The 71,048-nt window shown below is 46.8% G+C and overlaps 4 protein-coding genes and 1 pseudogene across 4 annotated transcripts; 1 reads left to right on the top strand and 4 right to left on the bottom strand.

The window, feature by feature from the left end:
- Positions 1-8,382: 8,382 nt before the first annotated feature.
- LOC137145531 (olfactory receptor 14A16-like) lies at positions 8,383-14,720 on the bottom strand (annotated as a pseudogene).
- A 5,265-nt stretch (positions 14,721-19,985) lies between these two features.
- LOC137145528 (olfactory receptor 14A16-like) lies at positions 19,986-20,927 on the top strand. The gene has a single exon (XM_067536387.1). The coding sequence runs from the start codon at positions 19,986-19,988 to the stop codon at positions 20,925-20,927; it is 942 nt and encodes a 313-aa protein (XP_067392488.1).
- Positions 20,928-40,140: 19,213 nt separating this feature from the next.
- LOC137145532 (olfactory receptor 8U3-like) lies at positions 40,141-41,093 on the bottom strand. The gene is made up of 2 exons (XM_067536390.1): positions 40,866-41,093; positions 40,141-40,617 (listed from the first exon to the last, which is right to left on the bottom strand). Exons 1-2 carry the CDS (start codon positions 41,091-41,093, stop codon positions 40,141-40,143), a joined length of 705 nt encoding a protein of 234 aa, XP_067392491.1.
- Positions 41,094-51,399: 10,306 nt separating this feature from the next.
- On the bottom strand, positions 51,400-53,003 carry LOC137145533 (putative olfactory receptor 10D4). Its single transcript, XM_067536391.1, has 3 exons — positions 52,970-53,003; positions 51,968-52,235; positions 51,400-51,850 (listed from the first exon to the last, which is right to left on the bottom strand). The coding sequence occupies exons 1-3, from the start codon at positions 53,001-53,003 to the stop codon at positions 51,400-51,402; spliced, it is 753 nt and encodes a 250-aa protein (XP_067392492.1).
- A 15,049-nt stretch (positions 53,004-68,052) lies between these two features.
- Positions 68,053-69,021, bottom strand: LOC137145534 (olfactory receptor 6B1-like). Its single transcript, XM_067536392.1, has one exon. It carries the CDS (start codon positions 69,019-69,021, stop codon positions 68,053-68,055), a length of 969 nt encoding a protein of 322 aa, XP_067392493.1.
- Between the last annotated feature and the right edge of the window lie 2,027 nt (positions 69,022-71,048).

The following is a 71,048-nucleotide window of genomic DNA, read 5'->3' on the forward strand; positions in this document are numbered from 1 at the left end:
CAACGTGGAACCACGGGTGAGCCCTTCCACCTCCGTGGTAGATGCTACTTCCATGTACAGCAGGGTAAATGCACACAAATTCCATTGGTTTCAATCAAATTACCCCAGATTTATGCTGGTGTACATGACGGCAGAATCTAGCTCTCTGGTCTGCCATCTCCACTCTCTGAAATGAGGATAAAATTTACCTTACCTTATGCCTCTTTGGGTGAAGAAGATTTACAAACAATTGGTCCTGATTTTACTTTCCTTCAGCTTGGTGTAAATAAAAAGTAATCTTCTTTGGTCAATAGACTTGATTATCCAATCACTCAGCCCAGTGTAAATCAGGAGTAACTCCACTCGAGATAATGGAGTTGATTCACCCACCCTCATTTCCATATTACACCGAACTTCACAGGCTAAGGATATGACTGTGAATGTGCCCTTCTGGGGGCACCGTCTGGGGTTCCCCTCTGAGTCCTTCTTAGAGGGGACCAGTCCTCCTGGCTCTCCCCTGCCGGGAAACAGCCTAGTCCTTCGCCCCGGCCCTAGGCAGGGCGGGTGAGCCAACAGTCTTTCGCCCTGGCCCTTGGCAGGGCGGGGCTGGCAAACAAGCAGTCTAGTGCCCAGCCTGTAGGCAGGGCTGGTAAACAAGCAGTCTTGTGTCTGGGATGGTAAGGAGGGTAAGGTTCTCCCAGGGTGGCTCGGGAAGGGGGGAAGAGGACGCAGGCCCACTCGTCTCCACTGCATCCCAGCCCAGGGCCCTAGCAGTGGCAGAGGCACCTGCCACTGCGTTGGCAGGGCTCCTGCCGCAACACGCCAACCGGGTTTCCCCCGGACTCAGCCACTGTTTAGAGATGTCCCTGGGCTTCTTCCTCTCCGTACCCCCAGGTACCTGATTCCTCAGGGTCGCCGGGGGGTGCTAGTCCCATCAGGCCCTCCTCATCCACCGGCGGCAGCCCCGGCAACTCCATGGGTTCCTCCTCGGAGGGCAGCTCCTCCAAGTCCTCCGGCCCCCAGCCCGCAGGTAGGGCTGGTAGGTTCTCCAGGTCCCAGGCTTAGTACTGCTCGGGCCTATCCTCCTCCTGTTCCCTGGCAGTGGGTAACTTGGACGGGCCCTCCTCTGGCTCCCAGGCAGCGGGTGACTCAAGTGGGCTCCCCTCCGACTCCCAGGCCGTGGATGGGTCGGGTAGGCTCTCTGCCAGTCCCCAGTCTGGGGTTAAGACTGGTCGCTCCCCCTCAGCGTGGGCCTCAGGCCTCGTTCTAGCTTGGAAACTCTGGGAAGAGGCATCCTTCTCCCTTGGCCGTCCCCGCCTGACTGAGCTCGCAGTCTGGGGTTTTAAAGGTCTGGCCCCGCCTCCCTGCTTCCGGTCAGGTGATCTCCTTCTGGGCTCTAGCAGCCAGGGTGGGTTTGGTTCTCCCTCTGGGTCCCTCTCAGAGGGGAACCACCCCTCCCGGCTACAATGACTCAAGGATATTAAGGTGGTTAACACAAAAGGAGAGTCATTTGAGTAGCCTAATTCTGACCCTGGTTCTTGTCTTTCCCTCCACAGGCAGCACATAATGTTTTGAGAAAGACAATGTCCAATCAAACCACTGTCATCACATTCCTTCTCCTGGGATCCTCAGACGGGTGTAAAATGAATTCAGAGTGCTGTAAAACGGGTATATGTGGGAGAAGAATCCGACCTTAACATTTAGACCTAGATCCTTCACAAACCAGTGGAATTTCACTGACTTTGAGAGAACGTAACCAATTTATACCATTTGGGGATCTGGCCTATTGGCTTCAATGGAACTACATCCATTTACACCACTTAGGGACTGGCTCCATTGAGTCCAATGCTATGATTCCAGTTTACACAAGCTGTGGATCTGATATGTATACCATGAAGCTCAATCTATTTAGCTTCACAAAGAAAAGGCCAAGATTTTTTTTTAAAGATATGCTGTTGTTCAAACAGGAATTATTTGGAATTGATACAGGGATTGATTCAGAGAATCAAAGCCTAAATTTCATTTTGTCATGTCAATGCATTCCATTTCCATCCAAAAGAATAAAACGCTTATTTTAATATCCCCCTGTCTCCCTCTCTAAACCCCTAAATATCTTTACAAATCAGGCCCTAGATACCTAATTCTCACTGACATCAATGTGGGTTAGGTGCCTGGGCATATCTGAAAACCCCAGTTGATGCCTGTGACGTACTGGGGCGCAATCTAGACCAATGAGGTGGCTATGTGTCCCTTGACCTCAAAACACTCCCAGTCCTGGATTTTCCCCCCAGGAAATGTATGTCCTCTACTGCCCAGCCTCTCCCAGACAGTCCAAATATATCAAGTGCATTATTCCTTTAAGAGAATAATGTACACACAACTTGGCCACCCTGAATGGAATTACCCAGAACTTTAACTTAAACACACGGGATTAGATAAAACAAGTTTATTAACTACAAAGAGAGAAATTTTCAGTGAATGGAAGCAGTGAGGCAGAAGAGTCAGAAATGATTGCAAGAAAAGTAAATATAAAACACTCTGGAGTGCCTAACGGAACAAGCTATATTAGCTTTAAAGCAAAGTTTCTCACCACATGCTTTCAACAGCATTACTGACCAGACTCTTCCAGTTAAGATTCTTCCCCCAGAGTACGATGGCTGCTTCTTTTGTCTTCTCCGGTGCAAAGTGTGAGATGGACAGGGAGAGAGAAGAGAGGGGTATCCTGGAGTGTTTGTCCCTCCTTTGTTTCAGTTCTTCTTTGAAAAGCATTTCCATCTGAGGGCCAAGAGATTTCAGGGAGGAAAGAGAGCTCATGATGTGTCTTAGCTAAGATGAAGATCTCTTTACCTCTTTCCCTCCCTTTCTTGCCATATAATGGCCACTTGATAGGGGATGGCCCATCAGCTTTGTTGACACCCGACTAGGGCTTAGCTCTGCCCTTTGCATTTGAGAAACTGGTTTAGCAACTCCTCAAACTTATCTGGAAACACACATCAGTCATGATTTCAGCTTATGTGCATAATGTTACTGGATGCATTTTACTGTTCAGCAGGTTATGAATTTTCAAATAACACTTTATAAGGCATGACTGTATGAAGATCATTACAATAGTGTCTAGTGTGTGAATAAAATGGGATGTTCTGTCACAGGGAGGAGGTTGGTTAAGATGGAGAAACGGTGAGCCACTGACAATGGCGTGGGATGTGCCAGGAGCATCTACAATGGAGACCTCTCACAAGCGTTGAGAAGGATTCAAACTAGCAACTCCCTGATTTTCTGAACCACTGCCATAACCTCTGTGCTCAAGCACCAGGCCTTTAGGGCCCTTGGCCCAGGGAAGAAGTTGATTAAGGCGGAAAAGCACCGAGCAACAGAGGAAGGCTTGGACATTACAAACCTGCAGGTAGGTGCAGCCACTGGCTGACGTAGAGGAAGAAGGTCAGGGCCTTCTTCCCCAGACAGGGTGTGGCACACTGTGCCCCAAAGCAGTGCACTTTAAACCCCATATTCATCACTTCTCTACGGTTGTAATAATTCATATGAAGCAGGACACCTCAGATGCCTGGTGAAAGGACATAATCTGCTAAAATCCATTGTGCTGTCAAAATATGTCTGTTGCTAGAATGGATCAAGTGATAAGATTTTACTGTTAGAAACATTAAACCATAGAAGATCAGGGTTGGAAGGGACCTCAGGAGGTCATCTAGTCCAACCCCCCTGCTCAAAGCAGGACCAACCCCAACTAAATCATCCCAGCCAGGGCTTTGTCAAGCCGCAACTTAAAAACCACTAAGGATGGAAATTCCACCACCTTCATAGCTAACCCATTCCAGTGCTTCACTACCCTCCTAGAGAAAAAGGTTTTTCCAAATATCCAAGCTAGACCTCCCCCACTGCAACTTGAGACCATTGCTCCTTGTTCTGTCATTTACTACCATTGAGAACAGCCTAGCTCCATCCTCCCTGGAACCCCCTTTCAGGTAGTTAAAGGCTGCTATCAAATCCCTCCTCACTCTTCTCTTCTGCAGACTCAAAAAGCCAGTTCCCTCAGCCTCTCCTCAGAAGTCATGTGCTCCAACCCACTTAATCCTTTTTGATGCCTTCCACTGGATTCTCCCCAATTTGTCCACATCTTTCCTGTAGTGGGGGGCCCAAAACTGGACATAATACTCCAAATGTGACCTCACAGAAAGGAATAATCACATTTACAGAAGACATTGAGGCTTCTCCTCTGTTAAAGAACATTACACCGTATTAATTTAACTGGGGTATAGACACACTTCCCTGCAAACACAGCATTGGATTGGTTTGTAAAAAAAGTAAATAAGTTTATTAAAGAAACGACTTCACTAAGTGATACCAAGTAGAAGGAATAAAGGAATGCAAGGGTACAAACAATCAAAAGTAAAAATACATGTGCTAATAGCTAAGACCAAATGTAATATGTTAGAGCCTTTGTACAAGGTAGGTTCCTCTCCAATGTGCCTTTCCCAGCAATGGTTAATTAGCATTCAGCCAGGATCCCTGCAGGTTCCAAGACATTGGTTTTCCTTGTCTCCTCTCTTTATAGTTCAGGAAATGTATTCTTCTGAAACATATCCCCCGATAAAGTCTCTTTTCCCTGCCGGCTGTCTGGGATAGCCTCTGTGCTGCCTTCTGCCCTGCTGGTGATTGGTACAATGCAAATTATTTCTTCCTGCAACCTTTGATACAAATGAATAGTTAATTGAATTTGGCCACACCTTTATCCTTTATTTGGAGAAAACCTGTTTATCAACTCAACCTGACATGCCAGTTTTAAACTTCTTTGAGTCAGACTTAAAAGCATAATATAGATGAGTATCCATAATTCCACACACAGCATTATCACATGCATTTCTTAATGATATTATTGACTAGCGTGTTATCAGGCATATTTTGTACAAATATTATTGCAGTAGGGTGAGGGGTATGAATACAGGGATGCCCAGATCCACAATGGGTGCACAACTGGTTGAAAGACCATAATCAAAGAGCAGTTTTCAATTTGGGAGGATATGACTAGTGGGGTCCCACTGGGTCCCATTGGAGAAGATAGGTATTAATACAAGAATTGAAAGGTGGGAAAGAAACTGGTTAAATGTGAGGTTACAACGGGTCATGATGAAAGGCGAATTGTCAGGCGGGAGGGAGGTTACTAGTGGAGTTCTTTAAGATTAAGTCTTGAGACCAATCATATCGACATCTTTCATTAAAGAGCTTGGCAGAAAAAGTGGGAGTGTGCTAATAACATTTGTGAAGGACAAAAAATTGGGAAATATGACCATAATGGAGGACGCTCTGAATATCATACAAGTAGATTGGATTACCTTGAAAACTGGAGTAATAGAAACGGGGAAGAAAGAGCAACAAACATTTTTGTTATAAATTGTAGCCCTACCAGTGGGAACCAGCAAAATAGGAGAAAGACCTGGGTTTATTGGTCTATCACAGGAGACTATGACCCACCAATATGATGCATCCATGGAAAAGGCTAATGACATCCTGGGATGCATCAGGCAAGGAATTTCAAGAAGAGATTGGGAAATGTTAGTACCATTATAAAAGGCATCTGGTCTCCCACGTTTAATAAAATGTAATTCAAACTGGAAGAGGTGCACAGAAGGACTACTAGGCTGATCGGACAAAATGGAGAACCTACCTAATGAGAGGAGAGTTAAGGATCTTGGCTTGTTAAGCCTAAGCAAACGAAGGCTGAAGGAGATAGGACTGCTTTCTGTAAATAGATCAGAGGGATAAACATCAAGGAAGGAAAGGAGTTATTTAAGTTAAGTTAAGGGCCAATGTTTCCACCTCCCCTTTCTGGAAGCAGCCACCTCAGGTGTTTGGCCCCTTGCCCTGTCAGCCCCAGGGTGGCATCTCATGGCTCTTCCACTCGTAGACCAGGACATGGCTGCACTGCCCCATCTATACCGCTGGCCTTTTCGACCCAAGCAGCTAGTCAAAGCTTGGGGCCCTGTGGGCCAACCAGCAATGGAGACATCATCTGCCCATCCAGCTAGTGCAGGGGTTTGTAGAGACGGGGCAGATCCAGCACCTCAGATCCCAAAGCTCCTCTTTGAACTTTGAGGCATTTGGGATCCCAGCGTGTATCAGCCTCTGGGCTTGGGCCCATTTCTGCTTTTCTGTCATGTGGACATTTTCCTCCGAAGGGGAATATTTCTGCAGTCGGCCTGAGTATGCCTAGACGCTACAGCCCAGCAAAGTGCCCATTGTGTTCCCACTGGTGTCAGTACACTAGATCGCTGTGTCTGCCATGAGTTCTGGGTGAAGGTGGATGGGAATTTGCCATTGGAATGATATTCCTGTGTAAAATGCTTGTTCACAAAATCAACATTTTCCAGGAGAAAATTGTGATTTTCAGTGTTTAAGGTGATTGTCCCTGTGTCCAGTTCCAGCTGGCTGGGCATAGCCACAAGAGCTTCTCAGTGCTGCCCAGGATTTCTGTCTGGGAAGCTCAGCCCTTAAAGGCACAGTTCCAAATAACACCCCCCTCCACCACCAAATTCAATTTTGAAAAAAAAAAAAAAAAAAGGATTTTCCATTTGGAAATTTGTAGTGATGGCTGCCTGCTCTAAAAAAATTGGCCACATGATCAAATCTAAGAAAACAAAAACCAGCCAGGCTAACTGTTACAACCTGGCCTTGGACCTGACTGTACTATCACCGGTCTGTTGTGAGAGGACCCATCACTGGTTTCAAGTGCTTTAAAGTCAGCTGGGTCTGGGTAGAGTCTAGCCCTTCTTGCTAGCTCCAGGATTCTAGGTTACACTCCCGAGCTGAGCCTTCTTGTCCAATGCCCTTCCTTTGGACATAGGAGGCCGCCGTCCATCTGCTCTAGACCTCAAAACCCGGGTCTGGCTTCTAGTTTAACCCCTTTGGGCACAATGTGGCAGGAAAACAAGGAATACAGGCTGAGTAAAAGGATTCTTAACCACCGTCACTTTATTCTTAATTCCCACAAGACTTGGATACTATGTGACCCCTCCCTTGCCAATAATTCCATAGATATGACAGCACAGAGTTTAGGATTTCATGTCGTCATATCCCAGTTACACAAGCAAACAATATACCACTGGCCATCATGGCCTAAGCAGATTTTATATGCTGAAAAGGAGAAGACCCAGAGACCTCAGGAAGTCCATTACACCTTTATCTGGCTACTGATTTGATGTGGAAGAGGCTCAGATAGCCTGGGGTTGGTTGGCAGGACAAAAACCTAAGTTAGAAACACAGATAGATCAATAGATTAATATCTCATTTCCACTAGTGTAAATCTACAGTAACTCCATTGACTTGAGTTTGTCTGCATTTTTGCCAGTGTAAATACCCCTTTGCATGTGAAGAGATTGCAAAGCATGTTCTCACGGAGACATTGATTACATTGATTACATTTCTGTACAAACCTACTACAGGATAGTCTCACTAAAGACAACAACAGAACACCGCTGGCCATCACCTACAGCCCCCAGCTAAAATCTCTCCAACACATCATTAAGGATCTACAATTATCCTAGCAGATGATCCCTCACTCGCTCAAGCCGTGGGAGGCAGGCCTATCCTTTCTTACAGACAGCCCCCCAATCTGAAGCAAATACTCACCAGCAACTGTACACCATACAACAAGAACACTAACTCAGTTACATACCCCTGCAACAAACCCTGTTGCCAGCTCTGCCCACACATCAACTCTAGTGACATCATCACAAGTCCTAACCACGTCAGCCACGGCATCAGGAGCTCATTCACCTGCACATCTACTAATGTCATATATGCCATCATGTGCCAGCAATGCCCCTCTGCCATAGACATTGGCCAAACCGACTGTCACTACGCAAAAGAATAAATGGACACAAAACAGACATAAAAAATGGTAACCTCCATAAACCAGTAGGAGAGCACTTCAATCTCCCAGGACACTCTGCAGCTGACTGGAAAGTTGCCATAAGTCTACAAAAAACTTCAAAAACAGACTTCAGCGAGAAACTGTAGAGCTGCAACTCATCTGCAAACTTGACACAATCAAACTGGGTTTGAATAGAGACTTGGAATGGTTACCTCAGTACAAGAAGAAATTGTCACTGTTCACACATTCTCACCTCCTAATCAACAGTTGTGAATAGGTCTCATCTACTCTAACTGAACGGACTTTGTTAGCAGTTGCCCTCACCATTGTTGTTCCTTACCCTTGGATGTATATATATACCCCCTATCTGTGATTACCATTTCATGCATCTGACGAAGTGGGTTGCAGTCCACGACAGCTTATGCCTGCAGAAATGTGTTAGTCTTTAAGGTGCTACAGGACTCTCTTTGTTTATACAGACACAGAATGAAATCACAGTCAAAGGAAAAGATGGAACTTTAATTTTTAGTGGATAACCTCCATCCTGTCAGTTTCCGCAGGGAAGCTTTGATCTCCTTGTTTCTCATGCTATAGATGATGGGATTCATCACTGGAGGCAGCACAGAATAGAAAACAGCCACCATGAGATCCAGCCGTGACGTTGAGCTGGAGAGGGGTTTCAGGTAGGCAAAGCTGCCAGTGAATACTAGCAAGGAGAGCACAGTGAGGTGAGGCAGGCAGGTGGAGAAGGCTTTATGCAGGCCCTGCTCAGAGGGGATTCTCAGCACTGTGCTGATGATCTGAACGTACGACACAGTTATAAAAACAAAGCAGCATAACACTAAGCCAACACTAAAGAGAATGACCCCATTTCAATGAGGTAGGAGTCAGAGCAGGTGAGCTTGAGTAGCTGGGGAATGTCACAGAAGAACTGATCCACCTTGTTACCTCTGCAGAAGGATACTGCAAATGTGTTCCTGGTGTGCAGGACAGCATAGAGAACACCGCTGGCCCAGTCCCCAGCTGCCATTTGGACACAAGCTCCCCTGTTCATCACTCTCTCGTAGTGCAGCGGCTGGCAGATGGCGACGTAGCGATCGTACACCATGACGGTAAGAAGGAAAAAATCTGATCCCATCAAGAAGAGGAAGAAAAAGACTTGGGTGACACATCCAGCGTAAGAAATGGACCTGGTGTTCATGAGGGAATTGGCCATGGATTTGGGGACGGTGATAGAGATGAAGCCAATGTCTAGGATGGACAGATTGATCAGGAAGAAGTACATGGGGGTGTGAAGGTGGCAGTTGAGGGCCATGTCTGTGATGATAAGATGGTTCCCCAGCAAGGCTGCCAGGTAAAGCACTAGAAACACCACAAAGTGCAAAAACTGCAGCTCCCGCACCTCAGAGAATCCCAGGAGCAGGAACTTGGTCACGGTGGTTTGGTTGGACATTTTCTTCCTCAGCACATTGTGTCCTACCTGCGGAGGGAAGGAGAAGGGCAACGGTGAGGATCAGAATGACCGAGGGAATGACCCTGATTCCTCTCTCCATAATAACTGACGACGTGACTGTCCGAACACAGACCTGATCACATCCACTGAGCAGGGGCGGTGAGGGCTCCTCGCTGCAGAGAATGAGACCACTAGTCCGGTGCGTTATCCCACTGATGTCAATCCTCACACGTCTTGGAAGCTGGGTCAGTTCACATCATGTGAAGATCTGAGCGATGACCTGGCATCGCTCAGTTACTGCTGTGTTGTGTCATTTCCCTTTGTGACTTTGTGTCTGTGCTGTGTGGGTCAGTGACAATCAGGACACCTGGGCTCTGTTCTTGCCTCTGCCATTGACCTGCTGTATGACCTTCAGCCAGTCACTTCCCCTCCCTGGGACTCTCTTTCCCTCCCTCCCTTTCTCTGCCTGGTCTACTAGGACTGTGAGCTCTTTGGGGGACGGGCTGTGTATTATTATGTGTATATTCTGTGCACCTCGTTACAGTATTTGTGCTCAGCTGTCAGCAGTGATGGAGCCTGGATACGGTGCTAGACAAAGAGGATTCTAGTCCCAGCAACCTCCTCCCTGTCCATCTAAGCTCCATGTCAGGATAGACAGATCTGGCTGCTGGGTGCAACTCTGAAACTGGGTTTGAAACTCCTAGTCCCTATAACACATATTCTGTGGGTATGGGCTTTGCCATTACTCAGTTTTACATTCCTTTGAAACAGAAATCAAACAGCTGCAACCGAATCAATGGATTTCCAGTTATGATGTTATTAGCCAACATTAAAGTTTCCCCACCCTTGTTTGAAGTTTAAGTCTCGCTGGAAATTTTGAATTAAATTTTGGTTGGTTGGTTGGTTGGTTGCATTTTTGGAAGGAAAATTTGGGTTTACAGCAAAATAACGTTTTTCTCACCATGTGTCTGTTTTCATTGAAAATCTGTTATGCTGGAAAACTGAACACTCAACAAGCAATCCAGTTTCATTTTCTTCATAAATTTACACTTTTCAGCTGAAAGTTTTCAGTTGCCTAAAGGAGAAAAAAATGGGTTTGGGGTTTCTGATGAAAAGTTGACATTTTCAAAAGCAGGAATATTTGTTTCTTCTGACTGTCTCTAGTTGTTTGAGTAACTTAATAGTGAAATCCTTAACGAGTGCTGACAGCAATTCTGATTCGTGTTCTTTAAATGTCCCTTGTATGTTATTCCCCACACACATATTTAATTGAAATAGCACACTTACTGAACTGACCGCTGTGGATTTTTTCTCAACAGGTGATGAATCCGGTCATCCAGCTCCAGGATTCTTCGGTTATTATCTATCTCTCTGTTTAGAAGTCAAGGACACAAGTGTGTAAGAGTCATCTCACCTCTCACTCTGCGCACGACCTGACAGAACTAGACTCAGACCGGTTGCTTTCTGAAGCTGAGCAGTGTGTAGCTGGCTTTGAGCGTCACTGGCATTAAAGGAGCGATGCTGCAGGAAGGTGATTTGCCCATGTCTATTTCCTAAGGGCTTGTGGGATTCACTCCCGAGAGACCTGAACAGCTTGGAAGCAGAGGCCCAGAGGCAAAACTTCATAGATTCGTCCATTGTAAAACCAAAAGGGGCCGTTCTGTTCCTCTAGTCTGACCTCCTGCCTAGCACAGGCCCTATGATCTCCCCCAGGGTTTCCTGACTCCAGCCCAGCTTCTGTGCTTTCTGTGCACCGGGATTACCAAGGGATTAGGGCACCTAAAGGTGGGACAGGTATATACTGGGATTTCCCAAAGCTCCTAAATCTGCCAGGTAGCTAAATCCCATGGACATGCAATGGGAGTTAAACACCTAACTTGCTGAGGTGTTACTGCAAATCCCACTAGGCAACTGTCAGCTTCTTTAGATGCCTAAACAACTTTGTAATTCTGGCCCTGGGTCTATCTTGGCATCTTCCAAGGCCTGGGCTTCTCTTGACTTTCAGAACTATGAAGGCTGGGATTTGCAAAGGAGCTTAAGGGCGAGTAAGGCATGCACGTCTTGGGGGCCTAACTCCCTTGGACTGCCTTGACAATCCCAGCCTACAACGATAACAAGGGCAGCCAGGCAGCAGGGGTTATAGAGAGGAGGTCAAGTCACCTGGAGATCTTGTGATCTAAGCCCAGCTACGCAACTGAATTACCTCAGCTCTCCGTGCCTCAGTTGCCCCAACTGTAACCTGGTGGAGAAGTCACCTAGCCTCCTGTAGAACAAGAGCAAGAGCCTTGTGTCCGACAAGTGTAAGTGGGAGTGGTTCCCCCTGGGCTTTGTCTGTGGGTCTGGGAGCCCAGGAGGGGGCCACCCCTCACTCCCAGGCTGTGGTGGCTGCATGGCCGGAGTGAGACTGCTGTCAGCCCTGCCCTGGGGGGCAGAGAGTGGGGAGCACTCGGAAGCTTTTAAAGTTTTAAGTTTTAAAGTGTATTTTATATGCTTTGAAACTTTTTAGAAATATATTATTTTAATTTAAATGATGTTTCTTTTATATTCTGGCCCAGCCCCTCCCGCCAGGCCTGTGGCCACCCCGCTCCCTCCCCACAACCAGACAGTCCCTCCAGTCACACCTCTGGCCACCTACACTCTAGGCCAACCCCTCCAGCCAGCCCCATCCTCACCCTCTAGTCAGGTCAGACCAGCCGCCTACCATCGCCCCTCTCCCCACAATCTGGCCAGCTCCTCCAGCCAGACCCTTTCCCCCCACTTTCTCAGCCCCTGTAGCTAGTACCTCACCCCCCTTCTCTCACTAGCCCCTGCCCCTGACCACTTGCCTCCCACTCTGGCCAGCCCACATAGCTGGGCCCCTCACCCCTCCACACACTCCAGCCAGACCAACTGGATCCCCTGCCTTCCACTTTGGCCAGACTTCCCAGCCAGCCCCCTAGCTCTCCGACACTCTGGCCACTCTCTCTAGCGAGTCCACACACCCCCCACCCCACTGCATCCAGCACCTGCCCGCACACCCCAGCCTCGCACTATTGAACAGGTCTAGAGTCCCTTCTTTCTTTCTTTCTTTCTTTCTTTCTTTCTTTCTTTCTTTCTTTCTTTCTTCATCTTGCCAAATGACTCTTTCATCCTTTATCCACAGTGGAACAGGAAGCCTCTGTCTTTTCTGCAGGTTTTTTCTTTATATTGTATAAAAGCAAATGGAAGAAGAACAGAGCAAATGCACCTTTCACACACAGCACATAGACAAACAAGTGCTAATGATGTATCTGGAGGTCTCTATTTGTGACCGGCTGCAATATGGCCTGTAAGGAGCAGCAGCTGGTGTAGTAGAAAGTCAGAACCTGAGACATGAGGCTAGGATAACAGGCCAGATATAGGGCCTGAGGCCCAGCTTAAGTAGTTGGGCACTGCTGTTATAAATCAAAGTTAGCAGAAGTCAGGCTAGGAACCTTGCACACACATAGCCAACACCTGCTGGCTTGCAGGGGGGCCTGGGGTGGAGATGGCAATAGGCACATTTCATGTGCAACGCCCTTTCTATGCTTAAGATCACACACAAGTTGCACCCAGAGGCTGTCATTTTTGTTTTCTTGTTTTGTTTTCCCCCAAACATTTATTGTAATGAAAATTTTATTCTTCTTTGTCTTAAAAGATGAATAAAAATATTGTGGAGCATTGTCCTTTTTTTTGATTAAACAAATCAAACTGTTTAGGGTTTGGTTATTTTTTTTGTTTCCAAAAACTGATGGGAAAAATAATTTGGAGCATTTTCTTTATCCCCTCCTTTTCCAGTGAAAAGGTGTAAAAAACCCCCAGAAAAATCCCATGAAAAAATTTCTAACATAATGAAATGATTTTTGTGGGTGGGTGGAACAACTTTTTTTAATGAAAACTTTTTTTACATTTTGGGAATGAAAATTAAATCAGGATTTTTGTTGGGGGGGTGTTCTCCTTTTTCCTCCACCACTCTACTTTTCCAGCAAAATGGGAAAAATTGGGGGGGGAATCCTCAAAATGGAAAAATTGGGAGGGGGGGGGGAAATCCTCAAAATGCAAACACCAAGCAACAAAATCATTTTTGTTTCATCTAAAGAAATTGAAAATATATTATTTTTAAAGAAGATTTCATTTGATTTTTTTATTGCAAAAATAGCAATTTTCACCAGATCTAGATGCAGCTATTTGAACCTTCCTTGGTTGTCAATCCTTTTGGAGTAAAACTCCCACCCGTGGCATTCCAAGCTAGCCAAATTCATCTCGACATTAATGACTTGAACTCCAATAATGCTTTCCTTTCCAAATGCATTAGAAGCACAACATTAAACTGTAGAGGTGCACTGTTTATGAAAATGAAACCCATTATGTTCATCCTTTTAATTTAATATTAAGAATTTGATAACAGAGAAATATCAATGCGTGACATGAAGAATTCATAGAAACTGTCCTTTGGATTTAAGGATCCCTGACATCGTGCCTATATCATTATATCACATTGATTTGAAAATGCTCAGAATTTGTGTTCTCTAACATTGTGTGTCACCGTTTGAATTTCCAACCACCACCAAGAAAAAAGAATAGAAAATTAGACAGTAATTATAATTCTTAAAGCTGGAGGTGTTTGGAAAATGGTAAAGAATTGAGGATAACATTTTTTAAATGTTTCATTCGGCAACTTTCCACACGGAGCGATTTTCATGTATTTGAAACATTTTGGCATTTTTGTTTTTTTCATCATTTTTTGTTTATTTTTCCACCTCTTCTTCTCCATTACCCCTCCTTCAGCTTTTCTTTCCAGTTATGTCCTCCTTCCATTTTGCCACCAAAATCGGGGGGGAAAGTGGGAAAAGAAAAGTACCTAAACAATTAAAAAACAATAAGTGAAAAACTTTCATTTGGGGGTATCATCACATAGGATGGAAAAAACAATTTTAAAAATGCACAATTTATAAAAATTTCAAAAAATAGCTCACCTTTCCATGAACAAAAAAAATGCATTAAAAAACTTCTATCTGCTCTGCCAAAATGTGAAAGGATGTCAGTCAGACATTCTCAGTATGTCATCACTTTCTCACATGCTGTTTCAACTGGCCAGAGACATGGGGTGAAATCCAGCCTCCGTTGAAGTCAAGGGGAGATTTACCATTGATGTCAAGGGGGCCAAGATTTCACCTCATCAACCCAGTGTCTATGTCTCAGTAAATCATCTCAGATCTTCCTCATTTCTTTTCAATCTAAAACTTGTTGCTAGGGACGTCTGAATTCTTGACAAAGCCACAAACTTACTGATCCTTTGCTCATTGCATCATGGACTTCCTTGTTTCTCAAGGGGAGGCGGTTGATTGATGAGGCCAGGATAGCATAGAACGCAGAGAACACTTTGCTCAGGGGTCTCAGTGACATCAGATTTCAGTAACATGTAGAAAATCCCTATGGTCCCATAAAACATTGCCACCAGAGTCAGGTGAGAGAAGGAAGGGGGAAAGGCCTTTTGTCTACCAGTGATAGAAAGAAATATCAGGATGGTGATAATGATACAAACATTGAACAGCAGATGTCTTAGAAATGGGACAAGAGTGCAAAGAAAGACCAGGGTCAATTCTGAAAGCACGATCGGGATGGTGTCACTACAAGCCAGTTTTATTACTGGGGTGAAATCACAAAAGAAGTGGCCCATTTTGCTGAGACCACAAAACGTTAATAGTGACATCAAGGATGATATGATGATGATAGAGCCAAACAGCCACTTATCCAAGACCCGCCCGCTAGCTGGAGACAGAACCGACCGTTCTCAGAGGCTGCACAGTGCAGTGGTTTGTACACCACTAAATACTGATCATAGTCTGCAGACAAGATTCTGTAGCTTCCAGTGAAGCAAAAACATAAACTTGTGCAGCAAACGTACTGACTGAGATGGTTCTGTCCCCAGACAGGAGACTGGCCAGCGTCCTGGGCAGGATGATGGAGATGTAGCAGGTCTGCAAGCAGGACCCAGAAAGAAGTAGATAGGGGTGTGAAGGTGCTGATCAGCCACAACTAGCACAATGAAGATGTTCCTGGCCATGGTCACAACGTAGACCCCCAGGAAGAGAAAGGTCTGTAACTCTGGGAGATTTCTGAATCCCAGGAGAATGAATTCTCTGACAGATGTTTGATTGCCCCAGTCTGTGTTCATCATGGGTGTAGCCAAGGAAAAGGAAATAAATGAGGATTGTCATTTACTTTCCATTTTCTTTCTCTTATCTTCCGCTCCCACCCTTCAGTTTTTTTGTCTAGTTAGATTTTAACTTTTTCAGGTTACTTATTATGTGTTTGTGCAGTGTCTAGCCCAATGCCAATGTTGTAATAACCACAGTAAAAGTGACATAATAAATTAATACTAACAACAACAAGAACAACAAGAATACATTAAAATACATGAAAATTAGGTGGGATTTTCCCATGCTTTTTCCAATCCTCATGACTTTTGGCAATCTCAGTCTTATATTTTTTCTCATTTAATTTTATATTGTATCAGTCTTTCATAGAATTATAGAAGATGAGGGTTGAAAGGGACATCAGGAGGTAATCTAGTCCAACCACCTGCTCAAAACAGGACTAACCCCAACTAAATCATCCCAGCCAGGGCTTTGTCAAGCTGGGCCTTAAAAATCCCTAAGGATGGAGATTCCACCACCTCCTTAGGTAACCCATTCCAGTGCTTCACCACACCTCTATTGAAAAAGTTTTCCCTAATATTCAACCTACACCTCCCCCACTGCAACTTGAGACCATGGCTCCTGGTTCTGTCATCTACTACCACTGAGAAAAGCCTAGCTCCATTCTCCCTGGAACCCCCCTTCAGGTAGTTCAACGCTGCTCTCAAATCCCCCCCATTCTTCTCTTCTGCAGACTAAACAATCCCCGTTTCCTCAGCCTCTCCTCTTAAGTCTTGTGCTCCAGACCCTTTGTCATTTTCATTACCCTCCACTGGACTCTTTATTTACGTAGGGAAGAGGTGAATTCTCCACTTCTTGGATTCTTCAGATGCCTTTGCGTAGGACATGCTTTAGTCACAACCCATGTTATTCGGCTCAGAACAGTGGTAACTGTGTGATATTTAATGGCCTGTGAGATGCAGGAAAGAAGACCACATTTTCTAATGGACCCTTCTGGCATTAAACTCTATCAGTCCATGAACCTTCACATTTCATCTGACCTCAGATTCTGGCCTTAAGTGTCTTAAGAAACAGGATTGACTCTGGAATTACTGCAGTGTAAATAAGAGTGGAATAAGAGTCACATCTTGGGACCAGATCCTCAACTGATGTAAAAAAGCACAGTGCCACCTACTTCAATGGGCCCACACCAATTTACAGCAGCCAAACACCAGACCCAAATACCTAAGGATCTGACCCATTAGGTCTATCATCCATTTTTACTCCTCACATTCACACCAGCGAGATATTAACACACGGTGGGCCAGGTTTGGAAAGGCCTAAGATGCAGATAGGTGCCTAGTGCAGCTGTCAAAGTCCCTAAGCAGAGTCAGCATCTCACTCCCATTGAAATCAAATGGGAATTAGGTGCCAAGCCTGCTTAGGAATTTTTTCAAAATATCCCACTAGGGAGATATCAGTAACTTTAGGGGCCAAAATGCCTTTGAAAAGTTGAATAATGACCTTAAAATGTCACCAGAAAGGAGTTGCAGGTTTTGATCTTACATCTATGTGTTGAGATTTTCACCCAGGGGACAGGGAAGCCCTATCCCCAGTAAAACACTGGAATTTGATGGCCAAATATCCGCAGGCAACCTTGGAAATCCCATCACTGGGCATGCTAGCCCCATCACAAGCTATACACTGGGATGGACTGTGCAGGGACCGGTCTCCTCTTTGATTGTTTCAGAGCCACAGGGTAATGTGTCTCCGGGAGGTATTATGACATGTAAGAAACAATGGCCGACTTCGACCAGAGAGAGGTGTTACTTTGAGGTGTGACTTAATTCAGCTAAAATCCCCTTTCATTAATTTTACCAGAGCTGCTCCGGGTAGATAGACCTCTACGAGGGGTAGAAAGTGATGTTCCTCGGGGCAGAGACCATTCACTAGCTGATGGGTGCCATGGTGAGGAGACTCCGCCTTGGGTAGCGCATTCAAGAATTCTCCCCTATGGGGCATCTTAGATTTTCCTTTGAATCAGCTGGTGCTGGTCAGTGTCAGGGACAGGATATGGGATGGAATGGTCCAAAGGTCTGACCCAGGCAGACGGTTCCTCTGATCTGCAACAAGCAGACGTGGTCAAATAAAATTGTGCAGCTAGGAACTGATGCCCAATGTCTGGAGCACAGCCCTGCGTGCCACTGGTGTTTGCCTGACAATCTTTCCTCTAACCCCTGCTGCCTCGCTGTATCTCTGATTATTGTAGTTTCTGGAAACTCTTCAGGAAAGTAGAGAGCAGAGAGACGTTAACTCTTGCCTCTGGGCCTCTGCTTCTGGGCTGTGCGGGGCTCCAGGGAGTGAGTCCCACGAGCCCTTCGAAAACAAACATGGATAAAGCATTTTCCCGCAGCAGCAAAGTTTTACGCTCTGCTCATCTGCAGACAGCACAGATCTCAGTGCTTTTCCTGCAGCTCAGCCTCAGAGTCAGGGGGAATGGCTGCTCATAATACAGTGAGAGGGGCATTAGATAGAGAGACAGATGGATGGAGGGGTGTGTGGGGGGATAGAGAGATAGGGATAAACAGTAGCTGTCTGTAGCTGGAGAGAAGCCGTCTCAATCGGGGAGGATTCCACACAGACCAGGACTGTGAGTTTGCTCTTCCAATGAAATCTATTGGGGGGTTGCAGAGTGGCACTTTATGGACAAGATTGTAAATGATGGTATGTATTTTTTCACTATCAGCTCAGTTTGGGCATGAGAAACAGAGGGCATCTGAAGCAATTATCTTAAGAAAGAGATGGCAGTATATCCGTGCCTCAGTTTCCTCCTATGGGGAGTGGGGGCACACATACATTTTAGAATGGATTGAGGAGTCTAAAGGAAAATTGTCCAAAAACTGTGACAAACACTCTCAGCTTGTTGTTATATTCATTTGTTATTACTGGTTCTCTCTATATCTGTCTAACAGTTTGTTTGTACTTCTCTCTTTATTAGTTTTTGTTTCTTCTCTCTCTGCCTGTTAGTTTGTGTTAGTTCTGTGTTTCTCTCACGCTCTGTCTGTGTGCTTTCCTTACTTGTCTCTCCATGATAGTTTGTTGTTACATCATCTGTCATCAATCTATCAATCTATCTAATCAGTTTGTGTCTGGTTCTGGCTCTCTGTATCTCTATGTCTGCCGTTAGCTCTGTCTGTCAGATTTCTGTGAGAAGCGTGGGATCAGGTGGGTTAGAGCAGGGGGCTGGGACCAGGACTCCTGGGTTCTGTGTGCGGCTCTGGGACGACATTTAGTCCAGTGTGTAGAGGACCCAGAACTGGTGAGGTCTGTTTCTCATATGGACAAGGACCCTCCTCTTTGTTCCCTTCCCCATAACTAGGAGCTGAGGGGCTGGGGCACTCGGCTGGCATGTGACAGCCCCAGGTTCAATTCCTCCCCCTGACTGAGCATGAGAAGGGATTGGAATTCCCGCTTTACAGGAGTGTGACCGAGACGCTTGGCTCTGGGTTATTCTGATTTCAAACTGGATCAGACTCTCCTGTGGAAGCTGCTTCCTTTGTATCAGTAATTAAATAGTCATTGATGCATGGACTTGGACTGGGCTCTTCCCGACACCCGGGGAGCACCCTCAGCACCCACCGGAGAATCGCTCCCACTCGCTGGCCGAGGACGCTCCGCTGTCGCTCTCAGCCGGCAGTGCTGATAGCCATGGAGCATCACGGGGCAGAGAGGGGCTGCGAGGCAGCCTGGGGTAGTGGTTACAGGAGGCCTCTGGGGGTGAAAAACCCTCACTTGTGTTCCCAGCTCGGGGAGGGGTGTTGGGTGTAGTGGGATAGGGCAGGGGGGACTGGTAGTCAGGACTCCTGGGTTCTCTGCCAAGCTCTGGAGGAGGGTTTAGGTGAGTGGTTAGAGATGCAGGAGGGGCCGGAACGAGTCTCTCGCAGCGAGGGTGGAACCACAGACAGAGCAGGGGACGGGGCCAAGTTCACTGAGTAATCACGACTGGGCTTGGTCACCTCCGTGCTAGACGCTGCCCCCGTTTACAGCAGTATAAATGCGCAGTCATTCCCTGGCTTCCAGTGAAATTACCCCGGATTCACAGCAGGGCCCCTGGCAGCAGATGTGGGTAGCCAGGCCCCGGATTCTCCTCAGGAAAATGAGGCTAGAAAGATTTAGACACCGGTATCCAGAGCTCGCCCGCCTCTGGGTGGCAGAGGGATACAAACACCTCAAAAGCAGTCGTACCTAATTGTCCTCGCCCTCACTGTGGTGTAAACCAGGAGTAACTCCACGGGAGTTCATTGAGCTGATTCTGCTGTCTCTCACCCCAGTGTAAACAAGGAATAGCTCTGGTGGAGACAGTGGGTTTCTTGCCCCACCCCCATTCCCATTTTACACCAACCTGCAGAAGCTAAAGATCTGACTCAAGGATATGGAGGTAGTTTTAGACAAAAGGAGAGTTATTTTACTGATCTCAGCCTGGCCCTCACTCGTATATTTCCCTCCACAGCCATCACACAGCGTCCTGAGGATGAAAATGTCCAACCGAACCACCGTGACCGAGTTCCTTCTCCTGGGATTCTCTGACATTCGGGAGCTGCAGATTTTGCACTTTGTGGGGTTTCTAGTGATTTACCTAGCTGCCCTGATGGGGAATCTTCTCATCATCACAGCCATAGCCCTCGACCATCACCTCCACACCCCCATGTACTTCTTCCTGATGAATCTGTCTGTCCTGGACCTCGGATCTGCCTCGGTCACCCTCCCCAAATCCATGCTCAACTCTCTCATGAACACCAGGTCCATTTCCTATGCTGGATGTGTTGCACAAGTCTTTTTCTTCCTCTCCTTCCTCTTAGCAGATTTTTACCTTCTCACCGTCATGGCGTACGACCGATACGTCGCCATCTGCCAGTCACTGCACTACGAGAGGGTGATGAACAGAAGAGCTTGTGTCCAAATGGCAGCTGGTGCCTGGATCAGTGGGATTCTCTCCTCCGCACTGCACGCCGGGACCACATTTGCATTGCCCTTCTGTGGAGACAACGAGGTGGACCAGTTCTTCTGTGAAATCCCCCAGCTCCTCAAGCTCACCTGCTCTGACACATACCAGAGTGAAACAGGGGCTATTGCCTTTAGTGCCCTTTTAGACCTAGGCTGCTTTGTTTTCATTGTTGTGTCGTATGTTCAGATCTTCAGAGCAGTGCTGAGAATCCCCTCTGAGCAGGGCCGGCACAAAGCCTTCTCCACCTGCATCCCTCATCTCACTATGGTCTCCTTGTTAATTTCGACTGGCATCTTTGCCTACGTGAAGCCCAGCTCCAGCTCAACACCTGGTCTGAATCTTGTGGTGGCTGTTCTCTATTCCTTGGTGCCCCCCCTGATAAATCCTGTCATCTACAGCATGAGGAACAAGGAAATCAAAGGTGCCCTGAGGAAACTGACTGGGTGCAGATTATTCACCCATAATTAATTATCCACCTTTCTCCAATAGACGTTGCCTTCCTTTCCTCTTCATTAAAGTCCATGACATCCATGACAGCTCACATTCAGACAGGTCTGATTCCCATCTCAGTTGTATTAATGCAAACCCAGACGAACTCCACATTTACACAAGCAGAAGATCTGGCCCAGCTGTGGAGTGTCACTAGTGTAAATTATGTGGGAGAGGAGAATCAAACTCTGCCAGAGCAGTACCTGGCAGATGGCTTGGCCACTTTTACCTCTTTCAAGATCACCAGAGACAAGGCTGGAGATTTCTCGCCTTGTGTGTAAATCAGAAGAGACTTAGTTGGAATCAAAGGCGCCAGACTGTTGTTACACTGGTGTATGTGAGATATGACATTTGCAGTAGATCCTAAGTAAATCAATTTTGGCTCTCATGGACGTGAACCAAGAGTGGCTGGTAGGGCTTTTACTCTAGGGTCGTGGGGCTCTGGAAGCAGAGGAGTTGCCTCGATCGAGGGATGAGGATGTTCAAACAAGAATGTGAACAAGGCTTTGGCTGAAGAAATATTGCTCATTTATTTATTTATCAATAAAGAACAAAACGCATAGACATGACTAATAAAAACCCAAAACTAAGTAAGGATACAAAGGCCTAGTATTCCACCATGCATGCATTTGTTTCTAATAGTATACAATTTTATTACCTATTGCCTCATGCTTACAGACAGATGGTTGTTTGTAAACTCCTCGTTATCTTAAAGCAAGTGTACTTTCATACATTACCAAATGCGCTTCTCTCCCTGAACCCCTTGGGCCGAGTCAACTCCAAGACGTATTAGTTGTCCCTTGTACGCTGCTGGTTCATAGAAGGGCTGAGTCCAGCTACCGAGGATCCCAGCGGGCTGCAGTCCACAATATGACTGGCATTCTGGGTTTAAATACCCTCAAGTTGACCAGCTTGCCACATGTCAGATGTCATGTGACATGTCACAGTGAACATGTTGGCACTTCCTGTTTTCATCCAGCCAATTTCTTATTTCTGCCCTCTATTTGTGCTGTGCTAGTGCCCGGACAGCCCTTATTAGGTCCTTCCGGCCCTTTTCCCAGACTATATACTTTACTATTCTATCTTAAAGCACAAACCCATTAAGTATTCTTTTTATAGTCTACGATGGAGTGTATTGTCATTTGGGGATCTGGCCTATTGGCTTTAATGGAGCTAGGCCAATTCTTACCAGCTGGGCTCTGACATGTACATGGGGCCAGACACAATGCATCCGAGGGTTCTGAGGGAGTTGGCTGATGTGACTGCAGAGTCTTGGCCATTATTCTTGAAAACTCGTGGCCATCGGGGGAGGTCCCGGATGACTGGGAAAACACATCTTCCAAAAAGGGAAGGAGGAGGATCCGGGAAACTACAGACCGATCAGCCTCACCTCAGTCCCCGGAAAAATCAAAGAATCCATTTTGAGGCAGTTGGAAGAGAGGAAGGTGATCAGGAAAAGTCAGCATGCATTCACCAAGGGCAACTCATGTCTGACCAACCTGATTGCCTTCTGTGATGAGATGACCGGCTCTGTGGATGTGGGGAAAGTGGAGGACGTGATATACCTTGATTTAGCAAAGCTTTTGGTACAGTCTCCCACAGTATTCTTATCAGCAAGTTAAAGAAGTATGGGTTGGATGAATGGACTATAAGATGGTGTGATGGGGTCAGGCCCGAGGGCTACCGGAAAGTGTTCCTACTTGTGGTCCGGGAAGTGCGCAAGTAGGAGCACACCCACTGCTTCAGGCTCCTCCCCCAGCCTAAAGGGAGGAGCTACTGAGGCCGGGATTCAAATGAATGGGGGGGACAATGAATGAAAAAACAGGAACAGGCGTGAAGGTCAAAGGGCTAAACAAAGGCAACCTGAAGGGAACGCCGAGCAGAAAACCCCAGACAGCGCCCATGCAGGTGGAGAATTGACTAAAAAACACCCTGTTCCCCCATGCCAGCTGCCAGCTGGCCTCGGTGGCTGGATCAGTAGGGGTCCCCTGCAGGAATACCACAGAGTACCCGCCTTCCCGAAGGAAGGAGAGAACCTGACTCCTGCGGAGACCCATCCTACAGCCCCAGGCATTCAAGGTTGTGAAGACAATCGGGGCCATGAGGAGGGCTGGGGAGGATCCTCATGGGCAGGGGCACCGGCAGGCCCTGCAGCAATCAATGACCAAACCCAAAGGTCATCGGGGAGTCATGGAAGGTGCGGGCCCGCGTGTAGGCCGCAGCGCCCTGCCTCCCGGTCCCTTTGACCTCCTTCAGGATAGCCCTCACGGCCCGGAGGATGAGGTGGAAATCCCCCCAGCACTGCACCTTTTCCTGGCCACTCGCCGGTCAGCCAGGAAAGCGTGCAGCTCGTCCCACAGCATTTTGGAGGCCAGGGTCAAAGACCCACCGCTGTCCTCGGGCCGGGTCCTTGTAATGGCCCCGCGGCCGACAGGGATGGGCAGACAGGGGGCAGATCCCCGACATGGGGCTGATGTTGGTAGCACCACGCTGTCTGGCCTGAACTCCGGCAAGGGGGGCGGTGGCAAAGGGAAGACAGCAGCCCTGGGTGGAAGGGGGAACACGAATACCGCCTCCCAGGAGTAGGAGGAAACAAGGATGGACAACACAACCTCGGGGGCAGCAGCAATATGGGAAGTGACGGGCTGGGATCAGGGGCAGCTCTGCTTGCCCCGGCATAGTGGGTATGGGGAAAGGTCCATCACTGATGCCAGGCCCAGGTGCCATGTTGGACTCGGTGCCCACAGCTATGGTGACGGGGGGAGGGTGACTCTGGTCAGGGCCCTTGGAAGCAGGTGAGGGCAGCTGCCCCACCACAGACGTGGCCCCAGGGCCCAGCTGCTCGGCCCCAGCTGTCGCCTTGATAGGTGCAGTGGCCACAGGTGAGATGCTGTCTGCAGCCGGGCAGGTGGAAGCGTCCGGGGACGACTCAAAGGTGAAGGTGGGGACAGCGATCTGGGGAAAGGGGGAGAGAGGAAGAAGAGGGGGTGGCACGAGGTCGCCCAGATCGAGGCCCACTGGCAGGGGGGTCATCCTCCCCCTGGTGACCAGGGTCAGACACACTGAGTGGATGTTTTCAGAGAACTATGCACAGGGACTCCGACTTTAAAAATGTCACAAGAAAGGAGTTGCAGGCTTTTCTCTTAAAACCATGGATTGAGATTTTCACCCAGGGGACAGGAATCTGAGCCGAGGAGATATTCTGACATATAAGAAGCAATAGCCGACTTCGACAAGAGACAGGTGGAGATGTGTCACTTCGGGGTGTAACATAATTCAGCTGAGATCTCCTTTCACTAATTTTACTAGAGCTGCCCAAGAATAGATAAAAAATCTATGAGGGGTAGAAACTCATGTTCCTCAGGGCAGAGACCATTCACTAGCCGATGTGTGTCGTGATCAGGAGACTCCACCTTGGGCAGATTACTCAAGAATTGTCCTCTGTGGGGCACCTTAAATTTTCCTCTGCAAGTCTGCTGCTTTCTGGCAGCAGTGCGGTTTGGGTCCTGCTCCTGATCTCCTCCAAGTTCACCCATTACGCATCTCAGGAGAAAAAGATTTTGGTTGCTTGCCTCAACTCTCACTGAAAATTTAAAGGCACTAGTTTATACAAAACACATTCCATGTGTATAAGCTTTGCTTCTTACGTAGTTTACCATCTTGCAGCTGCCCCCTGAAACAGCAACTAGAAGAGATGCAACGGAATGAATGGATTTGAAATTACAGTTTTATTCGCCAGTATTAGCATTCCCCAGTATTTCTTAAAGCTCCGATTCCAGTTAAGGATGGTCACACATTTTCTGCTTAAGTTGTTTTTAAAGGAAAACTGTGTTTTCAGTTAATCAGATTTTTATAAGAAGTCTCAGCTACCCTCAAATATATTTCACTGATACTTCATATACATATAATATATACTTCACATATATGTGAAAACCCGTTGCTTTTTGGGTGGATTTAGGCTGAAAAAAATTCAGTTGTCAGCAATTTTTAGCTAAAAATGTTTGTTTCTCAGTTGCCAAAAGGTGGCCAATTGGAGATTTTTAGGACTTCTATGAAAAGCCAATTTTGTTTTCTGATTAAAAAAAACCAAACACTTCTGACAGGTTCTTGATGCATGATTGAATTGATAGCAAAAGTTTTAAAGAGTCCCAAAAGTAATTTACATTTATTTTCTTAAATTTGCCCTCTATATTAACACTCTAACATATTTAATTGACATAGCAAATTTACTGTGGTAGTCTTTGTGGAATTTTTCCCAGCTTGTGATGCATTCGAGCCTCTGGTATTAGAAATCACTGGTCATTATCTATCTATCTATCTATCTATCTATCTATCTATCCATCCACACACTATCAGGATTGCTCTCTCTCTCTCTCTCTCTCTCTCTCATAAGCTGATCACTGAATTATCCAGCAGCCATTGCTATGTCCCTTCTCTGGTTGTCCTGAGTTGCTGGGTCTCTGCCGTTCCCAGCAAACAGGGACCCACTCCACAGATGCTGCTGCCCTCCTTGTTTAGGCTCAGCTGAGAGGTGAAGAACCAAACGGGCTCAGGGAATGATGGCCCCTCCCAGCTGCAGAGATGATCCCAGCTGGTGTAGGCTTCATACACGGTCACAGCCCAGGCTGTCCCTGCTCTGGGGCTAAATAGCTGAATCCAGACTTCAGGGCTGAGACCCCAGCTCTGATCTCATGTCTGCAGCAAACCAGCCTGACAGCCTGAGCTAGAAGACCCCCTAACCTCACAGAGGGGAACAGTATCTGTCCTGGATCTCACATCATTCCAGCATCCCGGGAGACACCCTTGGCTCAGCAGAGGCAGAGCAGAGGCACAAAGGTCCCAGGGTGTTTGCAGAATAAAATATATGTTGACACCACGCCCATGGGACCTACAGTACTAAAGGCCTAGTGGCACCAGAACCTCAGCCGCCCGGAACGGTCAGTTCCTTCATTAACTGCACATCATTCTCTCGGGGGAAGCAGGGATGTTTTTCTCCTGCGTTGCATCAGCTGCTCTTGGGATGCAGCCACCAGAGGAACCCACAGCTCAGGATGCCCCAGCTGCTTGAAGTGGGTCACTCAGAGGCAGAGACTGGAAACTTAGGGCCAGGTCCTGAACCGGTGTCAACGGATACCATTCCATTGACTAGCCAGGGCTATTTACAGCAGCTGGGTCTCCGGCCTGCAACACAGGGTCAAATCCGGATTCTTGGCCTGCGAATGTGAGCTGAGAACAAGTCCAAAGTTCCTCCCCAGGCTGCAAGTCCTTTGCTGTTTTTCCTGTGGGACTAATGACCAGTGTAGCTCCTAACGGGGATGGAGCAAGTTATTCCTACGGGGGGCAGAACTTGGGAGGAATTCAGTGTTGGCAAGATTTTCTGCAGCTGCTCTTCAACCTCTACTGGGATGAATGGCCACCTTCCTTCGTTCTTTCTTTCTTCAGAAAACATTAAGATAAAAGGCTCCTTTGGCAGCAGATCCAGAGCCGCGTGATGTTTTTAAACATGTTTAATTCGCTTTGGTTGTGTGTATGTCAGAGAGATTGAACAGCTATGAAGGGCCAGCCCCCAGCTGGTATAAGCTGCTGTAACTCCACTGGAGTCAATGGGTCAGCTCTCCATCTGGTGTGTCAATCATCTGTAATTTCACTGGAATCCATGAGGCCTGGTCCTCAGCTGGCATAAATTGGCAGAGGGCTAGAGGGCTAGGCCAGTTTCCCTGGGTTGAGTATCTTCACCCAGATGCTTCGTTCGTTCCTTGTATCTGAGAGCCTCATTGTTTAACACCACCATCCCAGACACTCTGCAGACTCAGGCCCATCTACAGTACACAGGTAGGTGGCTGAAAGGCAGCTTCACTCGCCCTAACCTTGTAAATGTTTACACTAGAATGGGGCGCCCGCTGAAGTAAGTCGCCCACCACATCGACCTAATGACTCTAAAGTTCCAGATTTGGCTAAAAGCACAATAGAGAAAGTCAATGGGTCAGAGATGTGAGGGTCAGATTTCTCAGCTCTGCTAGACCAGTGTCAATGTTAGCAACAAAAATAAGGTCAGGGAAAGTGGGGGCCCCTTACAGAATAAGGGAGGGAACCTAGCAACAGAGGATGTGGGAAAAGCTGAAGTACTCAATGTTTTTTGCCTCTGTCTTCACAGACAAGGTCAGCTCCCATGCTACTGCACTGGGCAGCACAGAATGGGGAGGAGGTGAGCAGCCATCAGTGGTGAAAGAACAGCTTCAGGACTATTTAAAAAGGCTGGACATGCACAAGTCCATGAGCCGGATGTCATGCATCCGAGGATGCTGAAGGAGTTGGTTGAAGTGATTGCAGAGCCATTGGCTATTATCTTTGAAAACTCATGGAGATGGGTGGAGGTCCTGGATGACTGGAAAAAGGCAGATATAGTGCACAGTTTCAAAAAAGGGAAGAAGGAGTCTCCGGGGAATTACAGACTGGTCAGCCTCAACTCAGTCCTCGGAAAAATCATGGAGCAGGTCCTCAAGGAATACATTTTGTAGCACTTGGAAGAGAGGAAGGTGATGAGGAACAGTCAGCATGGATTCACCAAGGCCGTATCATGCCTCACCAACCTGATTGCCTTCTATGAAGAAGTGACTGGCTCTGTGGATGTGGGGGAAGCCGTGAACATGATATACCTTGACTTTAGCAAAGCTTTTGATACGGTCTCCCCTAGTATTTTTGCTGTTCGATGAAAGGACAATAAAGTGGATAAAAAGCTAGTTAGATCATTGGGGTCAGTGGGTAGTGATCAATGGCTCGATGTCTAGTTCATGGCCAGTAACAAGCGGAGTGCCCCAGGGGTCGGTCCTGGGGCCGATTTTGTTGAACATATTCATTAATGATCTGGAGGATGAGGTAGATTGCACCCTCAGCAAGTTTGCAGATCACACTAAACTGGGGGGAGTGGTAGATACGCTGGAGGGTAGGGATAGGATATAAACCTAGCCAAATTGGAGGATTGGGCCAAAAGAAATCTGATGAGGTTCAACAAGGACAAGTGCAGAGTCCTGCACTTAGAACAGAAGAATCCCATGCACTGCTACAGACTGGAAACCGACGGGCTAGGCAGCCATTCTGCAGAAAAGGATCTGTGGGTTACAGTGGACAAGACACTGGATATGAGTCAACAGTGTGCCCTGGTTGCCAAGAAGGCTAATGGCATATTGGGCTGCATTAGTAGGAGCATTGCCAGCGGATGGAGGGAAGTGATTATTCCCCTCCATTCGGCACTGGTGAGATCAAAATTGGAGTATTGTGTCCAGTTTTGAGCCCCCCACTACAGGAAGGATGTGGACAAATTGGAGCGAGCCCAGTGGAGGGCAATGAAAATGATTAGGGGGCTGGAGCACATAACTTCTGAGGAGAGGCTAAGTGAACTAGGCTTGTTTAGTCTGCAGAAGAGAAGAATGAAGGGGGATTTGTTAGTGGCATTTAACTACGTGAAAAGGGGTTCCACGGAGGAGGGAGCTAGGCTATTCTCAATGGTAATAGATGACAGAACTAGGAGCAATGGTCTCAAGTTGCAGTGAGGGATGTCTAGGTTGGATATTAGGAAAAACATTTTCTCTAGGAGGCTGGTGAAGCACTGAAATGGGTTACCTAGGGAGGTGGTGGAATCTCCATCCTTAGGGGTCTTTAAGGCCCAGCTTGACAAAATCATCCAGCTGGGATGATTTATTTGGCATTGGTCCTGCTTTGAGCACGGGGTTGGACGAGATGACCTCTTGAGTTCTCTTCCAACCCTCATCTTCTATGATTCTATGTGGAGTAGCTCCATTTGCATCACCAATTTAATGCTGATGAGGCTCTGGCCCGAGACTCTGGTCTAAACTCAGCCGTGACATGAACACTGGTGTAAATTACTTGTCTGCTATTATGCTATGTTATGGTTCGGTTTGGAAGTGTTAGATATTTATTGGCAAATGTCGATAAGCTTAGATTGCATCACACACAGACACAGCGACAAAAACTATTTCCATCAATAATAACCAAAATTTACAGCTATGCAAAGTAAGAAAAATGCTGCTTTATAATTCATTAGTGTTTGACTGAAGGCTATTTACTTTGCATGTTTTGACGTGTGATGCTGATATATTTTTTTAATGGTTATAAAGCTTCAGCTCGTTCAATCTCAACTTCTACTGTTAATAAATAACTATTTTCTGACCCCCTGCATAATTTCCTACAACTGATCAATAAAAATGGATAAAACTTGAGAAATAAATGCTTAAAACACATAATATTCTTCAACTGTGGACATTTAAATGGATAAAAACTTGGAAAACAATGCTGAAAAATAAACATTGATCTTCTCCACTGTAATTATAAAAGAATAAAAATCAGCTTCTCCCAAGCCTAGTTGTAACCGTGGTGTAAGTGGGACAGGCTCATTCCATGTGCTGAGCTGACATTCATACCCCACCCAGGGGAAGTCTAGTCACGTCCCAGCTGAGAAGGGACAAGGCCAATCCTTGACCTAACAACAATCTCCATTTGTCATGAAGACAGATTTCTAACTGATTGCGACCGTCAAGGAGGCAAAATCTGCTGAAGAAGAGGAGAAAGAATGGGCAATGCATCCAGAACAGGAAATCGACCTCAGGGAAAGGGATTTGGAGGTGGCCGTGGTGACAGAGCAGGGTCTTATGTCTTGAGTCTTCCATGGCCAAGAAAACAGGAAGGCGGAATTATTTAATGAGACCTTCAAACATAAGAACAGCAATAAAACGAGGCGTCACAGACCTTCAGCACATGCTGACTGGCATCGCTCCGTGTGCTAGGCCAGTTCACACCAGCTGGGGATCTGTCCCCATGGATTTCAATGGTGCTGTGGCTGATTGAGACCAGCGGAGAACGTGCCCCTGTTGAGTAAAATGGAGCTAAGTCAATTTATAGCAGCTGGGAATCTTAGTCAGGGACATCAGTGGAATGACGCTGAATTGAACCAGCTGGGAAACTGGCCTTTCCTTTCAATTCGATCTCTCTGTTGAACTGGCGACCGATGGATATTATCTGTTTTAGAAAGTCCCGCAGCTTTGCATCTGCAGCCACCGTTCATGGAGTCACAGAGTCAGAGAGTTCAGGGCCAGAAGGGAGCAGCAGATCATCCAGTCTGCACACAGGAACCAAAAGGAGACCAGAGCAGGTGAGACCCGTGGGACAGCAGGACGTGTATGTGCCATGAACAGAGAACAGGAGGAGCCGAGATGCCCCTGTGTCTGAGCCCCCACGATGGCAGGGAAATGATTATGTGACACACACCCAGAAAATCCTGGCAATTGACCGGCACCCCATGCTGCAGAGGAAGCTGAAAACTCTCCCAAGCTCCCTGCCAACCTGAGCTGGGGGAAATTCCTTCCCGACTCCACATGTGGTGATGGGTTAGACCTTGAGCATGTGGGCAAGAACCAGCCAGCCATGCATCTGGGAGAGAGAATCGTTCAGTGCCACCTCAGAGCATGGGGCCACCCCACCCGATGGCCCATCTCCAGCCCTGTCTACTCTGAGACTTTAGAGGAAGGAGATAAAAAACTTGCTCAGAATGCATTGAAGGGGGAATCACCTTCCTGACCCCTCGCAGTGGCCAGAATAAACCCTGAAGCTGAGCTTTAGGAACATAAGACACAAAGCAGAAGTGAGTCCCACCCCCCACCATCAGAAGTCACCCTGACCTACAATTGCACTCATACATTTGTCCCTCTCTCTCTCTCTTAAAATTAATTAAGTCGTTTGCCCCCCACACCACCTATTGGGAGACTACTCCAGAACCGCACCCTCTGGTGCTTGGAAACCTCCCTGTGATTTCTAGCCAGTCTCTGGATCTCTCAACTCCCAAATGGACACTGGACGCAGGCTCACACAGCGCAGCTTCCTGCCCATCCAGTGCTTAAACCACAAATGGCAGCTTATGAGCCGAGAAGGCTTCGTTCTTCGGTACACAGGGTCGGGCTTGAAAATCTAAAACTCTGGGTTCAAATCCCTGCAACCTACCTGTGGCAGATCATTGTAATAGAGTTACACATAGAGGCACACAAAGGAGGGTGCATCCCCCTCCCTCCTCACACGCACAACTGCCTCACGTATACACAAACAGGCAGGAGTGCAGAGTCTGGAGTGACTCCAGGGTAACTGAGATCAGAACACGGCTCTAAAGGCTCATCTGCCAAGTGATAAGTCTGCAGTAACGTGGAGAAATGTGGCCACTGAGCAATAAAGGCACATGTCGGACCTCAACGGGTATGGATTGGCCTAGCTCCATTAACGCCAATAGGCCAGATCCCCAAATGGCGATACACCCCATGAGAGTCAGCCCTGCTTTACTGAAGATCTGCTCTCACATACACCAATGTAGCAGCAGCCTGACTCCTCAGATTCCAGCTAAGTTGCTTTGGATTTATACACACAAGGCGAGAAATCTCCAGCCTTGTTTTGGGCACCATGAAAGAGGTAGAAGTGTCCAAGCCGTGCGCCAGGAACTGCTCTGGCAGAGACTGAACGTCTGAGTCTCCTCTCCTGCCCAATTTACACCAGTGACACTCCACAGCCGGGCCAGATCTTCTGCTTGTGTAAATGAGCCAAGCTACCTTCACGTCTGTGGCAGTCATCCGGGTTTGCATTAGTACAACTGAGCTGGGAATCAGACCTGTCTGAGTGTGAGCTGTCATGCATGTCATGGACTTTAACGAAGGGAAAAAGCGAGAGAACATCTATTGGAGAAAGGTGGACAATTAATTATGGATGAAAAACTTCCACCCAGTCAGTCTCCTCAGGGCACTTTTGATTTCCTTATTTCTCATGCTGTAGATGACAGGATTTATCGGGGGGGGGTACCAGGGAATAGAAAACAGCCACCACAAGATTCAGAGCAGACGGAGAGAAAAGTAAGAAAACATTTTATTTTGGTTCAAAATGTTTCAATTCAGAACATTGTCATTTTGCAAGCACTGGCTGGAATATCAATGTTTTGTCCTGAAGCAGGATGAAAACACGTGTTGAACTATTGGAATTTCCTGTAGGCTAGAAATTCCACTTTTTATCAGCTCTAGTGAAATTCACTGGCCTGTGTTGTACTCGAGGTCAGAGTAGATGATCACAATGGTCCCTTTTGACCTTAAAATCTATGAATCTATTAATTTACTCTGAATTTATTCCTGAGAAACCGAGTGCCAACTTTGACTCCACTGGTCAACTATTTTATGGCTCAGATTTCTTTTTGGTTGTTAAAAACAACAGCTCAAATTATCTTCTCAACTAATATTAGAGTGAAATCCATGGGGCTACTTAATGGGTATGATACGACTCAGCCTTAGGCCTGGTCTACGCCAGTAAATTAGGTCAGCATGACTAGGTTGCTCAGGTGTGTGAAAAATCCACACCTCTGAGTGGTGCAGTGAAGCCGACCTAAGTTCCTGTATGCACAGTGCTATGCAGACAGAAGAATTCTTCTGTTGAACGAGCTACTATCTCTCTTGGAAGTGGATTGCCTAAACTGAAAGGAGAACCCCTCTTGTTTGTGTAAATAGTGTCTACACTGAAGCACTACAGTGGCACAGCCATGGTGCTACAGCTCTGTTGCTATAGCCTTTCAAGTGTAGACCAGCCCGCAGCAAGAATAGCAACAATCGGCTCAGACTAATTCCACTGAAGTGACTCTAGATTTACACTAGTGTAAACAGAGATTTGTTCTGGGTGAGCTTTGTCAAAAATGCCGAAGCGACTTAGAAAGACAAATGCCATTGAGAGTCAATAGGACTAGTGCTTATAAATTGCTTAGGTGCATTTGATCATCCACCCTCGATGTGTGAGACAACTGCACTATTTGATTTCTTTCAGTACACCCATCTTTCAACTCTTGTACCTGTACAAACAAGTCAAAGAGGCTGATTCTCTGTCCTCTTTTCTATCCTGCTGGAAATTGGGGATAACTCAGCTGGACTCAATGGTGATTGATTCTCCTTGCACTCACTCAAGAGTAAATCAGGAGTAACTCCACTGAAGTTACTAGACCTGATTCTGCTTGCACTCACCTGATTTTAAATCAGGAGTAACTCTATTGGAATCAATGGATCACTTTCTAGTCTTATGCATCCCTGTGTAAATCATGAGTAATTACTACTGAAGTCAGTGAGACCTATTCTACTATCACTCATGGGAGTGTAAATCAGGAGTAGCTCCATTGAATAAAATGGGTACTAACTAATCTCCTCTCACTTACCCAAGCATAAATCCGGAGTATCTCCATCGTGGCACCAGGCTCAGTCATATCTCACATAACTTTCATTTTGTTTTCCCATCGAAATATTTTCATACATTCATATTTCATTCCCAGGATGTTTATTTTTCTGGCTAATGTACCAGAAAAATCATTTCAAGTACAATAGCCTTACGTCTATCTGGAATGTGCTGTGTTCTCTTTGATGGTTGCTAAATATTACCTGAAAGTGCTGAAGCTAGAAGAGTATTTATGTTTTGTTGATCCACTTGAGATATGTCCTTTTATAACCTGGTAATCCCAAAGGTGTTTGTCTCTTTCTCACACAGCAATAGGAAACGTTAACTATAGTGCATGGGCTCTGTGTAGAGATGGTCAAATTCTTTTTCATCTAAACATTTTTGTTTTGGATTGTTTACAGAAAATAGTGTTCCAGAGGGGTAGCCACGTTAGTCTGTATACAGCAAAAACAACGAGAGTCCTGTAGCACTTTAAAGACTAACAAATTTAATTTCAGCAGGTATAAGCTTTCATGGGCTTCAACCCACTTCTTCAGATGCAAGTAATAGAAATAATACAACAAATATAGGCAACATTAACTCAATGCTGACTTCCTTGACAATGCTGCATAAGTAAAATTGAGCATGAAGTGGTTTACAGAATTTTAAAATGTTGTTCTTAAACCAGAAATCTTGGTAAAAGGGTAAAACATCTAAAAATAGCTCCTGCAAAATGCAAAGCAACGTGCGCAAGTCATATCCTCTTGAAACCACCAAGCACAAGGCTCTAACTCCCAACATGGGAGTTTACTCTCAACTTCAGTGACCACCATATACACCTTAAGTCATCCTGGAACTGTGACAGCAAGCTCCCTGAAAGCCCTCGTGGATCCCTAGACTTTGCTGCACATGGGCACTTCAATCTCTTCAGCGCATGCCACCTTGGAGATCTTTTCTCTTTCCTTCCAAAACTTTTTCCAGCATTGCATCCCCAAAGGGGCAGAGGGTGCCATGCAATAGCTGAGGCAAAGGATGGGTGGCTGATTTTGGATGATCATAGCTATGGTTTGACACTCCAGGTGTCTGCATATTAGCAGAATGAGAAGGTTTTCTACAATGCTATGTTTAGAGGGCTGTGCTTCAGGAACCCCTTGCTCAAATGACTACAAGTTTTGAGCACTAACACTACAGAGCACCCAGACAAGGCACAAAGAAATTGAAGCCAATTTGAGTAGACGTGCAGATTTTTGATAACTTATTAAAGCTGACATTTAAAAATTAAGTGAGGCTCAGCCTTACACGTAACAAAGCTGGCACTTGGCTATAATGGATATATTAACAGACTCCAAATTGTCTTTGTCAAAGTATAATTACTTAGGGCATGGCTATCCTTTCTCTTAAACTGAAGTAAATCTGGAGTCATTTCTGTGAGGTCATGGGTGGTACATCCATTTAAACACAATGTCAATGAGTTCAGAATAGAGCAATTCATATGCCGGTTTCAGAATATTAACTTCCCTGGCGTTAATTTCTGTCTTCACACTCAGTGTGCGATGAGAATCAGGACTTGACATGTTAAAGCTGTATGAAAGACCAGGCTCCATATGATATCTAGGGTCTTGGTACACATAAAACGTTTGTTTTGAGCACTGACCCAGACCATTTCTGTCTCTGGGAAATTAAAATCTAAGTACTCCTGTCCCTGGCTGAATGATACCATTCTTTCCCTTTTGCAAGCACACCGTGGAATCTTGGTAAACAGGAAACCAATTTTCTTGGAGATAAAACTGAAATTGAATGGATTAACCCATTTAATCTCTGGTTCACTGTTTCCATATCTGTAAAATTAGAATAAAATCTCTGTCTCACTATCTGCGAAGTTGACATTTTAATAGGACTATAAAATCTGTCAAGAAAGAAAGAAAATGCTCTCTCACCCTCTGAAACCAGGAGTTCTACCTTGATTGGTTCCAGATCCGTAGGAGCTGGATGGGTTGAGGAGTATTTGAGGTTTCTTTAGTGACCTAGGGGGTGGGGAACAATCCCAAAGACTCTGTGAAGTTGCTCGGCATGTTTTTCTTTGATACGAAAAGCTGCTTTGTGCCCAGTCCCTATATGGCCACACATGGGAGTCGGAGCCAGTGAGAATTCCCCACCTCAAGCCTGGCGGCATATTAACTAATTGGGTCTTTGCTCCACTTGTTGGGGGAGTGCAAGGTCTCTGTGCACCAATTGCTCGTATGTCCTGGGAGCAAATGGAGGAGGAGTAGGTGAGACCCGGTGTGGAGTAGAAGGAGTGTCATTTCCTGTGTGTCAGCTAAAAAAAGGACAGTAATGTGAAGAACTGGGCACAGCTCCCCCTGGGGTGATAAAATGCGAAAACCCAGGCAATGTGGGCTGAAAATTGCTGGGAAAAATGGTTTGGGGGCATTTTTCCCATCTGCAAAATGGGGATTATGCCATTAGCATCCTTTGAAAAGTGCATTGGCCATCCGTGAGTTATCGATGGAGCTGATTAGCATTAAGCTTGTTGGAGCTGACTGTGTCTTATTGTCATGTAGAGTGATTTCTGTGTTAGCATTTGAAATAAATAGATAGATAGCCAAGAGTCCCTGAGTCTCCGATCTGTCTCTCTCTCTCTCTCTCTCTCTCTCTCTCTCTCTCTCTCACCCTCTCCTCCCCTCCCCCCCACCGTGGTGAATTATGGCTATGTAAGTATTATGACTGTGTACTACTCTGTCTGTTGGCCGGGATAGATGTCACTTGTTTGGCAAAATAAAGTAGCATGTCACAGAGGAGTCACACAGACTGTGCTCTCTCATGGAGACTTGACTTGACTTTTTTCTTGTTTCCTTTATTTTTTAACACTAGTCTAAAGGAGAAGACAATTCAAACTCAGTTTGATTTATCTTTCTGAGACTTTGAAAACCGTAGCCTGAATTTATGAAGCCGACTTGGGCCAGGGATGGAAGCTGTGTTTCAATTTTGCAAAACAAAATTGAGAGCTCGTGTGTTTTCTACCTAGGTGCTATTTAGCTCATAGCATCGAAGTTTTGGAGCAGTGCTTTCTAACAGCTAGTGTTGTGTTGGAGGCAAGGGTGTTCAGATTTATTCCTGACTCTACTAACTCATTCACTGAGGGACTTTACGCAAGTCACTTCCCTTCTTTGTGTCTTAAATTCCCCATCTGTACCATGAGGATAATGCTAGTTATCCACTTTGGAGAAGTGCCTTGAGATCCTTTAAGAGAAAATGGTAGAGTATAGAAATGTTATGTTAAAATAATGCAATGGTGTATCTGAAATCTCTCTAGGTAGTTATGTGGCCCCAGCTACTTCCAAGGCAAAATCTTACTCTACCAGCAATGGATTTAGCCTCTCAGTATCCCTATCCGGTAGGAAAATATCACTCCAAGCGTGAATAAGGAACACACCTGCAGGTACAGGTTTGCTTGGGACTGCTAGCATGAGGTAGGGATACTCACATGAGTATAAAGGTACATCTGCACTACAGCGGCATGGCTGTGGCAGTGCGGATCTATCTACAGCACCATGGTGCAGCCACTTCTTACACCGATGGGAGGGGTTTGCCATCAGTTCAGTGACTCCATCTCTTCAGGAGGCAGTAGCTAAGTTGATGAACGAATTCTTCCATCAACCTAGCTGCCTGTACCTATAGGTACAGCCCTTAGCGACATTGCTCAGTTGATCTAATGTTTTAGTGTAGACCAGGCCTGAATTTGCAAGGAATGACTCGGTTGATTTAGGAAAATAGACAAGAGTAAAATCTTACATGAGATTCATCCTGAGCAAGGACTCCCAACATGAGTAGAGTTTGGCGTGGGATTACTCACATGGATGAAGGCTTGAAGGAGACTAGAGGCAGAAGTAAAGTGAGTGAATTTGCACATGACAAATTAAGAATAGTTCATTTTTAACAGGACTGCAAGCATAACTGAGGCATACTCACACAAGTACTTATCTGCGAGGGACTGCCAGCACAAGGTAGGGATGCTCACATGAGCAAAGGTGTGCATCAGTAACGAATATAGTAATAATGGTTTGCACCAAACTATGAATATGAATTAGGATTTACACGGGTAAAGGTTTATATTAATGAGGAATATCTACCTGAGTAAATGTTTGTTTGAGTAAGGCTCCTCACATGTGTAATGGTTTGTTTGGGAATGACGGGGCTACTCTCGAGTTAGGAATTTTCACATGAATAAAGGTTTTCATGCAGCTATTCGCAGCAGTAAAGGACACTCAGATTGGTTCATTTTTTCCTGGATTTACTTGCTCAAGCAAGGAATGTTCACATGAATAACGGTGCCTGGTATTGAGCTCATGACTCATGAATATTCACGTGGGTAAAAGTTTGCATGGGCCTTCTCACGTGAATTAGGAACACACACATATAAATAATGGTCGGTGCGGGACAACTAGGTTGAGTTCAGGACACTCAGATAATTAAGAACTTCTCCATCACTATTCACAGGAGTCAAAGTTTTTGTGGCCGATCACGGCACAAGTCTGTTGTGTTGTATCACAAGCACAAAGTTGATCACACTTATCAAATTTCCTGAAACCCCTAAGGAGCAGGATCCTTCGGTCCTTTCTGAAACTAAACCCCTGTTGAACTTGAAGTGAGCTAGGGGCTTCCAGGGAGGATGGAGTTAGGCTGTTCTCAATGGTAGCAGATGACAGAACAAGGAGCAACTGTCTCAAGTTGCAGTTGGGGAGGTCTAGGTTGGACATTAGGAAAAAGTTTTTCACTAGGAGGGTGAAGAAGCACTGGAATGGGTTACCTAGGGAGGTGGTGGAATCTCCATCTTTAGAGGTTTTTAAGCTGAGGCTTGACAAAGCCCTGGCTGGGATGATTTAGCTGAGGTTAGTCCTGCTTTGAGCAGGAGGTTGGACTAGATGAACTCCTGAAATCCCTTCCAAATCTAATATTCTATGATTCTATGATTCTATAAGATGGCCTTCACCAGTGCTCCTGTCCTGACCCATCCTGAGCCAGCGTGGGCCTTTGTCAGTGAGACCAGTGCACGTAGTGTTGCAATTTGGACCAAGGATCTGGTCCCCGACAGCACCTGCTCTCTTGTGGCTATTATTCTTGGGGACACACCCCAACGAAGGAACTTCTGACAATCAAAGCTGCCTTTGGGGAATGGCCCCAGCACCTGGAAGGTGCCTGACACCCAATACATGTATACACAGATCATAAAAGCTTGGAGTATCTCTGCAGGGCAAAGGTGCTGAACCAAAGACAGCTTTGATGGCCCCGCTGTTCACACATTTTAATTTTAGCACCACTTATCAGCCAGGAGCCCAGACCAAGGCACCCAACGCCCTGTTCCAAAAAGGGGAAGGCTCCTGACCCTTACCACACTCAGCTGATGTGCATCCGCAAGCCCAATAACCTCCTGTCCTTTATCTAAGTGGTTACAAAAGAGGAGCCCCTCAGCCCCCTAACACTTTCAGAAGGTCCCTGTGTGGCCACTAGGCTGGATTTTAAAATCAAGCTTCTCTTACCAGCCAAGCACACAATTATCCTCACAGAGGCACCTGCCTGGGGAACAGCATTAAAAGGGCTAATGTAAGGCAATGGGGGACTTGAACCCAGGTCTATGGAGTAAACCAGCCACCCACATATCCCCTGAGAATTTTTTTACACCAGCTCACACACAATCTGCAGTGGTTGAACACCAGGGGCTGTTCTGCCTCAAGTGATCTGATGGACGGTGGTCTTAGCCATCCCTGATTGGCTCCCTGACCCTATATAAGTCCAGGGGGTGTAACAGGAAATGTTTGGTGGCCCAAGAGAGGCTGTCTCAGTAGTGATTTTGGGCTGAGAGTAAGGGACTGCTGGCTAGGTGGGGTGAGATGGAAGAGAGAAAGGAAAGTGAAGCTAGCACGAGGCTAGGGAAAGCACTGAGGAAGGCCAGATGCAAGCAGGAAAAAGAAAAGGGGAGATTCTCTGGAACCAGAAGAGGGAGCAGCACATAGGAGGGCAGGAAAGGGAAATGGGAGATAATGACCTACAAGTAAAATCCCTAGGTAAGGACCTAAAGCAAGGGGCTATCAACCCCCTGAGAATGGCCGAGTGGATCAAAGAAGTGCTGGAGCAAGAGCTCAGACACCATCTGCTGGAGACCCATGAGTGGGATGTCAAAGCAAAGAGCAGGTAGAGAAACTCCTTTAGACACAGGTGGCAAGTAAAATACAAATAGGCTGTCAGCTCCCCAAATTCCTCCCAGAAACAAGTTGCTCTGCTCTCCTCTGGGGAAAAGAAATCCACTAATCTTAGCTCTTATGTCACCTAGTGGCCATTATTTAGTACAAGAGCCCATTTCTCACTACTTAGCACCTACTACTCTCCACAGGTCATTGCTTAGCATAGCACAGTGGTTCTCAACCAGGGGTGTGTGTCCTCTGGATATGTGTCAACTCATCTAGATATTTGCTCAGTTCAGTGTTTCTCAACTGTCAGGAGACACATTATTTGGGGGGTCACAAGTGCAGGGTCATCATTAGGGGATGGCAAGAAGGGCAATTGTCTGGGACCCTACACCACAAGGGCCCTGCGAAGCTAAATTGCATGCTTCAAACCCAGGTGGCAGGGCTCAGGCTTTACCTTAAGGAGGGCTTGGATTTCAGGTACGCTGAAATGTAAGTACAATATTTATATTCCAATTGATTTATTCTGTAACTCTATGGTAACAAGGAGAAAGTGAGCAATGATTCAGTAGGAACGGGCTGTTAAAAATAGAGAAATGTATGTCTGAATTTGTAAGCAAGTAGTTTTAATTGAGATGAAACTTGGGAGAATGCAAGAAAAGTCAGCCTCCTGGAAGGGGCACAGTCGTCTGCAAAGGTTGAGACCTGCTGGTGTAGAGGTCCTCTTCCCTTCAGTGTCCTGTCCTCGGCACTTCAATCACCAGGAAACTTTGAAAGGCTCAGGTTAAGTTATTATCTCGGAGTCTCTGCATGGTTTTGTGAAATCCACATTTACGGATGGCTTCGCTCAAGGCTGCCTTGACCTCCCTGTTTCTCAGGCTGTAGATGAGGGGCTTTACCAGGGGAGTCAGGACTGTGTAGCAGAGAGAGAACACTTTGTTCGGGTCTCGCAGTGTTTCATGTTTCAGTCGCAGGTAGATGATCATTATGGTTCCATAGAAAACTGTCACCACGATGAGGTGAGAGAAGCAGGTGGAAAAGGCCCTTTGACTCCCGGCGCTGGAAGCAATTCTCAGGATGTTGGCGATGAGACACATGTAGGATGTCAGGGTTAGCAGGAATGGAGGCAGGGTGAATACAGAGACTAGGATGAAATCCAGTAGTATGACCTGGTGGGTGTCACTGCAGGAGAGTTTTACCGATGGGATGGGGTCACAGTAGAAATGGTCGATTTTATTCAGCCCACAGATAATTAACTGTGATAGGAATAAGTCAAAGATGGTAATAATCAGACAACCATTTAACCAGGACACAGCAGCCAGTTGGAGACAAAGCCGGGGATTCATAAGAGTTGAATAGTGCAGGGGTTTACATATCGCTAAATACCGATCGTAAGACATCGCTGCTAGGAGATAGCATTCGGTAGCTCCCAGAAAACCAAACATCTACAGTTGTGTGAAGCTGACACTGACTGAGATGATTCTGTCCCAGTCAGGAGACTGACCAGCATCCTGGGCAGGATGGTGGAGGCGTAGCAGATCTCCAAGAAAGACAGGTTTCCCAGGAGGAAGTACATGGGGGTGTGAAGGTGCCGATCAGTCGCAATGAGCACCACGATGAGGGTGTTTGTGGCCACGGTTGCGATGTAGATCACTAGGAACACCAAGAAGAGAAGAATTTGCAGGTCAGGGAGATCCCCGAATGCCAGGAGGATGAAATCTGTGGCAGCCATTTGGTTTCTCCAGTCTGTCTGCCATGGGCTGAGTCTGAGATCAATAAAACAAACTGTGCAATTGAATCGGAAGAACATAGGGTTAAGTTAACCAAACCCCATAAATTAATTCCTTAAATGTACAGGAACTCCCCTTCCTCTCCTGACCACAACCTGTAATTTTAAGGCAAAATGTAGACTTCAGAGCAAAGTGCCAGAACTCTGTCATAGAACCATAGAATATTAGGTTGGAAGGGACCTCAGGAGGTCATCTAGTCCCCACCCCTGCTCAAAGCAGCACTAACCTCATCTAAATCATCCCAGCCAGGGCTTTGTCAGGCCAGGCCTTAAAAACTTCTAAGGATGGAGATTCCACCCCCCATCCAGGTAACCCATTCCAGTGCTTGACCACCCGCCTAGGGGAAAAGCTTCTCTGAATATCCAACCTAGACCTCCCCCACTGCAACTTCACATCATGGCTCCTTATTCTGTCATCTGCCACCACTGAGAACAGCCTAGCTCCATCCTCCCTGGAACCCCCTTTCAGGTAGTTAAAGGCTGCTATCAAATCACCCCTCATTCTTCTCTTCTGCAGACTAAATAAGCCTAGTTCCCTCAATCTCTCCTTATACATTGGATGTTCGTGCCCAGTAATGATTTTCTTTGTCCTCTGCTGGACTCTCTCCAATGTGTCCACAGCCTATCTATAGTGGGGGGCCCAAAACTGGACACAGGACTCCAAATGTAGCCTTTCCAGTGTCAAATAGAGGGGAATAATCACTTCCCTCGATCTGCTGGCAATGATCCTGCTAATGCAGAGTTGGAACCCTACAGTTCTCACCGGTGCCCAGCTCCTCTGGCCATGTCCAGGCCCTGATGTGTTCCCATGATGGGGCCAGCATGGCCATGGTTGGCACCACAGAAGTCCTGTCCGTTGGTAGGTGGTAGTGGCTTCCTCTTGCCGTAGGTTACCTGACGCCCTGAGGAGAGGGTCTGGGTTTAGCAGAGATGTCTAAGGTAGCTGGGGCAGGCTGGGCAGCTGTGCCCTGAGAACTTGTCCTCTCAGGGCGTGCCCTTGTTACAGTCAGTTTTGGGGACCCTCAACGAGTAGTGATCAATGGCTCCAAGTCTAGCTGGCAGCCAGTCACAAGCGGAGTTCCCCAGGGGTCGGTCCTGGGGCCGGTTTTGTTCAACATCTTTATTAATGATCTGGAGGATGGGGTAGATTGCACCCTCAGCAAGTTTGCGGACGACACTAAGCTGGGGGGAGTGGTACCCTGGAGGGTAGGGATAGGATACAGAGTGACCTAAACAAACTGGAGGATTGGGCCAAATGAAATCTAATGAGGTTCAACAAGGACAAGTGCAGAGTCCTCCACTTAGGAAGGAAGAATCCCATGCACAGCTACAGACTGGGGACCGATGAGCTGGGCAGCAGCTCTGCAGAAAAGGATCTGGGGGTAACGGTGGATAAAAAGCTGGATATGAGTCAGCAGTGTGCCCTGGTTGTCAAGAAGGCTAATGGCATATTGGGCTGCATTAGGAGGGGCATTGCCAGCAGGTCACGGGAAGTGATTATTCCCTTCTATTCGGCATTGGTGAGGCCGCATTTAGAATATTGTGTCCAGTTTTGGCCCCCCACTACAAAAAGGATGTGGACAAGTTGGAGAGAGTGCAGCGGAGGGCAACAATGATTAGGGGGCTGGAGCACAGGACTTATGAGGAGAGGCTGAGGGAACTGGGCTTGTTTAGTCTGCAAAAGAGAAGAATGAGGGGGGATTTGATAGTGGCCTTTAACTACCTGAAAAGAGGTTCCAGGGAGGATGGGGCTAGGCTGTTCTCGGTGGTGGCAGATGACAGAACAAGGAGCAACGGTCTCAAGTTGCAGGGCGGGAGGTCTAGGTTGGACTTTAGGAAAAAGTTTTTCACTAGGAGAGTGGTGAAGCACTGGAATGGGTTACCTAGGGAGGTGGTGTAATCTCCATCTTTAGAGGTTTTTAAGCTGAGGCTTGACAAAGCCCTGGCTGGGATGATATAGCTGAGGTTAGTCCTGCTTTGAGCAGGGGCTTGGACTAGATGCCCTCCTGAGGTCCCTTCCAACTCTAATATTCTATGATTCTAAGTCGGCAAATTTGCCGCCGTCAGTGAAGACATAGCCTGAGTTAGGATTTAGCCAGGAAATGAAGGTTAAAACATCTGCTTTGACCAAAAAGTGCCGTGATTTCTCCATGAGCCAAGCGCTGCATTCGCAACTGGGGGTCAGCTCTGACTTTCAGGAGAGCTCATCCCCTGCTGAGCCCCCACGAACGTTCCCTGCTTCCATGCTGGGAAATGGGGTCAGCAAGAACTCAGAGAACAAGGCCGTCTACTGAGCCTTCCCACCATTTTCCCAGCAACACTGTGCTCCCCTCGCAGCTGGCTGGGACATGGCTCAGCACTGACTCTGAGCAGAGAGCACATCCTACTGAGTAACCCCTTCCACTCTGCAATACAGCACCTCCTAGCAGAGCGCGGGACTCAGAGAGGGAGGCCAGGCCTGGAAGATCAGTGCGAGCAGTTTTCTGTGAGAACTGCTGCATTAAATTCAGCAAAGATAGGAGCTTCAGTGTAATGTTCCTAGTTAGCACCCGGTGCAATCTGCAACACCAATCCGTTCTGGCAAGGCCCTCAGACTCACCTCACTCAGGGACACATGAGCGATCTCCTTCGCTGTGCCCCAGACAATGCTGATAATGCCCGTGGGAGTTTGCCAATGGGGGGGCATCATGATGTGCTTAAAAACAGCAACTGTCCAGGATTTAATATTGGCAGAGCTGTGAGTGACCCAGGGGAGTGCAATACACCAGCGGGAAAGGGCAGAGAACACAGGGAAGGGCACAGGGAGGGTGCAGGGTTATAAGAAGCTGCAGAGAGAACGGACACCTCAGAGCTGAAGAAGAAATTTAACAGAGCAGAGAAACAGTTAGGCAGTTTCTCTACTTCCATTGATGGGATCAGCACCGAAGCCCCTCCAGCCAGGTTTCCCCCAGTGGCTGGTAGCAGCTTTTTCAGAAGCAGGTGCAAGGACCCTGAAGTGGGCGACTCTGGGCTAATCACCACAAGAACGCTTACCCTTAAACTCTTCCAGTCCAACGTTGGTTTCACCTGGGGGGACAAATCCTCCTTCTGCGTGAAGAGGTTGGTCAGGGAGATGTAAAGGGGTGAAGGGAGCTCTCAGGCAGTGTGTCCAGATGCAGGGATTCACAGCCTTCTTGGTGTTTAATGCCAGAGGAGACCAGCAGCATCATCTAGCCTGACCTGGACTCACCAGGCAACAGAAGTTCACCATAGAGGGCCGAGCCCAATAACTCATGCCTGTGGAAAGCCTGTCATCCGCAGAGGCAATCCTGACTTGAAGACCTCAAAAGCCGAGCATGCACTGCTTCCCTTGAGCATTTCTGCCAGTGGTACTCACCCTCCCGCATATAAATGTGGGCTTTGTTACTGACTGGAATTTGTCTCTGTTTAACTCTGGGGTTTTATTCCTGGATGTGGGAGAGGAGTGGAGGTCGAGTGAGCTAGAGTGGGGGAGCAGGGAGCTAGGACTCCTGGGTTCAATTCTGGCCTCTACATAGCAGTGAGTTTTAGCCCAGACGCCCCTGCAAAGATCACTCCTTGTTTTGCCCTTGGTTAATCATTACCCCCTTGGGGGTCACTCGCAGGGACACCTGGAGTTTGGATCCAGGACCCCTGTATATTCTCTCTGTGATGCTTTTGTGCTAAAAGAAATGGACTGTGCGCTGTGAAATCTGGCAGGTGACTGGTCATTCTTCTCCTTGTCCCTGAGACAGCGCAAACGACAGGTGCTCAGACCTGTGCAGCTAGGCACAGCAAATTGCAGGGCGGTTTCCAGCTGAAATCCCTGGTCTAGAGGGAGAGGCAGACGGCTCTCCGCCCAAAGAGAGGTGACAACCGGAGGTGTGGGCTCTGAGGAGCTGCCACGAAGGGGGCAGAGATGCAATTAACCCTGAAACTGCAAGACCCACAAGGGTCTGTTCTGGCCCTAAAGGCTATGAAAAGACGATCACATGGTTACCTTGTCCTTCCGCCCCACCAATCCTCACCCACTGTTTTGACTCAGACACTAGATTCCATCAGCTGCCGGCTACAGGGTGAGCTGCTCCGGGGTGGAACTGTCTGTGTACCGCTCAGCACAATGGGTTCCCGTCTCAGTTACTGTGTGTCTGCCAAGCGCCAGGCACAGGGGGGGGGTCTGTTGCTGTGTGTCTAAGCGGTGCCTGCCACAAAGGGGTGCCAGTCCCTGAGCATCTGTGCGGTGCTTGGCTCAAGGGAGCGTCCAGCCCAGGCGAGGCAAATCCGGTTAAATGAGGTTAATTAACCTGCACCTGGGGAGAAGCAGGGCTGGAAAGGTTGATGGAGCCCAGCTGGGAAGGAACAGGTGGGGCTGGTATAAAGCCAGGAAGTTGGCAGCTGCCACTCCCTGGGAGAAGGGGCAGGGGGTGTTTGGGGCTATGGAGTGAAGCAGTGATTCCCTGGAAGGAGGGAGGTTGGGCTGGGAAGCCCAGAGAGGGGGTGAGCCGGCAGAGCTCCAGGGAAATAGCGAGAGGGGCTGGCAGCAAGCAGCCCATCGTTGCTAGACAGAGGGTCCCCCTGGGCTGGACCCTGCAGTAGCGGGTGGGCCTGGGTTCCCACCCCACCCACTGGGCAGAGGCACAGACCCGGCCATGGAGCAGAAGGCTGCCTCGGACAATTGTCTGCTAGGACTTTCCTACCCTGGAAGAGGAGGATTTTAATGACCTGGCCAGAGGGACAAGCCACGAAGATAGAGCACTCTGAGTTTCAGAGACACGGCGGAGTGCGTGGATGAGCAGCAGAAGGAGGTGCTGGGCTGGAAGGTGAGACTCCCCAGGCTCCCTAGCGGTGAGTAGACCCGTGATGGTCCCGAGCTCTGTTACTGTTTGTCTGTGCAGCGCTGGCGCACCGGTGTCCTGATCTCTGTGTGTCTGGGTGGCACTCGGCCAGGTGGGGTCCTGATCTCACTGGTACTGTTTGTCTGTGCAGCCCCTGGCAGAACAGGGCGCCGGTCTCAGCTGGGCCTCCAGGTGCTACCGTAATAGACGCAATAAGTATAAATGAGATCTGCCAGGCTGGCCTAGACCTGGGGCACTTGACTTGAGGCTGTCCTAGGAAACCTTTCACCTCTTGGTCTGCAGGCTGAACGCTGCCCAGATTGCGAGCAACCAAGAGCCATGGCATCAGAGAAAAGGGCTGCAGCCCTTGGGGTCATTTTCACCAGCGAAGGATCTGGGCCAGGGTTCTTCAGAAAGATGCAGAGACCTTTCCTCCTGCAAAGGCTGCTCGTGCGGTCGCAGTGCTGGGCTGCGTTCCAGGAGCTCTCTGTGAAGGAGAGGTGCCCGGGTGTGTGCACATGGTGTGTTAACAGACAAGCTGCCAGGATGCAGCGCTCAGCGACGTGTAGCAGAGTTCCTGCCATTTGTAGGAGCAACACAACTTGCTGTTGTGGACAGATTGCAACTCGGGAGACTTGGGTTCAAGATTACCCTCATGAGATGGGAAAACTGCCTGGGTGAGTTACCTATGCTGGGCATGTCAAAGGAGCATCTGACAACCTCTTTGCTGCTCAGCCTGTGAAATGGGGATGAAAACCCTTCCGTCCCTCACAGGAGTGAGGTTAGATGTGCTGGTGTAAATGAGGGGCCATGGAGGAACCCAGAGCAATGCATGCACTCAAGCAGAAATGGATCTTTCCAAGGCTCCTCACAATTCCCCTAACCCTCCACTTAGCTCAGCCAGATGCCAGGAAAAAGAACCTTTGAAATTAAGCTGGTCAGGAATTTTCTGGTGTTTTGTGTGTGTGGATCTCTTTCGTTAGGTTTTTTTTTTGGGAGGGGGCATGTTTTTGGTAGGCTAATGCCAATTTTTCTATAACAGAACTGCTCATTAAATAGTGTTGGTTCAATGAAACACCTGACCCCAAAAGATAGATATTTGGTTAAAATGTTCTAGGTTGTCGAAGCATCACGTTTCAATCTTGTCACACCAGAAAGTTGTAAGGTTTTTAAGTGAAACAGCTTTGTTTAAACATTTTAAAAAGGGGAGAAGGTCAATATTGACTGAAAAACTTTGAAATGATCAAAATAAAACATTTATTTTCCCCCAAGTGAATTTTTTGCAGTTTACACTGTTGATATTTTGCTTTTTTCCGTTCTGACAAATTTCAAAATGTCAAAAAGTCTCATGAGATGGGAAAACTTTTTCCCACCCAGCCTTGCTTTGAAAGGAGACCTGCTCACATGTAGTCTGATAGACATGCACCTTGGCATCTACACATTACAGCCAAAAGCCAAAGTGAATTTGCTCAGTGTAAAAAGACCTAGGGGCATTAAATGCACTGGTGCTTTGGTGAGTTTTGCCAGCTGGGGATATGACCTGCCTTAGGTTAGAGCTGTCTCTGTACCTACAATGTAAAGAAGTGTCTATGTTAGAATTTAGCCAGGAAATGGAGGTTCAAACCTCTGTTTTGATCAAAAAGTGCCATGACCTCACCAATGGCCATGACTAATGACCCAAGCACTGCATTCACGCCCTGAACACTGACTCAGAGAGTATGTCTACACAGGGATAAAAGACTTGCCACACAGCCACGGCTGGCACAGATCAGCTGCAGGTTTTTGATCCCTGTGTAGACATACCCAGAGAGAACAGGGCTACCTACTGAGCCCCCCACCCTCTTCCCTCCAGCACAGTGCCCCCGAGAACTTTCCTGGGACATTGGGATTAGCACTGACTCCAAGCACATCCGAGTGGGTCGCCCGCTCCACGCTCTGCAAAGCAGCATCCTCTAGCAGAGCACTGGGCTCAGACTGACTGGCGGGGGGCTGCATGTGGGGAGAGGCCGGGCCTGAGATACCAGCCAGAGCAGTGTTCTGTCAGAATTGGTGCGTTAAATGAAGCAAGGCACTTCCGTGTACTGGTCTTTGCCAGCACCAGGTGCAATCTGCAGGAGTGCCCCATTCAAGCAAGGCCCCCGGGCTCTCCTCACTAAAGAAATACGTGGGTCGTCTTCACTTTGCCCAAACCAGGCTTCTAACAATGTCACCTGGAGGCATCATCATCATATGCTTAAAAACCCAGCAAAATATTGGCACAGCTGTGAGCGACCTTGAGGGAGAGAAATACACAAGGGGCCAGGCCGGGGGGAGTGAAGAGGAGGAATGGCAGAAACAAGGTGTAAGGTTATAAGACGCTGCAGAGAGAAAAGCTATGTCAGAGCTGAAGAAGAAATGTAAACAAATGAGTCATAGAAACAGACCCCCACCCCTCAACCCCCTCAGATAGACACTGAGGAACAAGGAGATGAAAGACACCCTGATGAGACGGGGGGGACAGGAAACTGCCCAGGCCTGAGCTATGATTTTTCCTGCCTTCAGCAGGAGTTGCCTGAGAACTGGCTGACTTGGAGATGGTTCTCAGGACTCCTAGTTCTATCCGTGGCTCTGGGAGGAGCGTAGGGGTCTAACGCGTGAACTACTGGGTTCTAGCTCTTCTCCTGGGTGTTTGTTCCAATACTCTTATGGCTAGAGAAGCACAGCTTGGCATGTGTGACTCTTGCATTGCATTTCTCTTTCATGTTGTAAGAGCAGGATGGGATGGGAGGTCAGGACACCTGGGTTCTTTTTCCATCTCTGCCACAGATTCACTGTATGACCTTGGGCAAGTCACTTGGGCAAGTCATTTCTCCATGAGGGTTATTTTCTGACTGCACAAAACCCAGGGCGGCAAGGCTAAATCCATTCAGGCCTGGTTGGAGGTGGGGCTGCAGTCACAGGGGCCATAGAAAAGCCATTCTGACCGCTGGGGGGAAGGGCATGGGATTAGCATTGTGGGGCAGGAGCTGTGTCTTTGTTCTGTATTTGTACAGCCCCTGGCACAATGGGGTCCTGGGCTGTGGCTGTGGCTCTTATGTTCTAATGCAAGAAGGAAAAGGAAAAACAGAATTTCAGGCTCCTATAAGAAGGGATCCCAGGGAAGAATCCAGCATGTTTGACGTTCTTTAGGGACATAGCAACGGCCAAACTGCATCAGTCCATTGGTCGTCCATGCCCTTATCCCACCCCTTGGAACAGTCCACGATCTTCAGCTCCTACAAAGAAAATTACGTATGTCACCCCGTGGTCTTATTTTTGTAAACCCCCACCCCGTCCCCTGCTATGCCACACGCACACGTCTTGTCTCCCGTCAGCACGTCCCGTCTTTGGAGCACACTCTGTCTGTCTGTCTGTCTGGTGCCACACTCAGCACAATGGGGCCATGAACCTTGACAGGGATCCTGGACAGGCCCTTCAGTGCTACAAAAGACCATGCTCAATATTTCACAAGGGAGGCTGGATCTGTGGTTAGGGCACTGGAGTGGGACTCCAGACAGCCCATCTCAGTTCCCAGCTCCGCCGTAGACTCCCTGTGTCATTTGATGTGTGTGTGCCTTAGTTTCCCATCTGTAAAATGGGGATAATGATGCCCCCTTTGGCGATTTAGAGCATCAGCTCCTTAGGGCAAGGACTGACCCTGCACAGAACTTGCCACCATGGAGCCAGAGCTCTAGGCATTGTTAGAGATCCACGCGGCGTTAAATAGGACAGATCCCTGACTGCTGTGAATCTGCTCTACCTGCCCTGGAGTCCATGGACCAGATTCCCCAACTGGAGTGAACCAGCCGGAGCTCCGCTTGAGTCAGTGGTTCAGATCGCAAAGTGATGTCAAAGAGGCCATCGCTACATGCAGTGAGATTTCTATACATTTCTGGCCCAATAGAATTACTTTCCTTGGTGCCCAGTTGATTGTGTGTTGTTGTAAGCAGGTTTTCAGTTGCAGAAGCTCCCTTTCCCATCTAGAGGGTGATGTTTACCCCTGTGCAGGTCCCTTGAAAACCCAATTTTCCTTCAAAGAAAAGCTTCAAAGGAAAATGTACAACTAATCCTTGACAATGATGATGAGGGGGTTTTATACAACTCTCAATGTTCATGATTCATATAAATGTCTGATCCTTTTCTGAAATCTACTAAGCTGTTGATCTCAATAATATCTTGTGGTGATCGGTTTTTCGGGCTAAGTGTGCAAATATAATAAATATTTTAGGACGTAAGTGGTATATAACCGTTAAACTCACCCTCTGCAAAAACGAATGAACATAATATCACACCTCCACTTTAGGCTGGGAATTTCAAAGAGGCTAGGTGTCTAATTCCTATGGACTTTTAACTTCCTTGGGCCCTTTGGAAACCCCAGCCTTGAAGACCAACTTTTTTTTCCTTTACTGTTTTTATTGTTTTGTCAAATTTCACTTTTTATTTGCCAGTCTCATAAATGGGTCCAGTCCTCTCCACACACTGGTTCCCAGCTTTATTTTTAATTTGCACACCAAAAAGAAGCACAGGCAACTTAGAGACAAGTTCCAATAAAACAGCTGAGGATGAAAAACAAAAAAACAAACCCTCATTTTAGTCCTAGGTTTAGGTTTTATACACATTAAATGTTGCTCAAAATTCAAACGCAACGGATGCAGAAGACACAATACATATGTACAAGAAGTCCAAAATACAGTGCCTGTGAGGAGTGTAGAGTTCTCACATCTATTAAATCTCCTGTTAGCATGTTTTCTTTTTTTTATTTCTCTTTCTATCTCTGTCTGAGTAGAGGGTAACATTTAGAAAACCACCAAAGTGATTTAGGAGAATAAGCCCATTTTCAAAAGCCATTAAGAAGCCCAGTTCTCCCTGGGAGCTAAGCGTTTTTGAAAGATCCCACTGGGTGCCTAAATATCTTCTAAAATGTGGCCTAATCTCTACATTTACAAAGAGGACGAGGTGCCTAGTGGGATGCACTGAGACTCCTCAATAGGTCAGGTGCTGCTGACATTGGGTCCGTGCGAGCTGATGAAGGGAATTATTTTCTTCCTTTTCTTGAGTTTGCAGAAGATGCTGCCCAGGCTTCTGTAGATTTGTGCAATAAGGCTGAGATTTTCAAAGTCAGCCAGAAGATTTGGTTCTCCAATTCCTATTAATTTTAATGCAGACTGAGTGTGCCTATCCTTTAGGTAGCTTTGAAAATATCAGCCTGAAAGCATGTCCAAGACAGCTAGACGCTTTTAGGAACACATCTGTGATTTGTAGAGCTCCAGGTATACAGGTAGGGCTCTACGCAGAAGGAGAGAGACAGACTCTCACATAAGCCACATAAGAGCCATGCAGATGAATTCGTAGACAAATTTCACTGATCACCCACATGCTACTTCTGCAGATGCAGCACATCAACATGCAGTCGTTTGACCCCCTCTCAGTTTCCTCAGAGCCCGTTTCACCTCCTTGTTCCTCAGCGTGTAGATGACCGGGTTCAGCACAAGCGTGGCCACGTCGGCAGAGATCTGCAGAGCGTTCATCAGCGCTTTGCTCAGCCGTGGCTGTGTGTAGACCAGGGCGCAGGGCCCAAAGAACAGCATCACCACCGTCAGATGTGAGGAGCAAGTGGAAGCTGCTTTGCGTCGCCCTTCGGCTGAGTTCATCTTCAGGATGGTGTAGACGATGCAGACGTAGGATACAAGGATGAGGAAGAAGCAGGTCAAGGGCACTACCCCAGTGTTGGTAAAGGTCACTGTCTCGATGACGTATGTGTCTGCGCAGTCCAGCTTGGCCACGGGGAAGAGGTCACAGAAGAAATAGTCCACCACATTGGGCCCGCAGTAGGGCAGCGTGAAGGTCAGGCTGGTGAGAATGGTGGCGTGGAAGGAGCTGGTGACCCAGGTGCCGGCAGCCAGGATGGCGCACACCCTCCAGTTCATGATGATCAGGTAGCGCAGCGGGTGGCAGATGGCCGCGTACCTGTCATAGGCCATGACGGTGCAGAGCAGGCCCTCGGTGCAGCCTAGGAATTGGAAGAAGAAGACCTGAGACATGCAGCCGCCCAGCGAGATGGTTCTACTCTTGGTCCTGAGACTGACCAGCAATTTAGGGGTGCTGATGGAGGTGAATCCAAGGTCCACCACAGAGAGATTGCAGAGGAAGAAGTACATGGGAGTGTGCAGGCGGAAGTCAGCGAGGATGGCTGATAAAATGAGCAAGTTGCCCAGCAGGGTGCAGAGGTAGAAAGCTAAGAAGCCGATGAAAAGGATGGTCTCATGGCCTTTGGTGTTGGAGATCCCTAAGAGAATGAATTCTGACACCACAGTGCGATTCTCCATTTCCATGCGAGACATGGTCATTCCTGGAAGCACAGAAATAATGCAGCCAGATTAGCAATCTCAATAAATTACTCTGCGTCTTTCTGGGTCTCAGGCATGTTCTCTTACCCAGCCCTTTGCAGAACAGTGTTCGTGGGGGGAAAGGATCTTTAGAGAATTAAGGTTGATTTAACTTATAAAAGCTGCTCCTTCACTATCCTGCTAAGGCTCATCTTGCACCTCTACTGTGCCTCGATGCTAAAGGCTTAGCAGTGGTTAGCGACATCGCTGGCATAGCCTGTAACCTAAACCAGTCCATAGACCCCACACACAGAGGGTGTGACAGAGCCAGGGAAGCAGGGCTGTGTTAGGGGTTTGTCAGCACTGAGGTCATGGATCCATTTGCTGCTGCCATAGCAGAGCAGTGTCAGTAAGGCCCTTTGCAATTCTTTTCATCGCTGTCATTTCTTGCTGTTCCTGTGGTGGGCATCTTATTTGGGAGCCGGAATGAAGTGGGAGATGAGTCTCTGTAGACAGATTATCCCAGCTCAGTCATAACATACCATGATGTGCAGTCACCTTTGGGATTAATTAAAATGCAGGTGTTCTAATGAACGCCCAGGGGGGCCCTTATCACTGTGCTGGGTAGCAGCTCCCAGGTTACTCTTGGCTGGCACCAGCTGAGTTCCATGTGTCATTGCCACAAACAGCAGGGCCGAGCTACATTTTATTCTTTTTATTTGTATTATCGCTGTTCCTATCGGAGGTGGCTGGGACCTGCTGTTGGTGGGCAGAGGGCACGGTTCAAGGACACACACACGCTCTGCTCGCAGCTGCCCCTCCCTGCAGCTCCCACAGCAAAGTGTTTGCTTCTCCATCTCCCCTGGGTCGCAGCTTGCAGCCTGCTCCAGGAGTCTCTGAATAGGGAGGGGGCCTAGCCAGCAAACACTGGCAGAAATCTGCATGCATGTGACACCTGGGTCGCCTCTGATTCTTATCATTGGTATTTTGGTAGGACCTACAGACTGGAACTCAGATGTGGGCCCCTTTCTGCTGAGTGTTGCGTGGACACATAGTAAGAGACTGTCACTGTCTGAAATGAATACACGTTAAACCTATGAGAGACACAAAGGATTTAATGATCCCTGTTTAACAGATGGGGAAACTGAGGCACAAAGAAATTCAGTGAGCTACTCAAGGTCAAATAGGGAATCTTCCACAGAACCTGTACTTCAACCCAGATCTCCTGTGTCCCACTCCTTTGTCCTAGCCACAAGATAATGCTTTACAATTAATCCCCATGGGCTCTTTAAATGTAGGTGTGTTGAGCTGATACAGTTCTCAATTACTAAACACTATAGCCACCTGCTCTCCCTCCTCCTCCCTCTGCAGCCATCCAGTGCCCAGGGCCTGCAGGTCAATGCAGCTTTCCCATTGTCCATCAGACATTACAGCCGCTTTTAGAGTCAATGTGCACAGCTGTGCACCTCTCTTCCATTCCAAGTTCTCTTTGCTCGGTCGCCCTGTTCTGGGTTTGTGACTCTTTGGAAATTGGTTTCCTGGACAATGGCAAAGAAACAACAAAGAAAATTCAGGCTGACCCCGGCAGTGCAAAGGGGAGCTGCAGTGCAGGGAATGGTGCAGGCAATTCAGGAGGGGCGCTCTTCCCTCCGTCAGGGCTGTTTTAAATCCGGGATGTTGTGATAGTGTGGACTGTCCTGCAGGGAAAAGGAGAAGCAGCATGGCTCACATTATCTGCCTCGGGTTCCTTTCCTTTTTTTATTTTATTTTTTTTATTTATAGGTAAACTTCACTTCATAAGAGTTGATGACAATTCACAAAAATATTATTATTTTTGTTTTGGTAGAAGGCCATTAGAGGGTAATGGGCACTGCACCCACACCGGTGAGAGACAGACCCTGCTCCAAAGAGCTTACAGGAGAAATGGGTAGCAGAAAAGAATGATTTGTACCTCAATGCCTCAGGTGGGGAACTGAGCCCTAAGGAGATTAAGTCACTTGTCTAACTTCCTGCCAAGCTCTAATACTAACCCTGGCATAAATCTGTTCACTTCCTGCTCACCCAAAGCCTGGGTAATTTTATTGATTTCATGCCTAACCTGACCCTTAGCATAATCTAACTGCCCTCAGCCCAACCTGAGTAAGAGAAAATTCCTTTGACCTTTTCTCTACTCCTAGGAAAACACTCCTGTCCTCCTCATTACCCCTGGAAAACTCCATTGACTTCCATCCTAAACCTAATCTTAAACCTGGAATAAACCCACCGACCTCCTCACCAGTCTGGATCTCTTGGTAAAGGCGGGTCAAGCAAACAATGTGTATTTTAATACCGCGAAATGTCAGCATGTACATCTGGGAGCAAAGAATCTAGGCCATGCTTACGGGATGGGGGACTGTATCCTGGGAAGCAATGACTCTGAAAAAGATTGGGCAGTTGTGGTGGAAAATCAGCTGAACCTAAGCTCACAGTGAGACGCTGTGGCCAAAAGAATTAATGTAATCCTAGTGCATAGAGGAGGAATCTTGAGTATGAGCCGAAAGGTTCTTTTACCTCTAGATTTGGCACTGATGCAACTGCTGATGGTATACTCTATCCAGTTCTGAGGTTCACAGTTTAAGAAGTGTGCTGCTAAATTGGAGAGGATTCAGAGAAGAACCATGCGAATAACTGAAGGATTAAAAAACGTGTGTTATAGCGATAGACTTAAAGAGTTTGAGCTATTTATCTTAACAAAAAGCTGGTCAAGGGGTAACTTGATTACCGCCTGTAAGTATCTACATGGGGAACAAATACTTAATAATGGGCTCTTCAGCCTACCAAATAATGGTCTAACATGATCCAATAGCTGGAAGTTGAAGGTAGACAAATTCAGACTGGATATACTGCATACATTTTCAATAAAGAGAGTCATTTGATCCTTGGTAAATTGTTCCAGTGCCTTAATGGAGTCTGCATCGAGGACAATTTTAATATCAAGATTGATGTTTTTCTAAAAGACATGTTCTAGGACACACAGTTGGAATGCCGGATACTGGGCTAGACGGACCATTGGTCTGACCCAGATGATCACAGTGGTCCCTTTTGGCCCTATAATCTATTAATCTAACTCTAACCCTGGAGTAACTCCACTGGCCTCCTTTCTAATTCTAACCTAACCCTGGCATAAATCCATTGACTGCCTGACCACCTCTATCGGAAGACATTCCATTACAGCTAGCAATTTTTGCAGGACTGGGATTAGCCCCCTTTCATTTTCCTGAATGCTGCCTTGATTTCCTTATTCCGCAGCTTGTAGATGACTGAATTCAGCATCGGGGTGACCACGTTACAAAAGATCTGAGTGGGGATTGCGAGAAAGATAATTTCATAGAGTTTAAGGCTCGAAGGGTCTATTAGATAATCTAGTCTGACCTCCTGTACATCACAGGCCATTAAATATACCCCACACTGAGGCCAACAATTTCACTTAAACCAAAGCACTTCTTAAGACGTCTGAAGACTAAACAGTTGTGACTCAGGCAGAGAATAGGAGAGGCCCAGGCATCACCAATGCCTGACACAGTGAGATATACTTGGCTGGTCCCAGCAGGTGACACAAGCCCCCTATGCTGCAGAATAAGGTGGAAAAAACTCCAAGGTCCCTGCAAATCTAACCTGGTGGAAATTTTCTTACTGACCCCCAAATCTGGTGATCAGTTTGACCAGTAGCATGTGAGCAAGTACCAACCAGTCAAGCATCCAAGACTGAGAATGTTCTGTACCAGCTCAGAGCTCCAGTCTACCTAAGCTGCTACATAGATTTGGAGAAAGAGAGAGAGAGAGAATGGGAGATAGAAATGGAGAAAGAGAGCATCAAAGAGACAGAGCGAAGGGGAGGAAATAGACTAGAAGGCTGCTCCAGAACCTTACACTCAGTGCCTTAGCCAAGAGTCACACAGTCACCGTGCAGTGGAAGTCTTTAGCTCTGTCTCCCCAGTTTACTCCACCTGCAGACATTGAAGCAGATCCTACATACCCAAAGAAGCTGAGATCTGTTCATTATTCTGACTTGGAGGAGATGCTTTTTCTTAATGACAGTGTAACCGTTGCACACAAGATCTGCATAGCATTGACACAGCCACCGCAGTGACTCCAGAATCATCCATGATCTCCAGCTGCAGGAGCATTTATGTTGCTCTCCGACCTGGCCTTTGGGAGTTTAGCCCTTGGGCAACTCCCCTCTCCCAGTCTGAGACCTGAGAGAAGGGAGCAATTAACCAGCACTATGAATCAGCTCTTTTCCAGGTAGTAGATGGGGATAATGGGCCACCTGCATTAGAGGAAGGTGTGAGGTGTCGTGGAAAAGATTACACAGCTTCTCTTTTTGGGTGAAATCGAGCAGAGTTTTATTCTGATAGACACACACACAGCTATGGCCATAGGGGAGCCCTGGACAGCACAGGGTTTCTATGCTGCTGTCCGGAGTCTCCAAACAGGTTTGAATGCTGATGGCTTATACAGGATAGCTCTTCACATACTGATCGCATAGTGGTGTTTTCCATTGCAAAAGAAGTCTAACGACTACTTCCTTATCTATTACACAAGTCTAATGGCTACCCCCTATCTGTTACAAGAATAGCGAGGAGCGATTACAAGAGCAGCTAGTTTCTAAAACAGCTTAAAATGCAATCACCCGTCTTCAGTGGGTTCTTCCATCCATAGTCATGCTAATTTACATTTCCATCATTCATTTCAGTGCAAAGCCTACCAGGCCTTGCTTTTGTGTTTCCACATTCCCCCCTTTGGTGCTTTGTAGCACCACATAGAATCATAGAATATTAGAGTTGGAAGGGACCTCAAGAGATCATCGCGTCCAACCCCCTGCTGAGAGCAGGACAAACTAGAGGTGCATCTATAGACTCATTTGCATTAATCCATTCACCTCCTTGTCTTCTTCTTCCTTCTCTCTTAGTACTTCTGTATACATCAGTTGGACCATCTGTTTTATTTCTGTGGTCTTTATACTTTTCTGTTTTTGAGTTACTATACATTGACAACAACAGTTGAATAACATGAACAGTACATAAATTCCTATTATTATTCCAAGGAACAACAGTAACCCTTGAACAATTTTGGATCCTAGATTTCCTAACAAATCTCCAAACCAGCTCCAAAGACTCCTGTTTTCAGTCTGGTGTAATTTGGCAGTGGCATCTTATATCTTTGTTAAGGCATTATAAATTCCTTTTTTATTATCAGGGACATAGGTACAACTTTCTTTTCCAATTAAGGCACATACCCCTCCCTTTGCTGCCAACACCATGTCTAGAGCCATTCTGTTTTGTAAGACCATTTGCCTTATTTCTGAAACTTCAGTGGTGACGAATTTAAAAGCTTCAGTGGTTCCATTTGCTACCTCCTCTAATACTAATGCCACCTGTCTAAGTTCTTTTATGGTTCATCCTACACCATAGCTAGGGAAGGTTATAGCAAAGATTCTATCAGTCTCACTTATTTCTCTTTTAGACCGGTGAGAGTTTGGTGATTTAACAAGGTCTTCTTGAACATGCCTTATGGCCGGATTTAAATATGCCTTATAACATCTACTGGCCCATCCCCATAGCCAATATTTATAAGCCCGAGTGCAACATACCCAAATAGTGTCCTAGCATAGGATTTTGAGTATAACAAGCACTTGGGGTTGTACTTCCTATGGTCATCTCACATTGATGGTCTGGTACCTCTCCTAAGGTTTTAGCTGTTGGATTCATTCCGACTATAGCTCCACACACATACACAGAGGAACCGAGGTGTTAGGGTTTACTACTCTAATAAATTCAGTTATATTTCATTTTACGGTATTCCAAGTTGCATTCCAATTGTGAGGGCTTTGATCAAACGCTTCATTTGGCATCCCTAGGAGAACTGGTACAGGGATCATAGGAATTCCTCCTTGAGCATGAATGGGAAGATGGGCACAAACCCAACAATTTGAAACACTGACATCTTTGGTATATTGAATTATTGTAGATAGGAAAGTATTTCCTTTAACAAAGACTGTGAGGCTAAGGGTCCATATAAGAAAGTGTTGCATTTTGTACCGCTTATACTGTAGCAGTGAGATATCGGAGACCATAGACACCCTGGGTTTTGCCTCCTGGTGAGTTCACCAACACGTCCCGCTATTATGGTGCCGTACTATTTTCCAAATCGCCCTTGACTGCTACAAATGTTGGCCTAAAGTCTTAAAACTTTGGCTTCCACTTTATAATAAGCGTTAACACAATCAACACCATTAAACAAAAAGCAATTTGTCCTTGTCTCGCCTCTAAGTCCCAATAGTTGTCAAGAATAGTCCATGGATTTGTAGAGTTTTCAGGGGAAGAATTGTTGTAGATCATTGGATAGGGGTTAGGTTTTGTTTCTCAAATTATATGGGTAAGGTTGTAGAACGTCTTTTCCCCTCTGACGTGGCAAATCCTCTTCCTGTGCAGGGGAGAGGTTACGAGCACTTACACCCTGCTCCTCTGACCTTATTTTTTCAGGTCCAGAGGTCCTTTTACAGCGTGAGGCATGTATCCAGGACTGGTGGCCTTGGCACTTTACAGCAGTGTTAGTGGTGAGGAGTACCTGGAATGGACCATTCCAACATGGTTCCAGGGCTGACTTTCTCTGGTGGACTTTCACGTAAACCCAATCTCCAGGTTGGAGGGAGTGGCAGGGTTCCGTTGCAGGTGTTGAAAGGACTTCTTGAACCTGTGAGTGGATAGACTTGATACACTATATTAACATTTTACAATAGTCCAGCATCACATCATCTGTTAACTGTAATTCAAATTCTTGCAGGTTTGGTGGAGGGGTGTGTGGCAGTCTCATAGGTCTGGCCATAACGATCTCATGTGCAGATAGTCCAGGCTTCCGGTTGGCAGTGTTTCTAATATACATGAGAGCTATGGGTAGGACATCTGGCCACTTCAGGTTAGTTTCTGCACATATTTTAGCTAATCTAGTTTTCAGATCAGAATTTTTTCTTTCCACAGCTGTGCTAGACCGGGGGTGGTATGCCCAGTGCAGGAGGTGTGAATTCCTAAGGCTTTACACAAGTTCTGAATGACCTGTCCTGTGAAGTGGGTTCCTCTGTCGCTGTCCAAAATGAGGGGCAACCCAAACCTAGGTATGAATTCTCTCAACAGTTTCTTGGCGACGGTTACTGCATCCACTCGCTTACAAGGATATGCTTCTACCCATCCCGAAAACATATCAACTAACATATATTGAAAATTACAACATTTAGGCATTTGGATAAAATCCATTTGTAAGTTCACAAAAGGTCTCCACAGAGGAGGGTGCGCTGAGGGTTTGGTCTTTTATTTTTGGCCTATGTTATGGGCCAGACAGATAGGACAGGTTCTGCAGTACTGTTGCGCTATGGAAGAAAAATGTGGGGCAAACCAATCGCGCTGTACTGTAGCAATCACGGCCCCTTTGCTCGTGTGAGTCCCTGAGTGGGTCACATGGGCAAGGTAGGGTAAAAGAGCTTTGGGTGCTACCAGGCGGCCATCCGGGGAGCGCCACAAGGTATCCGGGTGCAATTGGCACCCTTTTCGTAGCCAGTCATCTTTTTCTTGTTCTGGAGCCTGATCTTGTAGTTCTGTTAACTTAGTAAGGCTTGCCAGGGGTGACTGGTCTGACGAAAGGAAAAGGTTAGTGAAATCTGGTGCAGGAGGGCCGGAAAGGGCCTCATTCCTAGCTGGCTGATCAGCTAGGGCATTTCCATGCGTGATGTCATCATAAGGGGTAAGGTGGGCTTGACATTTAACAATGGCTAGGGCGGAGGGTAACTTCAGTGCCTGCAATAACGCATCAACATATTGTCCATTTCGAATGGAGATTCCAGCCAAAATGAGGAACCCTTGCTGCTTCTAGAGTTGACCAAAGTCATGGACGACTTCAAAGGCATAACGGGAATCAGTGTAAATGGTTGCAGATAGATTATTAGCTAGTATACAGGCACGAGTAAGGGCTATTAATTCAGCAATCTGGGCAGACAAAACATGTTGCAGATGGTGTGCCTCTAACACTTGGTGCTGAGTACATACCGCATATCCAGAGACAAGGTTACCCAAGCTATCCCTAAGGCAAGAACCATCAACAAACAAAACTAAATCAGGGCTCAACACAGGGACATCTTGGAGATCAAGGCGAGGAGTAAGGAGATGTTCAGTAACTGACAAACAATGATGAGGATCACCGTCAGAGAGAGCTGGGAGGAGTGAGGCAGGATTTAATACGGGACAACGGGTAGGGTAAAGTAGGTAGCCGTTGCTGGGATACATGACAAGATAGTTGCAGGATTAGGGACAATGGGAAAAAAGGGTAAGACCGCAGCATTAACTGCTCGGAGGTCTTGCACAAATCGGTAAGTGTTTTTTCCAGGTTTCTTTACTGGAAGGATAGGAGTGTTACATGGGCTGCGGTTGGGAATAATAATCCCTTGTTTTAATAGTGAGGTGATAGGTTGAATTCCTTCTTCAGCTTCTCTGGAAATGGGGTACTGCGGAACACAAGGGAGAGGCCTTGTCATGTTTAGCGTAATGCGTACGGGTTCAGCACTTATTATGTGGCCTACTTCGTTTGAATGGGTTGACCATAATCGTGGAGGTACCTGTGCTAACAGTTCCTGTTGCAACGAGGATGTGTCAAGCTCGGTGTCTCTCAGGTCAGATTCTTGTAATAATGTCAATATTGCTTCCCCTCTGGGTTCTGGTATGTCAAGATAAATACCATCCGGGGTACAATAAATGACACAACCCAATTTGCATAACAAATCTTTGCCCAATAGATTAACTGGTGTGGACAGACTGAGCAAAAAGGCATGCTGCTCAGAGATAGGTCCATAGTAACTGACGAGGGTTGAGACACAGGGTGAGGAATAGACTAACCACTTATACCTATTACATTCACAATTTCTGTGGAAACAGGAACATGGGAGAATTCTGAAACCCTTAAAGTAGAGCGGCAGGCACCGGTATCAATTAGGCAAGATACAGATTGACCATTTACAAGGCACTGCAGGCTGGATCCAGACTGATCTAGGGGAATTAAGGGAGCGATGATGTCACAACCCTCCGCGCTGTGCTATGCGGGGTTACTATAGTGGTTTAGGGTTGGAATTTGGTTGGGGAGAGCGGGAGGGCAAATGGTGGGGTTTGCGGTCCAACCTGGTCGGTTGGGACACGTGGATTTCTAGTGACCAGTTTGTTTGCAATAATGGCACTGGTTTCCATAGACCCCATGACCATGTGGCTGGGGTTGGGTATTTGTACTTGTCCCTTATTTGGTTGTCCTTCCCCACTGCCTCTTCCTCTCCCCCTGTCCTTTCCCCTTTGATTCCCACTATGGTTTTGTAATTGTAGAATCTGAAGGGCCATTAACTTGGTCTCACTATCTTCTTTTGATTTTTCTAATTTCTTCTGGAAATGTTGTGCGGCAGCTAATAATTCTGGCAAAGGTTTTTCCTTCCAGCTGATCACTACCCGTTGAATTTCACTTGAAATCTTGGGTAAAAGTCCTTGAACAAAGGCAGCAGCCACGGCTTGTGGCGCATTTTGCTCAGGATCATTCATACCCGAGTGGCGTTGAAACACCTGCTTTAATCTCTGGAGGTAATCAGCTGGTTCTTTCCCTTTGTTTTGTTTGCACGCATTAATTTTGGTCCAATCAACTTTCCGTGGGCAAATGTTAAGTACCGCGTCTAATAGTTGATTACAAGCATCGGCTAACACTTGGTGGGTACCGGGCTCTTGGGCTGGCCAGCGGGCTATGGTTTGAAGTCTTTGAATGGTTTCTTGGGGAAGGATGGTGCGCAAGAGTTGATTTAAATCTCCCCAAATAGGGTCATAACAGGTGATAATGGTTTGGAGCTCTTCTTGGAATTTTATGGGATCTTCCCTGATTTTTGGAAATGCTCGAGCTAGGTTAAATTAGTCTGTCAGGGACAATGGGACATGCACAGTTACTAGGTCTGTCCCTTGTCCTGGAAGTTGCCGGAGCGGGAATAGTTTAGTCAGACCTGCAGTGGGTCACGGCCGGAGGTCATATCCGGAGGAGTCAGGACTACGTTGGGGTTGACTAGTAATCACAGAAGTGGGTCCCGGGCTGGCAGTCTGGGCAGATATACCAGAGTCAGAGCTGGTAGTAGAGTCAGACATATCTTCTTGTTCTTTATAAGCTGGTGGCTGTCTGAGTTGATTAGAACTAGCTGGCTGACTCGGGGGTGCAGTAGGGATTGGGGACCATAGGTCTAGCAGGTCCTTGGTCATTTCTTGAAGATGGGGTACCCCTTTTAATGCTGGATAAAGATGTCTAGGGCCCGAATTTGGGGGAGAGGCCAATTTCTCCCGTACCTCTTTCAATTGCTGTTTTAATTTTTCGTGGGAGTCTTTGAGACTCTGAGTTTGTGACTTATTATGCCTTTTTGAAGCTTCATCGTACCAGTCAAAAAATGCATCCCATACTGTCTGGGATACTTTGGATCCCAGTGACTCCAATGCCCCTCTCAAATACATTATTTTATTTAGATCAAAGGTTCCTGCCTCGGGGAATTGTTTGCTGGGATCATCTATAGTGAAAAAATGCCATTTACCCAGGAACTTGCAAGTTTTGGGAGAATAATGTGTATACATATAACAGTCTGGGGTTCCTCTAGAGGGAACTGGCACTTGCTTAGACTGTCCTGTTCCCGTTTTCACTCACACAAGACACAGGAATGGCTTATTGTGGGATCTGTACCGGCTCGTTCTCAGCCCGCAATCTCCACTGCCGAGGTGAGGACAAACCCGATAACAGAATGATTATTTAGTGGGAGGGGGTTTGGGAAGGAGACAAGACACAAAAGGGGTCCTCCAAAGTCACAGGAGTCCGAACCCTAGGCCTGTCCAGTGACCGAGGCTAAGGTGTCTTGGACAACGGATCTAAGGAGGCTCATGAATCAGAGAAGGGAAAGGGACAGCCTTGCGGCTGCAAACACTCCACCTGTCCGTTGGGTCACTGGGTTCAGGCAAGCCCCCCTTGCAATTGACTCACACCAGTTGTCGCTGTCATGCTGTCTGGATGGGGGGGCCCTGAGGTGTATTCAGGAGCTCCGATTACTCCTTTCTACACCAGTCTCGCGTTGGGGGTGTCATGCGGGCTGGCTTGAGTGGGGGGGCATTTAGTATATTGAGTGACATCAGCATGGCAGAATCATAATGATCCATGTGGGATATGCCATGTCAGGTACTGTTAGGAAGGTTATAATGTGCTAAGTAAGATAATAATACTTATGTTCACGTGTAATATGTGAAATGGAAGTTATAGATGTATTTGAGATATCTGTGTTTCAAAGTGTTCTGCCTGGGCAACACCCCAGATAGGAAGGCTGCAGAACAATGGCCTGCATAATGGCCCATTAAGGCATTCCCAGGTGCACGGGGCCCATAGAGAGAAGCCAGCATCACCAATGAGTCACCAGAACCTGCTTACGTGACTGGACCCCAGGCACAACTGAAGAATCACCAGGATTGGCCCATGTGACTCTGGACTCCATTTTAGTTCTTGTGACTTTCTCCAGGCTGCATGGCCTGGGACAGGGGGTATATAAGATCAAACCACAGAATCCATTTTGTCTTTGCTCATGTCCAGTCTGCAGACATACACCTATCTCTGGATCTATTCATCTTGCAACTGAACTGAAGGACTTAGACCCATCCAGGTACTGGATGTGAACCAGAGAGAACTACACAAGCCTGCAACTCCACATTTCTTCCAGAAACCTGAAGTATATGGACTTTTAATCATTTGTATATCTGTGATTTACTTTAATCCTTTAACATTTCTCTCGTGGTTTATTCCTTTCTTTTTACAATAAACCTTTAGTTTAGACAGTAAAGGATTGGATGACAGCGTGGTATTTTAGGTCAGATCCAAACTTGTATTGATCTGGTGCTGTGGCTGACCCCTTGGGGTCAGAGGGAACCTTTTTAGTAAAGAGCAGAGAGTTCTAGTAACTGGTCTCTTTACTGGACCTGGTGCTGATCTGGGAGCCTGGAGCTGAAATGCAGTGAAGGAAGTTGTGGGCATTTGTGGATTGGCTTCTTAATATCCAGTGTGGGGTAATCAGAAACAGTTCCTGGCTGGTTGGGAAGCCGGGATTCAGTGTCACCCACCAGCGTGAGGAGAATATGCTCTCCTTTTTCAGCCTGCCCTGACCTTGGCATTATCAGCTGGGTACCCTGGGCACGGGTCGTATCACAGTCGCCAACAAGGCTTGCAGTGGAATCAGGGCGGCTGTAACTTGTCTTAGTCCAAGATCTGATCAATGGCTCATTTTGTCAAACACAATCATTCGGGACTCACTCATTCATCTTAGCATCCCTTGATGTGCTGCTGGGTGTATTGTTTCAGAACTGCCCAGGTGAGGACCTGAGAGTGTCCTCAGCCCACAGCATGAACCCCTAGCTTCTCCCTGCATGCTTTTCAGAGACAGACAGACAGACAGGACAGACAGACATGCAGTTTTAAAGCTCACCTCAACCCTTAACAAAGTTTGGATCTCTCTTGGCTGTTCTTGCACAGGAAGCCTACGGGCAGCCCTCCTCCAAAACCCTGAATAGAGATTTAAAAGGTCTCTTACCTTTTGAGTAGTGCCTGGGGTTTGGTGGGGAGCGGTCCACGGTCCTTCCTGGACGATACCAGTGCTTGGAGATCTGAGTCACGGCACCAAATTGTGGTGGAAAAAATCACACAGCTTCTCTTTTAGGGTCAGATCAAGTAGAGCTTTATTCTGACAGACACACAGAGACCTATGGCCATAGGGGAGCCCTGGACAGCACAGGGTTTCTGTGCTGCTGTCAGGAGTCTCCGTACAGGTTTGAATGCCTATGGCTTATATAGGATAGCTCTTCACATACTGATCACATAGTGGAGTTTTCCATTGCAAAACAAGTCTGACGGCTACTTCCTTATCTATTACACAAGTCTAACGGCTACCCCCTTATCTGTTACAAGCATAGCTGGGGGCAATTACAAAAGCAGCTAGTTTCGAAAACAGCTTAAAGCGCAATCAACAGTTTTCAGTGGGTTTTTCCATCTATAGTCATGCTAACTTACATTTCCATCATTCATTTCAGTGTAAGGCCTACCAGGCCTTGCTTTTGTGCTTCCACAGTAAGTTGCCACTTTCCATGGACTTTTTTGGTGAGACAAAATCTCAGTTCTCCATCAAATAATGTCTGACATGAAGGAAGGACTGAGACACAGATGGAAATTAATTTGACCAACCCCTACACATTAATGCTTTCACCATCACTGTAACTGCAGCAGTTCTGCATGCTTCTTGGACATTATCCAACCAAATACCGATGCTTCAGGAAGCTTCCAAATCCACCCAGCTACCTATGAGTGAGAGGACATGAAAGCATGATGGCAATGGGCCCTAGGATGTGGTACTCGACCAGGCCGGGCCGCTAATGACCCAACCAGGGGAGCAAGTTCGTTGATGAATCCTGGGTGACATGCTACCTGATGCGCATATGCTAAGAAGAAGACAGGTCAATTCCACTTGAACTGAGTAATAGATTTACAGCGAACTTGTCCATTGTACTCAATGTCTGATTTGCCTTATCCAGCCTCAGATGTCACCACCACGTCTCTGCCTTGAGACCACATTGTATTTTTGGTAGACAAGTCCACACGGCAACACTCTCCCCCATAATATCACTGGATGCAATGCTAACCTAGAGTAAAGCAAGAGATTTAAGCCCAGATCCATAAAGCGATTTAGGGGTTGCAATGCTCATCAGCAATTTTTAGGCCCTGAGACCCAGTGGGATCTCCAATGGCTGAGTTAGACACTCACCTTCCCTGTACGATGGGTGGGGACAGATAGGCACCCGCGAATGGGATCCAGAAAAGCCAGCTCCTGTTCAAATCTCTTCTCAACAAGCATGAGGGAAATTGAACTGGGATCTCCCCAGACTCGGTGAGCGTCCTCAGTGCTAGGCGAAAGGCTATGAGAGAATCTCCTTCCTGCTCCTTCCACAGTCCCATTGTGTGTGGAGTTAGGTGTGCTCAGAGCAGGCCTACTGAGTCAGGTCCCTGAGGCAACATCACGCATGTCCAGAGACAGAAATTCAGGCACCCAGGAGCCTTTTACAGTGAAAACTTAGGCACCAAACTGGTGTTTTGGCTCCTAAGTCCCTTTCTGGAGCTGGACCAGAGTGAAAATTTAAATTTGATGGCCATAGAAAGTTATCTGTTACATCAACGAGGTTACTATAGTAATAGCAAAAGCAGAAAGGCATTTAGGGGACACCCATTCATGAGGGTTGCATAATGGAGCAGTTTACATATTGATAAATAACAATCACAAGACATCGCCGCTAGCAGATAACATTCAGCCCCTGCCAGGAAACCAAAACAATCACTTTTTGGTAGCCTGTCTGGCCTTAGGACATTGAACTGAATTATACTGTGGTTGCAGCTGCTTAGTGGCTTCCTCTACTGTCATGCCTTAAATTAGATCCTGTATTTTAATTTGAATGGAAGTCCCAAGGCACAAAGCACTACTCAATGAGTAGAATTTGCAAAACCTTTAAGTTACTTAGGAGCCAACGTTCCCTTTTCAAAAGCAAAGTCAGACCTTCAAAATCTACGATTCACTGAAAGTCAATGAGGTTTCTGCATCTAAGTCATTTAGGGACTTCGATAATTTTACCCAACGAGCTTCAGGATAACAGATCCTGGCATTTTTCAAATACAGAATTGAGTAGCATTTTCTTCAACTTATAACTTTTTACTTAAGAATGACTTTTTGTTGTCCTAAAAAGATCATAGAATCATAGAAGATGAGGGTTGGAAGGGACCTCAGGAGGTCATCTAGTCCAAAACCCTTATTCAAAGCAGGACCAACCCCAACTACTTCTTCTTAGAGACTGTTCCAAAGTTGGGGGCGTAGCACTGATCCCGTGGATCTGTGACAAACAGTAGGGAGAAAGTGAATGAGGAAGTGCAATTTACCCCTTCACATAACCCAAGAACCAGGGGGAGGTCACCAAATGAAATTAATAGGCAGCAGGTTTGAAACAAACATGAGGAAGCACTCTGTCACATCACACACACAAAACTGGTTGCCAGGTGATGATGTGAAGTCCAAAAGTATAACAGAATTTAAAAAAGGAATAAGACTGGTTCATGGAGGATAGGTCCATCAATGGCTATTAGCCAAGATTGTTGTTTATTTATTGATTACTGATTGATTGATAGCTAGGAATCTATTTTGGGTCTTCTAAATCTTCGTGAGAGAACAGATACTACCAAAATACAGTCTTCCTAGGGAGCATTTCAGAATCCAGGACACCAAGGAGAGCAAGGAGAGACAAAAGTTTGTAACAAGCCAAACCCTCCCACAGGAATCTAAAGCCAGACCTAAGCAGAATGTGTTTTCCCAGTTCAGTTAGAGCAGAAGAGTGGATGAAACATGTATGGGAATCTTGAATTTCACTGTGCGGAGTGTCGAGCACATCATAGTTATGTGTGCAGCGAGGGCAGTAGTAAATAGGGGCTCTAATATTTAATGGGAAATGCAGCCATCCCAAAACTTAGTATGTCTTCACATTCCCCATGGAAGCCCCAACTGGCATGAGCTAGGGACGACCTAGATGCTATCTACACTCTTAGTTAAGCCAGATTGATTCGTTCCCACGTCAATCACTCCTTCAGTCCTGTGAGCACCATCCATTGATTGATGACCTTTCTCAGGGCCTCCTTGACCTCCTTGTTTCTCAGGCTGTAGATGAGAGGATTGACCAGAGGAGTCAGGACGGTGTAGAAGACGGAGAACACTTTGTTCAGGTCTCGAAGTGTGTCAGTGTCTGGTAAAATATAGACAATGATTATAGTCCCATAGAAAATTGTAACCACAATGAGGTGAGAGGAGCAGGTAGAAAATGCCTTTTTCTTCCCAGTGGTGGAAGGGATTCCCAGAATGGTGGTGATGATACAAATGTAGGATATCAGAGTTAATAGAAATGGGAAAGGGACACCTATGGAAGCGAGTATGAAACCCAGCAGTTCGAGCAAGTTGGCATCGTTACACGAAAGTTTAATCAATGGGCTGAGATCACAAAAGAAATGATCAATTTCACTGGAGCCACAAAATTTTGATTGTGAAATCAAACATACAGTTATGGTACTAGCCAAAAATGCCCATATGCATGGCCCAGCTGCTAGCAGGAGACAGAATTTGCCATTCATAAAGGCTGAATAATGCAGAGGTTTGCATATCGCTAGATACCGGTCAAAAGACATAATGGCTAGGAGATAACACTCGGCACATATCAAGAAACTAAAACAATAAAACTGCATGAGGCATCCACTAACAGAAATGGTCCTGTCCCCAGTCAGGAGACTGGCCAGCATCCTAGGCAGGATGGTGGAGCTGTAGCAGATCTCCCAGCAGGACAAGTTCCCCAGGAAGAAGTACATGGGGATGTGAAGGTGCTGATCCGCCATGACTAGCGCAACAATGAGCATGTTCCCGGCCACGGTCATAATGTAGATCACTAGAAACAGGAAGAAGAGAAGGGTCTGCAGTTCAGAGAGATTCCCAAATCCCAAGAGGATGAACTTGGTGATGACTGTTTGATTGTACACTTCTGCTTTCTGCGTGAGGGTCATCTAGGGAAATACAAAAACACTAAATGTCAGAGACAGGACTTTCAAAGGCAGAAATGGGAATCCATGAACTCTCACGGACTTCAACAAGTGATTAAAGTCAGATTTTCAAAAGTAGTAGGTGCTTAAAATTGCCGAGAGGTGCCAAAGGCAGTTAGGACCTATACTGAAATCTGTGAGTTTTTGGTGCCTACGTGCTTTTGAAAATCCCACTAGGTGTCTAAACACCTTTAAAAATATGTCCCTAAGTGTTATGCTAAATAAGAACAAGAATTAAGCTGCACAGCACAACGTAGGGACTGTGGTTTCTCAAGGTGTGGCTTGACAAAGCCCTGGCTGGGATGCTTTAGCTGGGGTTGGTCCTGCTTTGAGCAGGGGGTTAGTCTAGATGACCTCCTGAGGTCCCTTCCAACCCTAATCATAGAATCACTGAAGATCTATGATCTAATCTATGATTCTAACGTATGCTAACCACTGGGAAGTTTATACCACACAATATAGGAACAAGGAGCTGAGCAAAAGTTTTGGAATTCAATTGCACCATTAATGATGGGTCCAATCTTGCAACCTTTCCTCACCTCAGAAATTGCCTTGCTCCAATTCTGATCCCACTTCAATTATTTTTTTTACAACATTAACTTCTGTGGGAGAGCCTTCCACTTGACAGCTGAAGGAGCGAGATCGGAATCGGGACCGGGAAATTACGTGGTTGTCCTGTATTCCTATGTCATTTACATACAGGCCATGCGTCACTGAAAAACAAAGAGGCCCCGTCAGAGTTTGTCCCCTTCTGGAATGCTAGACTGAGCTTCTAGGGGACCTGTCTAAGGACTACAATAATAATGACTCTGGACACCATTAATCAGCCTGCTTAGAGTTTGAGCTTGGAGTAAGAAGCAGAACAGGGAAGGGAGTCTCTGCTCAGACCCTGAACTGCTGCAGGGTCTGGTGAACAGATCAGGCAGATCCAACCCTGTTGAGACCGGCATACAGAGAACCAGAGATCTGACCTGGCGCCAGCTTGAGGCATGGGAATGACAAAGAGGCTTACAGTTCTGGGTATCCCGAGAATTTTCTGTCCCCAATAAAGTCCGCTGAGATTGCAATTTTGGGGTGTGGCATTTCATTGCTTGGGGACCATATTCTTGGATTTTGTTTCTAGTGTACTGTCTTATGCTCCTTGTTAAGAGTGATCGTGTTCATCATTTTTCCAAGGGACAGTGCTTCCCTTTCGTGTTCCCGGCACAATGAGGGTGAATCACCTTGGGTGCAGGCGTTGGGCACCACAACAAAGAACAAAGGAGCCAAACCATGGGAGGAAGGGGAAGAAAACCCTCCAATTAGCAAGCACTAGGGAGAAGCCTTGACCTATGCCTTGGGGGAGGTACCAGGTATGTAGGCATAGAAAGACAGACAGAACGACAGCTAGATAGATTTTCAGGGGCTAAGGATAGATAGATAGATAGATAGATAGATGCAAGTGCAGAATCCTGAACTTAGGACGGAAGAATCCCATGCACAGCTACAGACTGGGGACCGACAGACTAGGCAGCAGTTCTACAGAAAAGGACCTGAGGATTACAGTGGTCAAGAAGCTAGACATGACTCAACAGTGTGCCCTTATTGCCAAGAAGGCTAACGGCTTCATTAGTAGGAGCATTGCCAGCAGATGGAGGGAAGTGATTGTTCCCCTCTATTCGGCACTGGTGAGGCTGTATTTGGAGTATTGCATCCAGTTTTAGGCCCCCCACTACAGGAAGGATGTGAATATATTGGAGAGAGTCCAGCAGAGGGCAACAAAAATGATGAGGGGGCTGGAGCACAGGACTTATGAGGAGAGGCTGAGGGAACTGGGCTTATTTAGTCTACAGAAGAGAAGAATGAGGGGGATTTGATAGCAGTCTTCAACTACCTGAAAGGAGGTTCCAGGGAGGATGGAGCTAGGCTTTTCTCGGTGGTGGCAGATGACAGAACTAGGAGCAATGGTCTCAAGTTGCAGTGGGGGAGGTGTAGATTGGATAGTAGGAAAA

This window comes from Emydura macquarii, unplaced genomic scaffold, assembly GCF_026122565.2.
Source record: "Emydura macquarii macquarii isolate MOO-44397 ecotype Brisbane River unplaced genomic scaffold, CSIRO-AGI_Emac_v2 contig_3537, whole genome shotgun sequence".
In the NCBI taxonomy this organism is placed as follows: domain Eukaryota; kingdom Metazoa; phylum Chordata; order Testudines; family Chelidae; genus Emydura; species Emydura macquarii.

Excerpts from the sequence above, each read along its gene's own strand:
- LOC137145528 (XM_067536387.1), top strand. The coding sequence starts at position 19,986 with ATGAAAATGTCCAACCGAACCACCGTGACCGAGTTCCTTCTCCTGGGA.
- LOC137145532 (XM_067536390.1), bottom strand. The coding sequence starts at position 41,093 with ATGGCTGCCACAGATTTCATCCTCCTGGCATTCGGGGATCTCCCTGAC. Across the intron at positions 40,618-40,865 it reads CCATCCTGCCCAGGATGCTG|TTAATTATCTGTGGGCTGAA; the intron begins GTCAGTCTCCTG and ends TTCCTATCACAG.
- LOC137145533 (XM_067536391.1), bottom strand. The coding sequence starts at position 53,003 with ATGACACATGGAACTCAGCTGGTGCCAGCCAAGA. Across the intron at positions 52,236-52,969 it reads TCAGCTGGTGCCAGCCAAGA|CTTTCTACCTCTGCACCCTG; the intron begins GTAACCTGGGAG and ends TCGGCTTCTTAG. Across the intron at positions 51,851-51,967 it reads ACCGTCATGGCCTATGACAG|CCTGACCTTCACGCTGCCCT; the intron begins GTACGCGGCCAT and ends CATTCTCACCAG.
- LOC137145534 (XM_067536392.1), bottom strand. The coding sequence starts at position 69,021 with ATGACCCTCACGCAGAAAGCAGAAGTGTACAATCAAACAGTCATCACC.